Source organism: Notamacropus eugenii, chromosome 1 (genome assembly GCF_028372415.1).
Source record: "Notamacropus eugenii isolate mMacEug1 chromosome 1, mMacEug1.pri_v2, whole genome shotgun sequence".
NCBI classification, from domain to species: Eukaryota; Metazoa; Chordata; class Mammalia; order Diprotodontia; family Macropodidae; genus Notamacropus; species Notamacropus eugenii.
This window is the reverse complement of record NC_092872.1, coordinates 717,027,462-717,088,409: the sequence shown is the minus strand read 5'-3', so window position 1 is coordinate 717,088,409 and position 60,948 is coordinate 717,027,462. Positions and strand designations below refer to the sequence as shown.

At 42.4% G+C, this 60,948-nt stretch overlaps 1 protein-coding gene and 2 long non-coding RNA genes across 10 annotated transcripts; 1 reads left to right on the top strand and 2 right to left on the bottom strand.

Annotated features, from left to right (window-relative positions):
- Positions 1 to 10,256: 10,256 nt before the first annotated feature.
- On the bottom strand, positions 10,257 to 25,173 carry SLC20A1 (solute carrier family 20 member 1). Its single transcript, XM_072636750.1, has 11 exons — positions 25,023 to 25,173; positions 24,017 to 24,624; positions 23,735 to 23,875; positions 23,565 to 23,650; positions 17,880 to 17,976; positions 16,113 to 16,232; positions 14,411 to 14,677; positions 13,690 to 14,248; positions 13,402 to 13,587; positions 12,573 to 12,657; positions 10,257 to 11,396 (listed from the first exon to the last, which is right to left on the bottom strand). The coding sequence occupies exons 2-11, from the start codon at positions 24,372 to 24,374 to the stop codon at positions 11,235 to 11,237; spliced, it is 2,061 nt and encodes a 686-aa protein (XP_072492851.1). The 5' UTR covers positions 24,375 to 24,624; positions 25,023 to 25,173; the 3' UTR covers positions 10,257 to 11,234.
- Positions 25,174 to 25,315: 142 nt separating this feature from the next.
- Positions 25,316 to 29,248, top strand: LOC140521568 (uncharacterized). The gene is made up of 2 exons (XR_011972985.1): positions 25,316 to 25,470; positions 25,961 to 29,248. It is a non-coding gene; the product is annotated as an uncharacterized lncRNA (long non-coding RNA).
- Positions 29,249 to 34,356: 5,108 nt separating this feature from the next.
- On the bottom strand, positions 34,357 to 53,077 carry LOC140521567 (uncharacterized). 8 transcript variants are annotated; one of them, XR_011972984.1, is made up of 4 exons: positions 47,521 to 47,754; positions 39,339 to 46,131; positions 35,863 to 35,946; positions 34,357 to 35,627 (listed from the first exon to the last, which is right to left on the bottom strand). It is a non-coding gene; the product is annotated as an uncharacterized lncRNA (long non-coding RNA). The 8 variants fall into 8 exon arrangements; XR_011972980.1 differs by adding an exon at positions 52,790 to 53,077 and having other exon boundaries at positions 34,357 to 46,131; positions 47,521 to 47,664; XR_011972978.1 differs by adding an exon at positions 52,013 to 52,260 and having other exon boundaries at positions 34,357 to 46,131; positions 47,521 to 47,664.
- Positions 53,078 to 60,948: the final 7,871 nt, after the last annotated feature.

The window sequence follows — 60,948 nt, the reverse complement described above, 5'->3', positions numbered from 1 at the left end:
CTTGAATTGTCACTAAATGGTCAAGCAATGAAAGATGGAGGGAAGTAGCTAATATTTATCTAGCACTTTTATCTCGTTTGATCCTTACAACAATCCCCAGTTTACAGATAAGGAAGCTAAGGCAGATAGAGACAAATTAACTTGCTCAGGATCACATCTGGTTGGCATCTGAGGCAAGATTGAAACTCAGATCTTCCTGACTCAAAGCCCAGTGCTCTAACCACCAAACCATCCAGCTGCCTAGAACTAAGAAAAAATACCCAACAAGTAAAATAAAGACAGACTTGCCAAAATGTCTATACAGAAAAACGTCTTGCCAAGTAGCAGCTACAGTGGTTAAATGAATTAAATGAGAACTGTGTACACTACCTAAATGTTACCTATTACTACCACCACCACCATTACAACTACCTCTATCAGTACTACTACTTCTACTAACACTAACACCACTACTACTACTACTACTACCACCATCAAAACTTTATTCCTCAGTACAATTGGATCTGCATTCAGTATAGACTCATACAGTGGAGAGCAACACTCTAGGGAAGTGAAGGAGTGGTGAGGGCCCCATGTCACTGGGTAGGGTGGGCAGCCTGCTGCTTGAGGCAGATAGCAGAAAGAGACCTTGATAAGGACTGAGGGGCCCATTCCTCAGACCAGATGGAAAAATGGGCAAGGAGTACTCAAAACAAAAAATAGGAAAAGTCCTAAGAGCCAGCCCCCTTGGTGGTTGACAGTTCAAAACCTGGGCTATAGGTGGGGGTGTGGTAAGGGGGGAGAGGGGGACTTAGAGAATGGACAGGATAAAACTTTCTCTAATTACCCTCCTCACTCCCATCCTCAGGAAGCTAAGTGGAGCTGTGGATAGAGCATTAGCCCTGGAATTAGGACAACCTGAGTTCAAATCTAGCCTCACTTACTAGCAGTGTGACCCTGACCAAGTCACTGGACTTTTTCCTCAGTTTTCTCATCTGCAAAATGAGCTGGAGAAGGAAATGGCAAACCACTCCAGTATCTCTCTTAATAAAACCCCAAATGAGGTCACAAAGAATCCAAAACAAATAATCAACAACTCCTACTCCATCCCCAGCCTCTTGAATTATAAAAGGCTTTTCAAATTCATCAAAGAATTTGGGGACATTGTCTGCTCCATTTTACTACACAATCTTTTTTTTTCTTAATTTATTTAGTATTTAATTTTTCCCCAGTTACATGTAAACAACAATTTTTAACATTTGTTTTTAAACTTTGAGTTCCAAATTCTCTCCTTTCCTCCCTCCCCAGCCCTCTTCATTGAGAAGGCAAGCAATTCCGTATAGGTTATACAATATACAATATACTTATACAATCTCTCAAATCAAACCAGTCTCTTCCTTTCTATTTCTGTGTTCACATTCCTTCCAGGGCTTTTCAACAAATGAATGAAAAGGAAACAGGCACTGAACTAAAAGTAGAGGCACCAATACAAAAATGAGGCAGTGACTGCCCTCAAAAACATTACATTCTGTGACGGAATACTATTGTGCTATAAGAAATGATGAACAGGCAAACTTCAGAAAATCCTGGAAAGACCAATATGAACTGATGCTGAGTGAAGTGAGCAGAAGCAGGAGACCATTGTTCACAGAAACAGCCACAGTGTGAGATGACTGATTTTGATAGACTTCTCAGCAAAAGAATTCCAAAGGATGGTAAATGCCATCCACATCCAGAAAAAAAGCTATAGTGTCAGAATGCAGAACAAAGCAGACTATTTTCTTTTTTGTCTTTTGTTTTATCTTTTTTTCTTTCCCAAGGTTTCTTCTATTTGTTATAATTCTTCTACGTAACATGACTAATATGAAAATTCATTTAATGGGAATGTATGTGTAGAGTACATATCAGATTGCATGTTGTTTTAGGGAGGGAGGGAAGAGAGAGGGGGAGAAAATTTAAAATTTATGGAAATGAATGTTGAAAACTAAAAAAAAAATTGAAAACTGGAAAAAAAAAAAAGAGTATTGCATTCCAATAGAGGAGATAACACCTAGAGGGGAATGAGGACTGGGGAAGGGGGGTTTGGTCTGAGAAGTCACCAGAAGCCAGCAGCTGCCCTTTCCAGAAACAATGGTCCTGTTAATTTGATTTCTCTTCCTGGGATAAGAGGTGGAAAGGATCGGGGAATGAATGGTAAGGCAAGAAGATAAGCAGGCTAAGCCCAGTCAGGGGATCATTCATTATCTCCTACTTGGAAAGGACATGTGATTTAGCACGAACGACTACATTAGATTTGCTGCCAACAAGTTTTGGGTTTGAATTCTGACTTCTACCCAAGGTCATAGAGGTGGCCTTGGAAAAGCCACCAGTAAAATTAGAATTGGACCAGGGGACCTCCAAGGATACTTCCAGCTCTAAATAACACCTTTACTAGTCTTCTGATGCCACACTCTAATTCATCCCTTCTTTTGCCTGCTAGGAGTGATTATGTCTCTGCTCTAAAAAATTGTCACTGACTCTTCGTTGTTTATTGAGTCAAATTCTACTTCCTCAGCTTGGCGTTCAAGGCCATGCAACATGTGTCACTTATTATCAAATGTGATCATATCTGTAAAGCACTTAGCTCAATGCCTGGCACATAGTAGGCATTTCATAAACGGACAGCCCCTCTCCTGTCCGTTCTAATTACCTCCTATGCAAAATCCTATTGTTCTCATGCCCTGGTGACTTGAGTCATTGCTGAATTCTTCCCCATTTTTCCTTTAAAATCAAATTCATATGTCACCATCCCTTTGAACCTTTCCCTGCTTTCCAGCATTGACAAGGACCTCATGTAATACTTCTTTTAATTCTGCAATTACAATTGTTATCTAGGTATTATATTCCTCTACTAATACCAAATCTAGTCTTTGGGTCTTCTTCCTCTCCCCTCCCTTCCCTAAACATTAGCTATTGAGTAAAAATGCCTTGTGAGTGAAAGAAAGGCTTTTAAAATAAGAGATACTAAGTTTGGTTAAGGACTAATCCCTTCACTCCAGGAGCTTATAGCCTACCAAGAGTATATGACTCATGCACAAGTTGTAATATAAAATCAATCAATAAATGTTTATGAAGTACCTAGTATGTATCAGACAAAAAGAAGCAAAAAACAGTCCCTGCCCATAAGGAGTTTTTAATCTAAAGACTGCTCAGTAGGCAAGGCTGAGAATGCAGGGAGCCAACTACTCAGTCCTCTAATGACTGAGTGGGCCATGCTGTGCCCACAGTGAGCTCAGTACTTATGCCTAACAGTGTTCCCACCCTAACATTCTACATCACCTGGTGCTATACGCATCTCATTTCCCTTTTCCCGATCTCTTGCTTTAATGTCCCTCAGTCCAGGGATCAAGATTCCAATTAGAAGTTGGCAGAGCTTGGGAGACAGAGAGAAGAGAGAAAGCAGGATGGAGTTAGTAGAAGAAGCTACTGTGTATGAGCCTAGCTAAGGTGATAAAATAGTGATGAAAAGGGGCCTGGGAAACCAGTTTGGGCAAACTCTTCCAAGTTCTTCCTCAGTGTAAAGTTCTATGAACTCTCACAGAGATGACTTAAGTCATCTGGAATGCATCATTACTTCTTGGGGGAAAAATTATGTACAAGAAACTTCATAGTATCACTCTCCCCCTTTTAACATCTCATCTGTGATCTGTCCCATGCATTCACCCTTACTGTTGGACATCCTGCCCACGATCATCAGAGGTGAGCTTTTTAAAATTAGGATTTTAAAATAAGGATTCATTTCTTGACCCTCCCAGTTTACATGACTTAATCCAACTAAAACAGATTTTTTTTTCCCAAAAGAAGAAACTTCAGGCACTACATATGGAATAAGATATTTTTAGTCAGGGGTTGGGACTTTCCAAGCCTGTCAAATATTGCACCAACCCGGGGACTGTTTCTCTCTATCTGCTGGACAACAGCCTTCCAGTCTGTGGGATGGGAAAAAGCCAAGGACAGGGCCACATCTACACACTATGCTAGGCTGAGACACTGAAGGTGTTTGGCATGTTACCAGATCATGAAGGGAGGCTCAAATACCTACGTTAACTAGATCCATCTCTGAGTGAATGAGGCAGGTCCCTCAGTATCGTTTTGTCTCTTTAGTCCTGCCTAGCCTCTACTGGCGCTCTCCTGTAGAGGATATACACAGAACTGAGGTCCCAGAGAGGGCAAAATTGGAAGTCCCTGAGACTGTCAGAGAGTCGTGGACCAGGAAGATCTGACGCTCACCTCTGCCACTTATAATAAAAGTTAAACCTTGAAGCTGCACAGGGAGGGGAAATGTTTGTACCACACTTTTTCCTCAAGGAGTTGAGGAGTTGATTGGTAAACTGTAAAAGGGGTATTTATTGAATGAGTAGGGGCTGGAGAGGACAGAGCAGTAGTTGTTTAGGAAACACTGTCTCCTTTAAGTAATTCCTTACCTTTGCAGAAGTTTGGAAGTAGAAGGGTGCTGTGTTTTGTTTTTTTTTTTAACCCAAGCATAAAACAATTGGTTTAACCCAGTCCTAATCACCAAGATCACAAAAAGGTGACCCTTAGTCAATCAGCCACTTCTCACAAGCACAAAGAAGGCATGTGATCAAGAACTGAAGCCCCAAAGCAGAGCATGGTTAAAGCTCTAATTATGTGTTCTGACCAACACTTAGCTGGATTCTCAGCAAAGGTTATTCAGTACACAGAAGGCCTTTTTATGTTCTCTAGCTGGGGAGTAATTTGTCGTTATTACAGCAACAAGTTGAACAGTACCCAGCTTTGTACGTGGCCCAGATGATGCAGGATGGTCTGCTGCCACAGTGGCTGACCTTTCATAGGGAGCCTTGCCTGGCCCCCTCTACCAGTACCTGGGGCTGGCAGGGAGGAACTGATCAAAGCAACAGCCTTGACCGACAAGCAATGACACCTGCTGAGGTGAGCACAGCCACAGTCTGGGGTAAAGGATGCTGGTAGTCATACGCCAGGGGAGATGGGACAGGCTTCTGGGTTAATTTGGTCTATCTACTACTCTCATATGCTACCACAAAAAAAAGTCACGCATCTTGCTGACCGAAAATAAACTATTAGTGAAAGATTTCTATGTTAATATCCCTTCCCATCTGACCTCCCAGTCTTTCCAGGTATTATCCGGGGCCCATTCTCCTATCCATTTTCCCATTTCTGTTTTATATTCTCTTCTCCCATAAACAGAAATCCAAATGAAACTCTTCGTTACCTGGGAGGCCTTGCCCCTCCACCTCCTGAGAAGGCTAACATTCTTCCAACACAGCTAATTGTAAGAACAAGACCACACTAGGCCTGTACCATACTGGTCACTGCTTCTGCTCCAGTGTGTTTACTGCCCTTTGTCTCAGGGTACCAAAAACCTGGTTGCTTTAGTAGAGAGGTTTTTAATCCAGAGTGTGTGAATTTGTTTGTTTTTTCAATAATTTGATAACTGTATTCCAGTATAATTAACTTCCTTAATAATTCTCTACATTTCTCAAAGAGACCATAAAAATGGGAAAGGGTCCCACAAGTACAAAAATATTTATAGCAGCTCTTCGTGGTGGCCAAAAACTGGAAATCAAGGGGATGCCCATCATTTGGGGACTGGCTGAATAAGTTATGGTATATGAATGTAATGGAATACTATTGTGCTGTAAGAAATGAACAGGAAGACTTCAGAGAGGCCTGGAAGGACTTTTATAAACTGATGCTGAGTGAAAGGAGCAGAACCAGAACTTTGTACACAGCAACAACCACAGTGTGCAATGAATTTTTCTGGTAGATCAGGCCCTTCACAGCAATGCAAGGACCTAAAAAATTCCCAATGGACTCTTAGGCAAAATGCTTTTCACGTCCAGAGAAAGAACTATGGAATTGGATCACAGAATGAAGCAGACTGTTTTCTCTTGTGTTATGTTTTGTTTTATGGTTTCTCCCATTCATTTTAATTCTTCTGTGCAACACGACTAAGGTGAAAATGTATTTAAAAAGAATGTATGTGTAGAACCTATATAAGATTGCATGCCATCTTGGGGAGGGAGCAGGGATGAGGGAGAAAGAGGAGGGAGGGGGCAAAAATCTAAGATATATGGAAGTGATTGTAGAAAACTGAAAACAAAATAATTTTAAAAAATAATTCACTATATTTTATGTATTTGATATTGAGAGGGGGCTATAGGCCTCACTAGATTGGCAAAAGGTTCGTGTATAGACCGAGCCAAATCTAACAAGATAAAATTAATAAAGTCTTAAGGCTTGGTGCAGAGGAAGATTTCAACTGAATGGAATGAAACATTACCCAATAGTCAGGGATTTCTAAAAGCCTAAGAGCCTTGGGATATAGTAGGCTCTCTCACCCTCAGGTAAGATGCCAAGGGTCAAAGTTGGACATGACTTCCAAGATTCCACCAAATGTCATGCTGATCATTAACTTTGGCAAAATTTTCATGGACTCAAAGTTGTTTTTACAAATGTGAAAGTTTTACAAATACTTATCTCTGTTTGCGATAAGAGTCTGATCATAAATCTTAACTATCAGCAGACTTCAAAATCCATGGGAAAGGGGTTTCTGTCTTCTACTTTACAATAATTTTACTGGCTTTGGGGAGACCAAAAACATGAAACACTTAATGACAGGGACCTACCAACCCATAACTCCTCTTGGAATCTGATTAATTTGGAAGAACCTCAGAAGCTACTCAATTGAAACCAAACATGACCAAGAATCCCCTCTATATACCACAGAAGTGGGTATGTAGACCTTGAAAACCTCTATTTGGAGGGTATCGACTACTTCCTCAAAGAATCCCATTCATATTTTTGGATAGCTCTCCAAGCAAGGCAAAACTCAGCATTGTAGGCTACAAAGTCTATACATTCTGTCTGTCCTAGCTACTGCTTAAGAAGACTAGAACTACAGATATCCTAAATTGCTATGACTAAGTGTTTTGCCTTCCCTGCAGTATCCCTGTTTACTTCAGGAAGGGCAGTTACACTGATGCATAACAATGGAATTTCTTAAGACTTGGCAAATAAGGATAGCTTGTCCTTCTTGACATTCCTGTCCTTGTCTCCTTCTGACAATTCTCAATGCAGGGTTACTGAAAAACTAACATATCTGTACGCTCTGGGCTTTTTTTTTCATCTCCAAATCCCAGAGAAATCAATTGTCCCAGAGGAATGTATTAGTCTTTGCAGTTTGTACACAACTACCTAAAACACCAAGACCCAAACCTATCTCTTCCCCTTTTGTCTTTGCCACTAGCACAAACAATACAATCCTAACTTCTCCAGCTCCCATTTCAACGTTTTATTTTTAGTTTGTATTTCTATATATTGCACTTAAGAGTTTCAACATTTTCTCCCTCAGAAGTGGGAGCCATCAGATTAAAAGAATTTTTCTTTAAATCTTCATGACTTTCATGGTAGGAACTGATAGATTATGAAATGGACACCAAAGTTTCACCCAGAACTCTAAAATCACCATCTCAGGGTTGCACTTCAAAATCCTAGTTGAACTGAACCCCAAATACCCTCCCATAGTCATCTGTTCTTTGTGTGAATTCTCTCTAGGAAAGGAGAGTCTATTCCCACTCCTGCCAAGGCACTTTCATTCTACTTTTGCCCGGCTCCAATGGTTGGGAAGTTTTTCCGCTTGGACACAAAAGGCCCATCTGTTAGATTGATGACAAGCATGAAACAAAACCTGCTGTCACCCACCAAAGAAAGGTATCATTCTAAGGGTGCCAGTGATTTGGAATTGGGATCATTTCCTTAGAGTGCCCAAGTAGCAAAAAGCTTCAACTCCTAGCATCTGTGACCGCTATTTTGACACCCCATGAAATCATATGAGTTGTACTGGAATAGAAATCTAAAACTTGATTTATCACTTGAAATCAGGAGAGGCCCCCAGGCTCAAACCTTTGCTTACTACCTGTCCTATACCCTACTCTGAGCATTAGTTTTTGCTGAGCTATAGAGAAGGGTTGTTGGCATGTAGCTAGGTGGTGCAGTGGATGGAGCACCAGGCCTGGAGTCAGGTAGACTCATCTTCCAAATTCAGCCTCAGACACTTCCTGGTTATATGACCCTGAGTAAGTCACTTCACCCTTACCTGTTTGCCTTAGTTTTCTCATCTGTAAAATGAGTTGGAGAAGGAAATGGCAAACCACTCCAGCATCTTTGGATACTCCATGAGGTCATACAACTGAAAAGGACTAAACAAAATACAGGGGGTAAAGGAGGATGTACTCTAAGATGCTGTGAGCTCTGTATTTCATGACCAAGCTATCCAGAGATCCATTTAGCCTTTATATAATAACGTATTAAAAGTTCTATTCCTTAAAAGGTAGAAGGCACACAAATGGCTGTGTTGTTGTAAGGATTCAGGCCTAATAACCTTAACCTCCAAACAGGAAGAAAAAGTTTGTACAGACTTAAGTCTTAAGATTCCTATCAACTTTGTGGAAGATGCCCAAGGCAGATATGAAGTAAGACTCCTAGAGAAAGGTCTTTAGTTCAATGAGCCAGTCCACCCTCACAGGCATAGGAGTTTGGGGTTTCTTGAATGCTTCCCTTAGTCTATTCTCTGTAACCGTCCTTTATTCATCAATAGGGGCTCTCCTTTCTAACTGAAGACCTGTCCTAGGAGAAAGCCTGAGAGTAAGTCACTTCAGGAAGCAAACTGGCAGCCCAGCTGCCAGCTGGTATTTTGCAAAGCAGGACACAGAATTAGTTGAAAATTATATTTTTCCAATTATCACAGTGGGAAACATTGCCGAGACATTCAGCCCAAGCCTGCAATTAGTGAGCATTTGCTTACTTCTAGAAATAGCAGGCCCCCTATCTCCCAGTCTATCTGGGTCTTGAGCAAGAATATTCTTTAGGAAAGACTTCACCCTATGAGTAGTTTCTTAGTCAGGCATGTACCCTTTACGGAGGATATATGAACAACTAGTGTCACCTCTGGTTAAAACCAGCCAGCCTTCGCCCTAAGAACCCCTCCAAGTCCGTTAAAAATGTTCATGGACTATTATCAGAGGTAGGGAGGATCTATTTAAGGAGTAAGGTCACCAGTTATTACTGAAATGTTTCAAATATTTGTGTGAACATCAAAATGAGATAGATTGGTTTGCAGGAATGTTTCAGAAACCAGCAAGGCAGTTCCTCTCTGTGTTCTTACACAATAGGATTTAGATTGGCAAGTGATGACTCAAGAAAGCTACCTAGGACTAAAACAAATAGGTAGGCCAAGGTCAAAGGGGAAAGTGGGTGGTGGTCCTAGAAGACAAAAAGTATAGTTCATTCAGTCACAGAATGACCATTTCCCTCCTTTAAAAGGGGAACCTCATCTAGCAGCTTCCACTGCATACAACTGAAAGTCAGTATAAGCAGCTTGACTCCAAAGAGCCCTCAAACAGGGCAAGACCAATCAAATGGCCTGTGCCATGCCTGTCTTCATTGAACAGATGCTTTGGTGGAGGTCTGACTTCATTACAACCAGCCTGTTATCTCACTGTTATCTGTGATTTAAAGGGGGCCCCATGTTTAAATGAGTCTGAGCTTTGTCCCTTTTAGCTTCAAGCAACTATGTATCATCTTAGAGGTAACAGGAGAGGTAAGTGAAAAATAAAGCCCTTCAGTTCCCACCAGTCAGAAGATAAACTTTTAAAAAGCCTTTATCGGCCCAGCAACACTCAGGTGGACTATTTGAACCTCCAGGGGTTCTGCCACTCCAGCCAAATGGAAGGTCCGAAGATGAAAGAAGATAGACACAAGAATACACACACAAGACAGAGACATGAGAGAAAGAGAGGGAGGAGAGAGAAAAGGAGAGAGGGAGAGAGGAGAAACACAAAGACCCACCATTCACCTTTCCTTTAAAAGTGACATTTGTGATCTTACAGCTAGTTCCTTTAAAACAAAACAAACACCACTGCTTAAGGTGCAAGCTAGTAGCTCACTTCCAAAGGAAAAGCCAGACCCCAACCCAGAAAGGGTTAGGGAAGAATCACTCAAACTGCACACCCAACTTCCAGAGTCAGAGCAACATCAAACACAAACATAACCCTGGTGTTGGCATGGAGGTCAAATCTGAGTCCTCCAGGGAGGGGTGAACCCCCAACTTGAGTAGAGGTTCATCAGGCAACTGGCCGCAAGGCCTTTAACGTGAGTGAAGTTCATGTACAATACATCGCACACTGCAGGGAGAGGGGACCAATCTCCCAATGATGAAAACAGCCCAACAGAAGCAATTTTCTAGAAAAATCATAGGCATTTTTATTTAGAGGTAGACAGATGAGCATGGACTGCTGTAGTATGTCCCATTTAACTGGTGTGTCATTCATATTCAACCCCATTCATCCATCTTACACTGCAGGTAGAACCAAGGTTAACAAGAGGAGATTGTTTGGAGACAGGAGGTGCTGAAAAAGGGATATATAATTATACACACTCAACGCAAAACCAGGAATACTCTTTTTCAGTGTTTCCCCAACTTTTACACCCATAAAGTCCTTAGAACAGGTTCAAAAAAAATGCTAAGTTTGCCTTGAGAGAATTGTGAAGGCTCTCTCCTGCCCCCCTGCCATAACAAAGTTAGTGAAACTTTGACAAATGAAGGACAAGCGGCAGGCCGCTGAACTTTCCCCAAGCCCAAGAACATTCTTCCAGTTAAGGAAGTAGTTCCCATATATGCCATCAAACCTGCCACTACTTTAGACCCAATGCAGAATACAAATTACTATTCTGCAAAATTGCCTCAGGGAATTTTCCATTTAAAAATATTTAAGGGAGGCCCCTGTTCACGTCTGGTGAACCTAACAGAGCAGATCAGACCATTATTATTTTGTTTGATACATACATCTGCTGGCTCTGAACGGTCCTCAAAATGACAAGGGATTATCATCAATGACAACCAACATCAAAACATAATGGAATTGAAGCCTGATATAAAAGTAGAGAAATATGTACAATAATTCACAGCCCAGAAGGAAAGGGGACCTTAATGAGAATCAGTGGAAACCTGGCTATTTTACATAGCTAATTTTGAGACAAGTCCTATTTAGCACAGAAGCAATAATAGCCCAAGTGACACTTCCCTCCCACTGCCCCCCAAACTTTAAAAAGACTTCTTTGCAGGAGTCCTCAGCAACATGGTTAGTCATTCTCCGGGGAGCAGGACTGTGTAAGTGTGGTCCCAAGCAGTGGTAGGAACTCGATCTCAAAAGGCTTCACACTCTGAGAATGGCATATTTGAAGAGAGCCATAATAGCAGCACTGATCACTCCCGAAATCGGCACAGTGACAAACCAGGCCATGAAGATGTTCCGGAAGAGCCTCCAGTCCACAGCTTTCTTAGATCGAAGCCAGCCAACAGAAACAACAGAGCCCACCTGCAAAAGCCCACAGCTGTTGTTCATTTCTTAGACCCCCGTAAACTGTCCGAAATGAGATCCCCTGTTCTTTTACAGATGAGGAGATACAGTTGAGACCCTTGACCCTAATTGGGCACAATCAGGATTATCACATGAACCCCAAGGTTTTCACTGTGTGATTTGGAATAAGGCATTTATCTTCTGGACTTCAGTTCCCTCACCTAAAAATTAAAGGAGCAAACGGTTGCCAAGGCCCCTTTCTAGTCCCAGAACTATGATTCTTAATATTCCAAATATCACGGGCAGTCCAAGAGCACACTGCCTTAGGGCCAAGAACCTGGGTGCTAATTCTACCACCACTGGCTTACCCAGAACCTTGGGTCAATCTGACCTCTGCACCGTGAAGGGGCTAGATGGCATGACAAGGTCCTCTCCAGCTGGAAATCTATGCTCCTCTCGTTTCACTCTCCAAGGCTGATGGTCTGACATCTAGTTAGATGTTAGAGGGTCTAACATCTGGTCCTCCAGGAGACAGAGTACAATACAAGAATATGAGGAAAAGGAAGCCTAAAGGGGAACTGGCTTGTCCAAGGTGACATAATTAGGCAGCAAATGTGGATGAAGAGCCCAAGTCTCCTGGGCTGAGTCAGCCATCATACCTTGATACCATGCTAATCAATGATCCAAGCAAGGTGTGTTTGGACTTTTAACGAACTCTCTAATACACTGGGTCAACAAGGCTGTGAAATATTTCTTCCCCTATGGAGCCCAGAGGCTGAAAGGTGAAGGGCTGGAATCTGAATTCCTCCTGTCACCAGAGGCAAACCACCCCTGAGCCTTGGCTTCCTTATCTGCAAAATGGGAATGGATAACAGCATCCACTGCTAAGATCCTATCAGACAGTGTCTAGCAAGTGTTTCTACTACGGGGACAAGTATGAGCTCTTCCTGCAATGACTTGGATACTTTTAATTTGTTACCTCATGCCAACTAAGATCTCAGAGCAAACCCACCAAAAAGAAAGAGCAAATCAAGAAGTCACAGCCAAAGACCTGCCCTCCTATCATAACCCACCACGTACAAAGGAGAGATTGCAAATGATTCTGATAAGGTGGATAAATCCATTTTTAACTGCTTAGACTCTGAGCTGAAGCTTTAAGGTGTAATTCAAAAGGCTAACTAGTATCACACGTACCTTACAGTGAGTTGTGCTGATGGGAAGGCCAACATTTGACGCAATTACTACTGTGAGAGCTGATGCCAGTTCAATACTGAAGCCACTGTTAATACAAAATGATTGCTTGTCAAAACAGCCTACTGACCCAAACCCCCAGGTCCAATGACCAGTATAAGTTACCCAGTTCTGGACTGAAAGAAGGCCCTATCAGGTAACAAGCTAGGCTTCCACAGGCAAAGTAGTCTTCCTTTGTTACAATTCAAATTTGCATATAAAAACTAGCATAAAGCAATGACCTCAGTATCTTCCCTGAATAGAAGGAGAACCTTGTATTCTAGCATGTGTCTAAAGGGTGTTCTAATTAGAATGCTCAGTGTTTTGGGATGGGCGGAGGGAATAAATGGGGAGAAAATTTGGAACCCAAAATTTTGTGAAAATGAATGTTAAAAGTTAAATAAATAAATTTTAAAAAATAAATAAAAAAAATAAAGGGTGTTCTAAATTGTACTGGGAGCCGGATGTATTGCAAACTCATATGCTTTTCAAAATGTCTGGCAAGTGTCTCTGCTCTAACTCCCAGGTAAGACAAGTGAAACCCAAGTGGACACACAGCTGTCCAAGCTAAAAGTAAAGTAACTCTTGGCACATCAACCAAGTCTCACAGGACAGTTCCGTGGTCACCTGGCCAGTGAAGTTGACTTGCTCACTAAGATTATTCTAAGAGACCATGTAGGAATTTAACCCTAATCAACAGAAGTGAACACTGTAAATATGCTTGTGATTAATATGAAACACTATACAAAATTTGACATCTCTACAAAATAACTCTGATCTTATAACCACTTACCTAGAGGGTGTGATTGGTGTGAGATCCTTCCCCATGGTTTGAATAACTCTCCTTCCCCAGACCCAAAGACCAATACATATACCAACACCACCGTACAACAGAAGCCAAATTGGAGTCGCTACTTTGGAAGAGACATCTCCAGTTTCATAGACCAAATACAGAGCGACCAGAGGTCCAATGGCATTGCTGAAAGATAAGCAGAGAAACAAAATGTGTCAAAATCGCCAGCGCCAACCTCTTCACATCTTGCATACATCTTTATATATGGTAAACTAATAAGCAACTGACCTTACATCATTGCCACCATGGGCAAAAGAGCCGAAGCAGGCCGTGAGGATCTGTAAGAACTGGAAGAGCAGGGAGATCTCCGGCTTGTCCTGGTCACGCCACTCCTCCAGAGAGTCGCTGCTGCCTTTCCTGTCACCGAGGCCCCGCTCCGCCTGGATGCTCACATCCACATCGGACACTGAGTGGATGTCCGACACGGCATTGCAGTAGCTGGTGTAGCTATCCATGCGAATCCTCTTCTTGGAATCAGAGGCTGGCCCCGTCAGCTTCTCCATCTCTTCCCCTTTCGGCTCTCCTTCTTTGGCACGGAATGAATCCAAAGGCATGCCGCAAATGGCCATGGTGTAGGATGTGTAGCTGTTGTTACGCCGCAGTGGCTTGTCATTTGAGTCCCCCATGCAATCTCCCACCTTGGCGAGGTGCAGCTTGTGAAGTAACTCTTTGTACAAGCCAGAATCTTTATGCACAGTATGATACTGATAGTGGCCACTGGAATTCATCTGGTTGCTGACTGTTTGATTGAACTGGACCAGGTTTCCGTTGGGCAACTGCACTGTGCCTACGAAGAATGGAATATTTATGTGTACACGTGCAAACTTCCCTATCACCACCCCTCTCTCCATTTTATACTTGTAAAAATTTTCAGAGTACCTAGAATAATGTCTAACACAAAAGCTCTCCCTCTCCCCCAAAAAACTGCTTTTGAAACGGCAAAACTAACCATTTATTGCATTGTCAATATTCGTTTCTTTCACGTCTACACTAGGAAGCCTCTCTCGTTCTGGGGCTTCCTCCAGATCTCCCAGCTTGAATGAGACAGTTCTCTCCTCCACTGCAGCTCGCAGCGGCACAGTAGCAGCTCCCCCCTCAGAAACAGGGTTCCTGTTTTCAGCATCACCAAGGGACAGCTTGGCTTCCTCATGATCTTCTTTCAAGCTACTCTTTTTCTCCATTAAGGGGCTCTCAGAAGGACTGGATTTGATTTCTCCTACACAGCAAGAAAAGTCATTGTAAACTATATCAGCTTTTTCCACTCCCTAATACATTTTTTGCTTTGTCCATCCCCTTCCAATTATTAATAGTTTTTCATGGTGTAATTCAGGAAGCCCACCTTTTTTCCAATATGTCACAGGAGAGAGAACAATGCTTTCCTATCTCAGATAACTTCTGAAGGGGGGAGTGGGGGAGAATGTTCTAAATAAAATGAACTACCAACCACTAGCTTTACTCCAACAAGAGTAATTACCTCAGGTACTAACACAGGGGACCAATTATTCTATGAAATTCCGTTTCTTCAGCTTTAAAATGACATTGAACATGAGGGATCCAAGCTCCTATTCTCATTTAGATACCATAACCACAACTACTTTATGTTCTTGAACCTCCACTGGTAAAGCTGAAAATTTTTTCAGCTATATGTATAGTGGTCAGACTACTAAAGCTATCCCACAGCATGTTGGGTTTGAGACTAGGTGAAGCTCTAAGATGCTGCTTCTTAGGCCTAGCCTCAACTCCAGCCAAGAGCTGAACCGAGATGAGCTCAACCTGCCATCCCCCTGGGCTTCCTCAGGTCTGCAGCACAAGTGACGCAATGCTCACACTACTGCAGTCTGCGTCATGTACTTTCTGGAGAGGAATAAACTGCTCTGAAAACCAAAAGCTTAAATTCTGCAACTGACATAGGTAAAAAAAAAAAAAAAAAAGGAAAAACCTCTACCCCTTGGCAAAAAACACCAAGCACCTCAAAACTTGAGAGGTTAGTCACGTAATAAAGTATTTAGCTGAACTATTTCAAATTGTGCCACCTTCCCCCCGCCCTAAGACAACATAGTTTTCATATGTCATGTAAAATTCAGGCTCTAAAGTCATACACCACCAATCCAAGGTCTGGGTTTGTGGGTATCTTCAAGGGTAAGTTGTTACTTTAATAAAAATGAGCATCACAAGATGCTTAGTTATGCATGCCCAAGTCAGCAATGGCACAGTATCTAATTATAGCAAATGTTTGCTACTAAATACATTATTCCTTGTTTTTCCTAATCATTTTTTTTTTTGCCATTTAATTTCTTTGGATGGAACAAGTTCTATATCATTGGCAACATTAAAAGGCTCCAACCACCAAGGAAAGTCTTCCCTTTTCCCAGTTCTCCTGGACTCCCTTTGAGTCCCTCTATTCCTAACACTAAATTTTATTCGTAAGGCAAGAAAAACTTGCTTCTCCTGTCCCCACAGAAATTAAGTATCCTCTTATGCCACTTAGAAATTTCCTATGAACCTTTCAAAATTTCTGAACTGATGGGTAACAACTATACCAAACTCTCCAAAACATAAAGGAACATCAAGTTTGGCAACAGATCTCAAATTATTTTAAAATTCAACAAGTCTAAATAGCTACATTTTCCACTTCATGTCAGATTACTTACGTTCAATTTTTCTCTTCATCCTGGGACAGACAAGGAACCAGACGATAAGGGCACAGAAAACAGCACATCCCACCGAGATGAGGATGGTACCCCACAGAGGAAGTTTGTCAAAGCCCAGCACTAGGAGATAAAATAAGGGATCTTGAAAACCCCAGGGCAACAGCCCCCTGCAACACCGGGGAACCCTCCACGGGAGGGTTCTTCTAGATCTTCATCAGCCTAGGGTCAGTCAGTGTGAATTTCTCTGCTAGCAGTAAGACATGTGAACTGACCTCTGGAAAAAAGACAATTCAAGTCTTAAAAACCTAAGGAAACACCTAACAAGTTGAACCTGATTCTTCCTTTTCCCTCTTCAGAACAGATTTAAGAACTATGAGAATCTGGATGACCTGCATTTAGCAGGGAAAGGAGAGGGCAGTTGAAGATTGTGCTGGCAATACTGAGATCAAAGTGGCTGAAGGGCCATGACATCCTGCAGTTCTACTTCTCCCCTCTGTATGTCCTCAAAAGGCTAGTTTCATCATTTAATGTCTAATAATGGTTAGGCCAATCTGAATTTCCTAGGATTTTTTTTTTTAAAGAAAACATGATGGTCCATCAAATTACCTATTTTTTTTTGTGATTCATTTTCTTGGTTTTTTGGTCTAAGCTCCCAAAATCTCACTAATATGTTAGAAGTCCTCATCTTGGTTCCTTCCAAGTTCAAATTCTAAGCACTCTCTCCTAATCCCTGGAAGTTCTGCCACTAATTCAATGTGACTGGGTGAAGCCCTCACCTAGAAAATAAGTGGTTGGACTCGACTACCTCCACTTTTCCTCTACTAGTCTTAATTCTGTCTCTGTTACTTAATTGCATTTTTTTTTTCCAAACTGTGATACACTAACAGCGGTATTGCCAAAATTTGTGACCAATGCTATCTATGAAAAAGATTTCCATGCACATCCAAAAAAAATTTCATGGAGTGATTTGAAACAAGAAATCACTCTGAAGGATGCCAGGGTTCTCACGCTTTTGTCAAGGCCTTGTTATTTTAAGATCTTTTAAGTGAATCCTTGAATTTAGCAAAATTGATTTGTAAATGTCCTCTCTCTCTCTATCTCACTATGGGGGTTACCCCAATATGACCCCTTTAGGATGTTTTTAAGTTAGGCATTCCAGCTTCATCCTCTGCCTCAGCCAAAACAAAATAGCCAACTTTCCAATCTTTGCAGGCTCACAATAGTTTTCCTCTCAGCTGCATGAATTCCTCTTCCAAGTGCACTCACACCAGCTGTCAAAGATCCCAACTCTTCTCAGTCAAGTAGATTCAGGGGAGTGATTTAAAATTTAGGGAACGGAACCAAGGTAACTGAATTCCACTTGAGGCCGAAAAGGAGAAAATCCAACACCTCAAGTCTTAAGACTGATTATCCAAGGTTGAATAAGGCTAAGGATTCTTCAGTAAGCAGCCAGGATCCTGATCAATTCCAGTACTTTTAGTATAGGTAGGAGGAGAAAGGGAGGGAGAAGACCATATTATCGGTGGTTCCTGTGAAGACTAAAGAGGAAAGGTCTGGAGTGATTTAGAATCTGAGCAGGTCTCTGGTTGGGAAACTATCTAGGTTAACTCAGCGTACACTAGCCTGCAGCCTTCTGTAATGGGCACAGGCCAGCCACCTTCTAGGAGATTTCAGCCCTGTAAAGCAAAAAGGGGTAAATTGGGCATTTAATGCAAGGTTTGTAACCAAGTTCAAATTTCACATTTAAATATTTTCATCTGAACTTACAGGGTGCTCCAGTGTACATGATTGAGAAGAGGTTAATTCCAATTGTGCAGGCATAGAAAACTGGCAGGGCTCGTAAGCCATTAGGAACTGGATCACTCTGAAAAACAAATTTTAAGGTTAAGTAGCTTATGCAAGTCAAGATCTACCGACAGGCTGCTCATCCTGAGACTGAGGCCGAACATCTACTATGCACTATTTTACCTAGCCAAATAAGATAATGTGGGGCATTGGGGAGAGAAACCTTAGTGGGACCCAAGTTCAAGTATTTCCTCTGGCTTAAGTACATCTGTGGGCAATTCACTTTACCCTCTCTCTCTCTGATTTGACCAAGTTACAAGACTGAAGGAGAGTTTGGACATCAATCTCCACTTCCTATTCTCACACACTAAAGATGAAAAAGTGGAGCAGAATTTTGAATTAGCAGGTGCTTTTAGCCAGTGCCTCTGCTTACACTTGCCACACAAGTGACCTAGCAATCATTTTAGCATAGAATACATTAAAACTGTTGAAGAAATAAGACTAGTCTAACCACACTCCCAGTAAGCAGGTTCCTTTCTTTTCTATGCATGTCTCTAGTAGTTGCCTAGCCTGGAGACATTAGTTTCTAGCATACGTACATTAACTCTGGGTCACAGAAAAAAACTGCTAAGTGCCAAAGTATGATGCACCCAGTGACAATTCTCTAGTGTTCTCAATTTCAACAAAGTTGTTTCTCCCCCAGTCTGAATATCACTAGGTCATGAACCAAGATGAAGGATTTTAAAAAAGTAAATTCAGAATTTTGATTTTGAACTGGAGAAAAACTGATGCCATTTTCACTAACTACTGTTTTCTTCCCCAAAATGATTTCATATTTATATATCATACATTGCATCAGAAAGGGAACCTTAATCTGATACTTTGTCAAATGGTTCAAGAAAAGAGCTCAAGAATTTATCCTGATAAAATAGTAAACACTAACAGCCAAGTTCATGCCATTGGACTGTAAAACACCATTCTGAACTTTTGAGTGGGTGGAAAGGTACTTTTCAAATGTCATCATGAACACAGAAGTCCATAATTTCATACTAGAAACTCCATCTGCCAAAAATAGGAAGACTCCTTTTGCACACCTGAATGCCCCTTACTTTCATGAAGGGTTCAATTCTAAGAAGTTTCCTTTACTTTTTCTAAGATGTATCAGAAGCAGTTAACAACTGTTGTTAATGGTAGTTCAAAGAGACAGATATATCCAAAGTCCTTCAAGTGAGTTACTCCTCATTTCCTTTTCATTCTGCATCCCAAAGAACTGTGCATTATTCTAGTATTGATATTCTCTTGTATTGATTTTTATGACGTGAGCTTCAGATTGGCTAGCATACACAAGTTGCTACCTGGAAATATAACCAATTAATTTAAAGCACAAAAGCAAATTCTTATTAGTAAAAAGCATTCTAAATAGTAATTTCTATATACCTTTCTCAGCTTCCTCATTCCTTAACATTGAGCTGGGTTTTAGATGTAATATCTGACAACAAATAAGACCAGGGCCAGCTCTATGCCACCTTGTGGAAAGGAGACGCTAGGGAGCAGACCTGAACAAATAAACTCCAATTTTTCTTCTCCCTTCACAAAGGATTAAGTTCTGCAAACATTTAGACAGAATTTGGATTTTACACAGAAATGTGGCTAATGCGGCACCCACACACAAAACGCAAAGTCAGAGTGTTTCCCAGCCCTGTTCTAGATTGTGTGCTGGGAGCAAGAATTGCGGGGTTCTGTCTAGGACAGAGACTTGGTGGATAGTGAGGCACTTCTAAGAACACAACTCCAAAGCTGGGAGGACCCTGGAACCAGAAAGCAAGACTTCTTCAGACAATAGAAAACTATGAGAACTTCAGCAGGGCTAAGGTTACAAATAAAAACATGATCATGTGACACATAGAGGCAACTGCAAGTTTCTGTTTCATCTTTTATATCAAATATAGCTTGTACCTTGAGATTCAAATGCTAAATGCAACAGAACTCAAAACAACTATGTTCTAGATAAAGCATGTAAGGGAGACCAGCACGAGGAGGTCAATAATCCCAGAAGCCATACTGCTCAGAAGGCAGCTGCAGTGGCTGGATCCCAAACACCAATCAAAAGGAAGCTGTCTCAGGCTAGTATGTCCTACCAGCTAATTCACCTGGGTCAATCTTCCCCCTACAGGAGCGAGCACCAAAGCAAACAGACCAAAGCCTCTCCTATGGCTAGAGTCCAACAAACTCTAGACTCAGTCAGGGTACTCAAGTCTCAGTTTCCTCCCCCATGAAATAAGTTATTTTCCTGCCCTATCATGAATGACAAGAACAGAATTCTTAACTTACTTAACCCTGAAAACTCTATAAAAAGTTTCAGTACCTTGAGTTTTTCATCTCTACTCTCCCCCATAAGGTTGGTAAATGAGCAGAAAGGAAAAATAAATGATTTCTCAAGTTCACAAGCTTCTTAATCAAACCCTGAGCAGTATTTCTCTTCTTCCTCATAAGGGAGCCAGATGCCAAAAGGTTTTCTTTCCACCTCCCAACCTTCCCCAGATTGTGCAAGTCCTGTTTGGGATCCCAGGTTTCAGTGGCATGTGGAGGTTGTGACAGAAGCAGCAGCCAACCCAACAATTGCGTTCACACTGTCAAATATATCTAGACAAGAAGGAAACCTCCCCTAACATCTAAACCAATTTGTAATTATCCAAACAGGCATCCATGTCCAAGGCCCCCAATTCCTAAATGCACTGATACTGTCTTTACAGACTAAGGTGTGCCTCGTGTATTATGGCTTAAAAATGTGAGCTCCTAGAGGAAAGAACTGACTTTCTTGTCATAATACCTGGAAAAGTACAAGGACATGTGCTAAAAAATCTAGGGTGGAAACTGCAGTATGCACAGGGGTAACCTGGGTCTACATCCCCACCCCCAATGGAGGGGGGTCGTCCATCAACTTGGATTGGGAAAAAGACATCTTTACTTCAATTTAATGGTTGTCTTTTTATCTCATTTTATGCATTTAAAACCATTTTCTGAGAAGAGACTGCCAGACTTCATTTGGACTGTGGGGGGTGGGGGGAAAATGTGTCCATAAAACAGAATGGTCAACAACCCTGCTCTTGGGGTGTGCTGCTCTCCACGCACATCATTGTAATAGAAATGTTAAAACCCAGCACTTCTAAAGCCACAGTGTGTATCCTGTTACTCACTGATTACTCCAGGGCAAAAGATTCCAAAGAAAAAGGCACTATGTAAAATTAAAGCTCTTCTACAACCCAACTGCCCTTGAACTACTATCGAAGAATGTTTCTAGCTGCTTAACACATTACTCCAGGCATAGAAGGCACTCAAATGTTTGCTGAGGCTTGAATTAAGTCTAACTTTAAGCCTCTTACCAAGCAGAAAACAACCTGCAAACTACTTAAGCCAGTTGCCTGATGTAAACTCCACAGCATCCAAACAGGCTCAGAAACACTAGTCAAATAAAAAGAAATGTGTGCTACCAAAGCAAAATAAAATCAGACATCTCAGGGGTCCAGGACATGTACACTGTAACACCCAAGAAGCACAAGCAGACTTTGTTCCTCTAAGCCTGGGGGGGGGGAGGGGGGCCCAAGGACAAAGAAGATCCAGAATTCATATCCACTGGAAGCTCCCAATTAACCTGAGACTGTTCTGAGGTCTTAACTTTAAGCCATCAGGTATTAATGAAAGAGAAGAGTCATCCCTCAGATCAGCTACAAAACACGGCACAGGGTCACATTTTTCCCAAATCACACACAGAGAATGCCATCTCTACCCTCTCTTTTCTCCCTCAGCTGGGCTATTTATTATTCCTATAATCATCTGGAATCAGGTTTTAAATATATTCATTTATAGACATGGCCTCGGACACTCAAGAAACCCCAGTTCCTACAAGTAACTAACTCAGGGGCTATTGTGCTGGGAAAAGGGGGGAGGGAAGGGGGGCGCTTTCTTTTACACCCCACTCTGAAGCTTCATCGCCATAGTGATGAGGAATTTCCCAATCTCTGCTATGAGACAACACAGGACAAAGTAACTGACAGTGCTGGACCTTTGAACTACAAAGGTTCCTACAATCCCATGAAGTACCCAAGGGTTGCCTCACTATACTCATGTCTCCAAATGGCCACTGAAGTTAATCTGTAATCCAGCATAGCTTCCCTTTTGAAAGTACTTTGAAAAGGGCCTGGAGAAAGAGAAATAAATGTCTAATTCCAAATTTCCAATGAACAAGAAACCCAACCCAGGATGTCTTAACATTGAAAACCAAAGTCACCAGAATTCTTAGCCACTGAAAATTAAACTGAGACTATTCTGGGAGGCAACAACTACAGGTTCCATCTCAGAATAAAACACTAATTTTCTCAGACAGATTCTAAGACTGATCTCTTGATTTCACAGTAAAGAAATTAGCAAATGATACTTATATCTGTGAAGTAGGGGAATCTGACCCCACATTTAGAGAATGAACACACATGCTGAAACAATGTCCAGAATAACTTCAAAACAAAGAAGGTCACAGAAATGTGGGAGCCAATGAGAAATTTTTAGTATTTTTATAACAGATTAACACATTTGATACAATTTCCTCAACTGTATCAGGAGGGAAGAAAAGCCAACAAAATAGTCTCAGATCCCCTCTGACTCTACCCATGTAAGCACCCTAGAATTCCATGCAACATGCCAGGAAACCAGGCTAAGAGAAGCTGACTACCAGTCTAAGCCAGCATGTGCTAAGTTGTCCAGTTGCTAAGTTACCCTGGTTGTTACCAGCAGCCTAACACTTAGGACAGTCAAGGTTCGTATGGGAAACGAGTGACAATAATCACTTCCACTAGTTACAAAGTTTCCACAGGAAAGTGGCACAAGATCTTTCCCTACAGTTACTTTCAGGCCAGACAAACAGAATTCACAGCCCTGCTTCCTGAGGGACTAGATGACCTAATAGATTTTATTCTCTCCATCTCTAATTTCTGATTTGGGGAACCTCACTCCAGAGCACAAAATACTCTGGGAAGATAACATTGTCCACCAAGGAAATGTAACTGCAGACCAAGCCAATCACAATCCCCAACTGTCTCTGTTTATTTGGGGTCTGATTTAACAGTAATAGATTTTATAATCAGACCCGTGGGAAACTAACTCCATTGGAGACTGGGTTCAAGACTGAACAAATCTCAATCCTGGAGAAGTTGGGGGAAGTTCAAGTCAAAAAAAAAAAAAAAAGACTTGGGGAAAACCCAAATTCAGACTCCCCACCCCCACCCCCCATCCCACAGGCCAGGTCTCGAGAAATAATAAGGCCCCTTTCCACAGCCTCAAGTTTCCTCCTTTGTCAAAGGAGGGAGCTGGATTAGCACGAGCATCTATTCTATGACACTGTGGTCACAAGGCACAAGAAAAAAGGTGTTTTTCATGTTGCTGAACAAACTTGACAAGGACAGCCCTGCCCTTTTTACTTTATTGGCACCCTGGTTTCTGGTTTCTAAACCTGTTTCCCATCAGATTCTGCCTTATTTAAAAACTACAAAGAGTCCATTGCCCCTAGACCACAAGCTTACCTGTTTAAGCCCATTCTGGAGAAAGACAATCTGCAGTGTCTGTTGCAGCGTCTGAGTGAACCACACACACAGTGACAGAAAGGAAGGTGCTCACCTTTCGGAGAATGAAGGACCGAACTAGGAAGAACAACACTGCGGACATGATGCCGGAGAGGAGCGGGGAGATGAACCAAGACAACACTGGAGGGAGACCACAAGCACCGGGTGAGCACCCTGCCCCAGTCCGTCCATCCGCCCCTCCCCGCCCTCGGGTGCGGCACCTACCGATTTTCAGCAGCTCTGACCACTTGACCCCTTCCTGCCCCTTGGCCACCAGGGAGAAGCCGATGGTCGCGCCGACGATACAGTGGGTACCAGAAATGGGAAGCTTCAAAAACGAAGCCACTAGCTGCCACACAGCGGACCCTGAGAGAGGCGGGGGAGCGGGGGTCAGCGCCGGGGGTCATCCCCGTCCCCATCCCCCTCCCCTCTCCATCTCCATCCCCGTCCCCATCCCCATCCCCCTCCCCCCTCCCCGGCGCCCCGCCCCGCCCCGCCCGCACTCACCGAACATGGCACTGACCGAGCCGGCCATGAGCACCTGGCTCGAGTTGCTGTACATGTCCACGTCGATGAGGCCCTTGCGGATGGTCTCGCTCACCTTGGCCCCCAGCAGCACCGAGCCCACCGTCTCGAAGACCGTGGCCAGCACGCAGGCCTGGCGCAGGGTCACGACCCCCGAGCCCACGGCCGTGCCGAACGAGTTGGCCACGTCGTTGGCCCCCACGGAGAAGGCGAGGACAAAGGCGATGACGAAGCCCAGCACGAGCATCCACAGGTAGTCGGTGAGCGGCCCGAGCGCCGCGGGCGCCGGCGTGAGCAGCGCCGTGACCAGCGTCACGAGGGGGCCCGGGGTGGTGGCCATGCCGCCGCTTCCCGGGGCGCCTGGCGTGGGGGCTGAGGGGCAGGGGCTGGCCGGATGAGGTATGAGGAGGCGGCAATAAATAATATACGTTACATACAATTAAATACTGTCAACGCGGGCACGCGTCGCGGGGCTACCGCTATACGCGGCGCGGGGGCATCTCGGGGTGCTGCCGGCTCCGGGGGTTCCGGGGGGCTCCGAGGCGGGGGCGCGGTGCCATGGCGGACGTCAGCGAGGGCTCGAGGGCATCCTGCGGGGCGAGAACCCACCGTAGCACCATCTCCTCGAAAGGGGGGCGGCGGCGGCGCGGAGACCCCCGGGGTGGGGGCCGGGGCGGGGGCGGCGGCGCGGGCACGTGGCGGCGGCAGGAAGGGAGGGGAGGGAAGGCCCGCGCGCGCCTCCCTCGCGACCGTTGTGCGAACCGCGCGCGCGCGCGCGAGCGGGGAACGGGAGGGGGCGGGGTGAGGGTGGAGGGAGGGGCGGGAGGGCGCGAGAAGCAGAGAAAGAGCGCGCGGACCCGGCCGGGAAGCCCAGGTTCCCGCGCGCGCCGCCCCGGGCTGAGAGCCGCCAAAAGCTCCCGGAGGGGGATGGGCGGCGGCGATCAGGGGACGCAGACCCTCCTCCCCTCCCCCCAGCCCCGCTACTCACCAAGGGGAACCGGCGGCGGCGGCGGCGGCGGCGGGAGGACGGTCCCGGTCAGAAGCCCCGGCACGAAGCGCAAAGAAGCGATGCCTCCCACCTAGAGAGCCCAGGCCGAGCTGAGAACGAGCGACGACGCGGCGCGGCCCGCAGCTGCTATTCGAGAACCCCACGCGGCGCCCCGTCAGCCATCACCTAACCGGCTCACGCCGCCGGCCGCCCCTTATAACCGGCCCGGCGCCCCCACGTGACCCTGCGCGCCCCGCCCGCCCTCCTCCCAAGGGGGCCACGCCCTCCATAGACGTCACCCGGTCTGCCCCTCCCAGCGCAGGAGCGTTCTAGTGCCACGTGACTTCGTCGAGTCTCCCGATTGGAGATCTGCGAACTGAGGGCCTCGCCCCGTCTGGGAAGGATTCCCCCGCCCCCTCCGAGTCCCGGTGTTTCCCACGTGAGACCGGTGAATCACCTTTCCCGTTTCGTGGCCCCGTTTTGGGGATTTTTCGGCGGAACGCCGACCCCCAGCCCCGTCCTTTCCCTCACCTGGCCAAAGTTGCTCGCTGCAACCCCCCCCCCCCCCGAAGGCGCCTCGCTCTCCTCCCCAGTACAACGGCAGATCCCAGGACGGGGGGCGGCCCCTCCTCCGGGCCAGGGTTCTGGGCACCCAGAAACCTGGCCTCGCCCTCGGGGGGGAGAAGACACCTGGCGGCTGGGCCCGGCCGCCTTACACCTCTAAACCGGGGACCCGCCTGCCCGTATCCTTGAAGGGCACAAAAGTGGGACAGCGGGTGGGATCCCTTCTCCACGAAGGGCACGGACCCTCCCCATGAAAAGGGGCCCGGGCGGAGGGGCTTCGGGGCTTGGCGCGAGTCCAGGGGCCGGCCTGGGAGGAAGCTGGCAGGGCCGAGACAAACTGACAGCTCCAGGCCCTGGGGCCATTTCCTCTCCAGCATCCGGTGGCCCAATGGGCGCGGCGGAGGCGGCTGAGGGTCAGGAGCCCTGCCTCTGAGTACGGCCCAGGAAGTGGATCTTACCGGCGTTTCTGGGACGCGTCCGGCTGGGGAGGAAGGCTCCCCGCTGAGAGCTGAGCACTGCGGCTGTGGCCGCCGGGGAAAGAGGGACAGAAATGCAAAGCGACGTTCTCCCGGGCCGTGTCTTCGCGCGGGCTGCCCCCGTGCCCGGCCGCCCCCCGTGCCCCGCCGGCCCCCGTGCCCACCTGCCCCCCGTGCCCGGCCCCCCCCCCCCGTGCCCCCGCTGCCCCCCGTGCCCGGCCCCCGCTGCCCCCCGCGCCCGCCTGCGCCCGCGCCCCGCCATCTCTCTCCATAGCTTCCTTCAAAGCGCTTTTCCCTGCCCTCCCCTCGGTGCTTTTCCTGCCTCCAGGTCTTCTTTACGTAGTTTTTTGCGCTTTCCCCCCCATTAGAGTGGGGTCTTTGGAGGCAGGGACGGTGGCCTTTTTGTTTTTATTTCTTTGTGTACCCACCGCTTAGCTTAGAACTTTGAGTTTTTAATAAATGCCCGTCCACTGAGTCTGAAGCCTGGTGCTTCTGTGCTGCTCTGTGGGGTGCTGGAGAATTGTTAATGGGTGAGGAATCTCGGGGTAGCCCTGTCACAGTAGAGGAGTTGTTAAGGGAGAGGGGTAGTGCCAACTGTGTGCCCGGCGCTGCGCTCGTTTTAGAATGCTCTCATTCCATCCTCACCATGTCCCGGCAAGGTGGCCGCCTTGGTTAGGCTTGCCCAGGGACCCCCAGCTCTTAAACTCTTTCAGACTTAAGGCACACCAGCTGCCTCCCAGACGAGCCCAAGGTCACATCCCTAATAAATCTCAGAACCAGGGATTGAACCCAGAACCTTTCAAGCCCAATGTCCTTCCCACCACACCCTCTGCTCTTCTCACTTCCATAATTCTGACCCAAGCCAGAGAGGCTTTGGATAAATCCTTTCTCTGTGCAATGCCTCAGTTTTCATCCCTTGAGCTGACCCTCACTATTTGTACTTGACATACCTTGGGAGAATCCTAATAAACTCACCCCGGCCCAATCTTTAGCATAATAACCCAACTTTACTTTTGCATAAGACTTTGATTTTGCAAAGTGCTTCCATCTGTATTGAGTCCTGTAGATATCGCTATTTTATAGACTATGAAACAGTTTCATAAAAAGAAGCCCAAGATTGACAAGCTGAGAAACGGTCCTTCAGAGTCTATTGGTTTTTCCACTACTCTTCTAGCATTGTTTCATTTTGTCTCCTCAAAACCCTTCCCAAAGTCCTGCATGAGGTAAGGGTATATATAAACCAGAGATGATTTGTTTGTTCCAGCAGGAACTCTGGGATTCCTATCTATGCAAGTGAGCACCAGCTGGGAAATGTGGAATCTTAAAGAGTGGCCTGGGCTGCCTGAGTTTAGTGAAAGGTCCAAAATCACACAATTGAACAAGTCAACAAGCATTTTACTAAGAGCCTACTGCGTGCCAGACACTATACTAAGCACTGGAAATACAGATAATGTACCAGCAAAATACAAAGACTTTACCTGCCTTCCAGGAGCTTACAAGAAGACTGACACACAAAAGCCTCCAACACAGAATTTGAGCCCAGGTCTTCCTAGATCTAAAACCAGCCCTCTATCCGTTACGCTGCTTCCTTATAATTCCAAAATATTCTAGAAATGTAAGCTGTTATTATCATCATAGTATATGGTATTGCTTAGTTGCATTATTCAGTCGAACAGACATTTCTGGAGTACCAGCCATGAAGGCAGTATGGGACAGTGGGTTTCCAGTAGTGTGACCTGAACCTGGTCTTGGGCAAGTCGCTTAACCTAAACCTCATCTGTAAAATGAGAGGGTTGGATGATATGAAATATGAGATCTCTTTCACTTCAATCCTTCCCTCTATCGTTTACTCCCAGTTTAGTGTGTGTGCACACATATACATATAGATATATATACACTTACATGTTCAGAACTAAACTTATCTTTGCCCCACCTCCAACCCCTCTATTACTGTAGAGGGTAACAGCATCCTTCTAGGCACTCTGGCTCACATCCTTATTGGCATCCTCAACCCCTCCCTATTTCTCACCTGCCCAATTTCACCTTTACAACATTTCCCCTCACACCTGGATTGTTACAATAGCCTGCTGGTGGGTTTACCTGCCTCATTCAGTCACCACAGCGATCTTGCTAAGCAGGTCTGACCATATCATCTCTTCTACTTTCTCCCTGTTACCTCCAGAATTGGACTGTATGGGTGTCCGAGGAGGACTCGGTGTGACAGCCTGCTGAGCTCTTTTCAGAGCTGTTCATCCACTTTTGGTGTCTACTTGACACTCAACTCTCACTTGTCGCTCCAAGAAGCTGGAGCAGGAAAAGCAGCCATACCCTGGCAAAATGTCTCAGCAGACAGATTAAACCAGGGTGAGGGGTAACCGATAGTAAGTTAGTGAGATGTCTATCCCAAGCATGTGAAGACTTCCCCCTAGGCAAAATGGGTGGATGAGAACAATTTGTGGCTGAAGCAGACACTGTGGCACACTTCAAGCTTGGTCAGACATCAAAGGAAACAAGGCCATTCACTGCATCCCCAGCCATTACCAGTCATCCTGTTCTTTTGTCTTTCCACTGGACTTCCGATGACTCTGGAAGAGAGAATGAGACATTGTTCAACTCCACCTCACTTCAGTCCAATTCACCCAACATCAACAGCACCTCCAGGATCTAATACAAAATCATCTGTTTTTTAATCTAATTTATTTAATTAATCATTTAAAGCTTTCATAATCTAGACCACTCCTCCTCTCCCTCCTCTCCTTTCTTCTTGCATCTAACACTGCCCTCACCAGCCCCATGTACTCTCTTCCATCCAGTGACAATGGATGTCACTCCTAGCTATTTCAGGAATAAGACTCTCCATCTCTCAGCTGCATCTTCTCAGTATGTTCCCCATCCCTGGAATGCTCTCTCTCTTTATCTCTGCCTATTCACTTCCCCTGGCTTCTTTTAAGTCCCAACTCAAATCCTGTCATCTATAGAGATACCTCCCCAACCTCTCAGAATCCTTCCGTCTTTTAATTATTTTCCCACTTATGCTGTATTTAGCTTGTGTGTACATCTTGTTTGCATACTGTCTCCTCCATCATACTATGAGCAGAGACTGTATTTTGCCTCTTTTTGTATCACCAGTGCTTAGCACAGTGCCTAGCATATAAGAGGCATTTAATAAAGGTTTGTTGACTGACAGACTGACTAACCTGGCACGTTTTTTTGCATGTTGTTTCCCCGATTACACAGAGGTTTCCCTGAGAGCAGGGACTGTCTTTTGCCTTTGTTTGTGTCTCTACAGCTTAGTACACAGTTCCTGGTACATAGTGTGCCCTTAAATGTTTGTTGACTGCCAAGTATTGTGCTAGACATTGGGGAAACAGAAAAAAAAAACACAGTATTTGCCCTCAAAACCCTTAGTTTCTAATGGACTGGTATTCACTTGGGTGTACTGCTGCATCCCCTGCCTCTTATTTTAGTCTCTTCCGACTTCCTTCAGAAAATGACCTATCTCTGGCTCTTTCTAAGAGGTGAGTGCTGGGCTAAGAGGAGAGCAAAAGGGAACGGTTAGATAGTGCTTCCATTTATGATAATACATAATTCAGAATCCACCCACCTTTGTTCCAATGAGTTCAGACTTTCCATACTTCATATCCTGGATTTTACACGTCATCTTCCCTAATTTGAACACAAGTTATTTGTATCCTCAATGTTAAGGGATAATGGAACATGGAAAGGAAAACCTAAAAATATTTATAATAAGTAATTTATCCATATTTATTTATATGTAGCTTTGGATCCCAAGCACGTTGATTCTAGCTCTAGACTACCTGCTTATGCCCAGCTAGTGGTGGGAAGCAATCTGGTCACCTGTGAAGATTGGTTTTGAAATAAGGAAGTTGATTGCAAGGCATGTGCCCCAAGGAGGTCAAAGAAATAAAGATCCCATATTACACCAAAATATTCATAACTGCATTTTTTGGAGGTAGCTGAAAACAAAGTAGGTACTTCTCAATTAGGGGACAGCTAAACAAATTGTGGCTCATGAATGTAATGAAATATCACCATGCACTAAGAGATGACTGTGCAAACCCCAGAAAAATATGAGAAGATATGAACTGATACAGAGTGAAGTAAACGGAGCCAAGAAATGAGTATCCACATGTGACAACAATGAAAATGACAACAAAAATGAGAACAGCACAAACCTCACTGAGCTCTGTGAAATTAGAATAACCCAACTTGGCCTCTCCCTCTGCTCTTTGCAGACATGGAAGTAGAGGCCACAAAAAATCCAATCTGCAACAAAGGACAACTGAGGCAGAGCTTTGAATTATTAGGAAGAACGTAGTGAATTATGACTCTTATAGCATTAACATAACCAAATCAAACTTAATTCTGTCCTACTTAACTCAGTAATACAATCACTGATACCCATTAAATCATAATGATTTAGTAAGTACTGATTAAATTGAGTAGGAGCATAAGAATTGAGACTCACAATTCCCCTCCTTACTAAGGTCTAAGGACACATAGATGGATGATAGAAGATACCAGAAGGGGTAGTCCTTTGAGTGACAACAGGAGGGGAAGAGCATGGTATTTTATTTTCATGTTCTCTTTTGTACCATAGTTTTGGTTGTTTTTTTTTTTTTAATATTTTTCCCCAATGACAAGTAGAGACAATTGTTAACATTCATTTTTCAAAAATTTTGAGTTCCAAATTTTCTCCATCCCTCACCTCTCCCCTCCCTGAGATAGTAAGCAATTTGATATAAGTTATGCATGTGCACTCATGCAATGCAAATTTCTATATTAGTCATGTTATGAAAGACACAGACCAAAGGAAAAAAAATGAAAAAAGTGAAAAAATAGTATGATTCTATCTGCATTTAGATTCCCTTAGTTCTTTCTCTGGATGTGGATAGCATTTTTCTACATGAGTCATTTGAAATTGTCCTGGATCTTTGTATTGCTAAGAATAGCTAAGTCGTTCACAGTTAATCATTGAACAATATTGCTGTTACTATGTATAATGGTTCTCCAGGTTATGCTCAGTTCATTTGTATCAGTTCATGTAAGTCTTTCCTGGTTTTTCTGAAAGCATCTTGCTTATCATTTCTTATAGCACAATAGTATTTAGTTACAATCATATACCATAACTTGTTTGGCCATTCCTTAGATGAGGCCATCCCTCAATTTCCAATACTTTGCCACCACAAAAAGAGCTGCTATAGATACTTTTGTGCATTTGGTTTCTTTTCCTTTTTCTTTGATCTCTTTGGGATGCAGACCTAGTGGTGGTGGTGCTGGGTCAAAATACCCTTTGAGCATAGATCTAAATTGTCCACCAGAATGACAGGACCAGTTCAAAACTCCCCCAGCAGTGCACCAGTGCCCATGTATTTCCACTTCCCCTCCAGCATTTGTCAGTTTCTTTTCTATGGCATTCGCCAATCTGATGAGTATGAGGTGGCATCTCAGAACTGTCTTAATTTGCATTTCTCTAATCAGTGGTGATTTCGAGAATTTTTCATCTATTGTTGATAGCTTCGATTTTTTCTGAGAGCTTCCTTTTTATATCCTTTGGCCATTTATCAACTGGGGAGTGGAGGGAGGAATGTTAAGGGTGAAGAGAAGGGAACCTATGGAAATGAAGTTTCCTTAAAATAGCTTAAACAAAAATAATTTAAGAAACAATAATATCTTTAAAGAGGATGAATTTTTTAAAATCCCAATTCATAAAAAGAAAGCCATATTAGAGACAAGGATAAAAATATAAGCCTAACTCATAAATTTACATGTGAATGGATTAAATGATCAATAAAACAAGAGTTACAAATTGATAAGCTGCTGCTTATCAGTTTTGCTTTTTTTCTCTTCATTTTTTTTCCCTTTAAAAAATAATCTTTGTTACATGAGATGGCTCTCATGAAAAGGAGAGGGGTACTAGGAGAAATTAGTCAATGTAACAAAAATTTTATTGATATAATTTGTTAAAAGAAAAAAGAAACAAACTTGATATATGTAGATAGGGTAAGAAGGATCACAGTCTATATCACCAATAGACGTTGCATTGCCCAAAAGAGACACGAGCTAACTTCTTTGGCATTCAAGGAACCAATTAAAACAGTTCTTGTAAACAAAAGTTTCATTTTAATGGTGGGATGCAATATTCTTACAGACAACACAGAACATCATGGGCTTATTTTGGGAGTCATCATAGTAAGGCATTCTAAAAATTTAAGCAACAAAGGGGCCAGGTTATGTCCTTCAAGTATAGGACATTTCATGAGCTTATGAACTAAAAGTAAAGGCAGAAACAGATTGAGTGGAGGAATGGTGCAGCTCAGTCATAGCTGGAGCAATGAAGGAAAAGTAGACCCAGAAGACTGAGATGCAGAGGTGCAGACAGGAGTGGTGGTAGATCTGCAGTTATCTGTGGAGGTAAGGATTCAGAAGGGCAAGGGCCAAGCTGTGGTGCTGCAGGGGAACAGAAATGGAGCTATCTTCCATATGTTCATGAACAGGCAATTGTTTATGAGCAAGCCCACCTAGATGTGGAGGACACTTGGCAGTTGTGAAATGCTGAGGTAGCATTTCTTCATGTCACAGGCTGGACAATTTAGACAGATAGTCAGGATGATGGTGCAGCCCTTACTGTTCCTTCACCTGAGACTGTTCTTTTTTCTTTGCCACAGTTTTAAAGAAATACCCACAGCTGTCATAACACAAGGCCCCATACCCATAACCATAAGCAAACCCACTGGAGACCAAAGAAAGAAAGATCAAGTGTCAGGGAGAGAGTTTCATTGGCACAAGGTGAGATGGTCCCAATATTGAAGGAGAATCAGTAACCTATTGGGAGATGATCCAGGATCATAGTAAGTCAAGCAAGACAGGAAAGAAGGGACACAGGTGTGTCAGAAAGAAGGATGGATAAAGGGAAGACAGGGCTTTCGTTCTCCTTTGTGTTGGACTAGCAGCTGGGATAGATGGACAGAGCATACCATAATCAAATCCTACAAGGACAAGTCTTCGTAAACTTTCATAAAGTGGACATAGTAAAGGGAAAGTCTAAGGTATCAAGGTTGGTCTAACAACTGTCACTACTGATGAATCCATGAGCAGTTAAGCTTCCTAGCAGGAAAGCTCACACCCAAATGAAGGTACTTGTTCAGACAGCAAACTGAGCAATGGCTCCTAGACGCCTAGCGAAGAGATTAATAGGGTAGTTGTTCCTTTGCAAACATCGAAATTAGTTTTTTCTCACTCTGTGGTGGCCAAAAAAAGCAGCATAGACTTGACAGGTAAAAATTTCCAAATGACAACTGGCAGGAACCAACACACCAAATAGGTGCTTGGTAAAATTTGGGTTGAGATGTAGAAGGCACAGGAGTTAAGGAATCCTCCTATTAGAGGTTAAAGTATGCTTGTAATCTACATCACAGTCAAAAGGCATGAAGGATTGTTGGGCCATGGTTGATAGATGGATAGGAAGGGTCACCAGAGGCAGTTGTAGCAGAAACAAACTGATCTTCTTGAGTATCTTGGGCTTACAGACTACTTCCAGAGAGTGGAGCAGCCATCGTGCTAGGATAACAAAATAGTCAGAGATGAAAACTAATAAGAAAACATTAGACTTCATAAGGCAATAGTAGAGTTACAGGTCAGCCTAGGGATTGGTAAAAAGGGGATCCCTCTTTCCATTGTTCCAAAGTTTGCGTAACCAATTGCATTAAAGCATTTGTTTGATTTTGAAAGAAGTTAATAGAATCATGGATAAAATGGGGAATGTAACCAATTTGAGTTGGGGGAAAGAAATTGAATTTCCCTAGAGCCACAATTTATCTCTTTATTTTTAGGGATAGATTCAGTGGCAGTTTTGATTAATGTAGAGAGGTTCCTGCTGCCTGAATGTGGCTTTGCTTAACAAGCTTCTTTAGAAGGTCTATTTTATTAGGTCCCTCAGCCTTCGTTATTGCTTTTTGCATTCCTAGCTAATAACATTTTTTCAAATAGCATGCTGAATACTTCTTCTGGTTTTTCTTATTAATAATGCAATTACCAGTCCAGTTAAAGAAGATGCTACTTTCCTACAAGTAAAAGCTCCATAATGATACCCATAATGATCTCCACAAACACCACAGAAATAATTTGAGAGAAAGGAAAAGATAGAAACAGTAGGGAGATCAAAGTGTAGGCCAATTCCTTGGAATTAAATATTGAAGAGCTAGACAGACCTTTCAGTGTCCCACTGGAAATGGGAGGACCCCGCAGATGGCCTGTCATCCATAAGATGCACGTCTTTTAAAAAATATTTTATTTTTTTCCCCAATTACATGTTAAAATAATTTTTAGTATTTTTTAAAAGTTTTGAGTTCCAAATTCTCTTTCCCCCCTCTCTAAGAGAGTAAGTGATCAGATGTAAGTCATACATGTACAATCATGTAAAACACTTCCATATTAGTTAAACTATTCAAAAGACTCAAGAGAAAAGGAATGAATGTGAAAATTAGCATATTTCAGTCTATATTCAAACAATATCAGTTCTTTCTCTGGATCTGAGTAGCATTTTTTTATCATGAGTCTTTTGGGATTGTCTTCGATCATTGTATTGCTGAGAATAGCTATCATTCACAGTTCTTCACTGTTCAATATTGCTGTACATAGTGATACGTAGTGTTTTCCTGGTTCTGCTCACTTCACTTTGCATCAGTTCAGGTTAAATCTTTGCTTGTCATTTCTTATACCACAATAATATTCCATCACAATCATAAACCATAGCTTGTTTAGCCATACCCCAATTGATAGGCATCCCTTTGATTTCCAATTCTTAGCCACATAATTGACAGGGTTATTTCTAGATGTACTGGAAAAAAGCTCATGCTACTGAGAACAAAATACATATAGAATTTAACATGAACAATAATAATACAGAATACATGGACATCTTAAAGAAGACTACTCTTTTTTGGAATACATGGATCGTAGAAGATTAAGAAAGGGAGTCAGTTCATTAATTTGTGTCCACACAAGTGAAGAAATAAATTGTACTTTCTCTTGAGGAAGAAACTCGATTTCCCGCTGAAGAATCTCCAGATGGGTTCTAGTGTCTCGGGGAGTCATACCAGCTTGATAACACTGTTTAAGGCGACAAGCTGGACAAGCTTGTCTGTTGAATTTTGTAATTTTACAATCATTGGTGGAATGCTTACAAAATTGACTTTTTCCACTTCCTTTTAAGATCTGGTTTCCAAAGAAGCATCTACAAGAAGCACACGCAGGACCCTTATAGTGACCTTTGGTAGCTTTGTCACCACAAACCACACAATGCTTCTGCTGGAGCAACTCCAAGTCCTTATACATGGGCTTAGAAAGAACAGCACTTAGGTGAGGATGTCCAGTCAAGTGTGAGGAAGACAAAGTACCCTGCTGACCCATGAACTCCAGCCTTGGAGAGGAGAGTCCTAAGGAGGTAATGACTTCTACCAGGTCCTCCTGGAATTCAGATAGCTGAATCTCTTTACAATCCTGGGCCATAGCAGGCAAGACCATAGCAAATCATAGATAGAACCTTTAGAGATAAAAATAATCAGTACTCAGAGTTCAATATTAAAATCAACCTTGAGATCAATTTAGGGGTACATGTAGTACAGCAGTTAATACACAGCCAGAAAAGGATGATAATGCCCAGAATAGTTAAAGTCTATCTGAAAATAAAGGAGAAAATTCCACTGTCTTAGAGCAGATTGGTGATGCCAAAAAAAACCCCCCAAAACCAAGATGAAAAGTCCCACAATTTCCACTACCTGGAGTGACATGGATTTCATGGGCTATTTGTTAAGTATCATTCAAAATTCTTCAGAGCTCATGAACATTCCTGATGATGTTACCTGATATAAGAACAGTGGGATTGGTTAATAATGGCACAAGTTCCCTCATGTGCAGCAATTAGAATGTTTAGTGTCATTCATTTTTTATAGGCATAGGAGCTACCAATTCAAGTTCTGCCCTAAGCCAGAAATGGCAGCTGTGGTGAGTTGAATGTCTGCAAATGTATCCTGAGCATGTCTTTGAAATTCACCAGATAAATTCCTGCCAGAATCTATCACTAGTCATTCCAGATTAGGAATCAGAGTCTACAAAAAGCGATAATCTACAGTACACCAAGGTGTGCTACAGGTTTACTATCACCCACCCACATTTTGCTTCTTTTGGATAAATGTCTTGATGCATCAAAACAAGACCCCATGTTTTGAGTAGTTTTTGTTCCTGCTAACCCTAGAGATTGGTCTGTCAAAGTCACAGGTGCACTTAGATAGGCTATCCCACAGATTCCATGCCATCTTGTAGAAGAGAAGAGGAAGCATCTCCACCACAAACAAAAAAACTGGCCAGGGTTCACCAGTCCCCATGGTAACTCAACAATCCTTCTGATACCATTAGTAAGATCCTGGCCATTGTAGATGACCATTGCAAAAAAAAGAGTTGAGGGAAGGCCACTATTTCCTTTGAAATGTTGAATTAAATCACAAATAAAGGAAGATACGTTATTGACATCCAGAACAGTGAAAATAAAGCTACTTTAGTGAGTGTCCCACATTAATTTTAGTCATCAGTTTTGCTTTTTTAAAACAGTAAAATTTGGTATAGGATTGGTTATGGTATGAAGCTGAGATTTAAATTTTACTTGAGTCACATTGTGATGTAATAAGGTATAAAATTTGACCAGGAAATATCTGAGGGGCTTAATTTTCATAGAGACTGGAGTGATTCAGTTGGATCCCAAGACCTGCTATTTATGGTACCTTTAGTAGAAACAAAAGGTGCAAATGGCCCAGTAAAAGAAAGATTACTGCCTCTTACTTGTGGCATGATCTTGCTAGCATTAACAAGAAAAGCTAACCAAGAGTCAAGAGTGTCTATGAATTCACTGGCATATCCAGCACTCTTGTGGCCCTATAGCTTTATCATGATGTAGTTTATGACCTATATGACTATGCATATCAATAGCATTATTCAAAACCCACTCATTCTTAGATGGAGACTCCCATTGATGACAAGGAGGAATTTCCCACGTAGGTAAATTGGTCCAATAAAACATTCCTGACTCAGAGCTAGAGTTTAACCACCAAAGAGTTCCTGCCCTATTGGAGCCACACTGCTCTCAATGGAGTTGAGGGTCTTATGCCAGCACAGGTAACGCCCTGAGCATTCTTTGGGGCACAGATATATATGATCAAGTCAAAGAGATGCTGTTCTGTGATGACTTCATCATTATGACCATCACTTTCTGAGTCCAAAGCTGGCTTCTCTGTAACTAAGGGAGATAGCATTCAAAACAAATGCATGTTGCAAGCTATCCTTTGGGGTGGGTGGATACTTATCCCCAAGGAAGAGGCAACAAAAAAAATAAACTGGTCAACATAACAGGGATTATATTGCTAGATGACTTTGCAAGTCTTCCTTTCACCTTTGTGTAGATTTCCCAGCTGCACAGGGCTTAGATCCCTCCATATTTTCATATGCTTCAACCATAACTGAATAACTCATGCCCAAAAGTGCTTCAGGATTTTCACACATTCTGATTTTATTTTAGTGTCACCTTTATCTGTCTCTATACATTCATCTGGGGTTTGTTCCTTTTCTTTTTTTTTTGGAGGCGATTGGCGTTAAAAGACTTGCCCCGGGTCACATAGCTAGTAAGTGTCTGAGGCTGGATTTGAACTCAGGTCCTCCTGACTCCAGGGTTATTTTCAAAATATATTTCTTTTATTATGGAACAGCACTCATCTATTTGGCCATAATTAGTACACATTAGATTGAGTCCCTTTTCTTGGAACATGTATCTTCTGCTTGAGTCAGGAACATCATCATTCCAACTAGTAAACCATTTATAACAACGATAAACTCCCAATGGAGTTAGTACAATGATCGGTCATGACACTAGGATCCACAAAAGAAAAGGTACAGTCTGCTCATTTACCATAGTGGCGCAATGGGGGATATGACCTACATCTTTGCATGACCTTTCTCATTTGCCACATCACAATGGCAATCAACAGAAATGCTGGCATCACCAGATAGCAAATAATCTCCAGCCTTTTGGGGAGAAACAAAGGGCTCTTTTAGCATAAGCTTTATAAGCAAAGCTCTTCTTCCCTTTGCAGGTATAGAAGTACCTTAGAGGAGGAGTGTCACTGTGGTAAAAGATGGGGGCAGCAAAATCAAAAGTGAAAATAATGCCTAAGAAAAACCTTAAAATATCTTTAATATGATTATACAAGTATAACTTATATATCAATCAGATTGCTAGCTGTCTTGGGGAGAGGGGAGGGGAAGGAGAAAATAAATTGAAACTCAAAATCTTATAAAAGGGAATGTTGAAAACTAAAAATCAATTTAAAAAAAGACAACCCTCATCTGTATTCAGATATATCTCAACTATCATCATAAACAGGAGTACCAAAATAAAAGTAAAAAAAAGTAAGCGCCCCCACCCCTATGCTCCTGAGGTAGATGTTGTCACCAGGACAGAAATCATGCAGTGAAAAGTCTAAAGGTCCACTCTGAACTACTGCTCTTCATCATAAAGCTCTTTCAAATCTACTCATATAGGAAGAAACAGAAGCCACCCCCATAGAACAAGGATGTATACACCAGGGGAAAAGGTTTTGCATTTATAGGAGAGTGACCAACAAAGCATTTCTGTTACACAGATAGTACAAAGCCAAAGGGAGAAAGAATATCAGGCCATTTCTCAAATGTGTTTCCAAGCATAATTTACCAATCATATCCTTAAATTCTTTAGTCATATGTTCAACTTGGCCAGAATTGAGGATGGCATGGAGTATGGAACTTAGGAGAGATGCCCAGATTAGAATACACTTGAGAGAGAACAAAATGAGACCCTCTATCAGAGTAGATGCAGGTAGGTGGCCCATACCTGGGCACAATTTCCTTGATGAGAACCTTGGTCACAAAGGCAGTTGTGGCTTGTCAAGAACAAGACAGTGTTTATAATGACCTGCTTTGGGATGTTAAAATTAATTGGCAAGTGTTCAAAAGGGATATAAGCAAAAAGACAGCCACAAAAAGTGGTGGCTTGAAATGCAGGTTGATTGAAAGCCAGACAAGGTGAACTTCTAGGCTACTGGGAGAGATGCCTGAAGCAATCCATTCTCGCTTAATTGAATCAATTATCCCTTGTGTGCCACAGTGGCCCCCCTCCTTATTAAGGAAAAGGCATGCCTGGGGATAGAAAATCCGGGGAGGAGTGGCTTACCTTCCTCAGTCACCCAGACCCCTGAGACCTGTTTAATCTTGTATTGCTGTTTCCATTTTTCAACCTCAGCATCACCGTGGGGAACAGGATGCCATTGCTTGAGATCGGAGCTGTTGGAAAAGAGAGAGAGGTTGGCAAATTATGGAAAGTCATTGAGATGAAACAATGGAGAAAGAATTTCTAGAGCAGCTAACTTTGTAACACGTTTGCCCAGGAGAGAGAGAGAGAGAGAGAGAGAGAGAGAGAGAGAGAGAGAGAGAGAGAGAGAGGGAGGGAGGGAGGGAGGGAGGGAGGGAGGGAGGGAGGGAGGAAGAGAGACAGAGACAGAGACAGAGACAGAGACAGAGACAGAGACAGAACCAGTTCTGTTGGTATAAGCAGAACAATAAACAACAGCCTGGGCCTAGTCTACATTGGCAATAACTTTATTAGAGGAAGTTAAGGATCTCCGTTGCAACCACAACATCCTGATGGCATGACAAATACCAAACGTGTAGCCAGTCACTGTACATGGTAGGACTCTTTTCAGCAGCAAAGTGACAGACTTGAGTGAAGGGAATCAGCTCAGCAGCCTGAGCACTTAGATTAGGGGGCAATGGAGCTGCCCAAATTGTGCTAGGATCAGAGACCACAAAGGTTCCAGTGTAATATTTGCTATCTTTCATGAAGGAAGAGCCATCAATATAGACAACATAGTCTGGAGGCACATCAGCAAGGTCATTACAAGGCTTTTGAGCCAAGTCAACAACTAAGGTGCAGTCTTGTGAAGGTCACCAGAGATAGGGAGGTCAGGGAGCAGTGTTGCAGGATTGACAATAGAACAGTGTTTTGGGGTGATGTCCTCTTTCCCTGACAAAGTCACTTCATACCTTGCAAACCTTTGGTGGGAAAAGTCTGGGGTCTGATGGTACTACAGTAGAGCCTCAATCTCAAGGGGGATACTGCACCACTAAGGAACATGCTTGGACCAGATCACATGCTTTCTCTAACAGGGTGGTAGGATATTAGTTGGGACATGAAGAATATCCAAGGAAGCCAGGAGGCCCACTGCTACATTATCCACTTCAGCTGAATAAGCCATAGGATGCAATGAGGTTCCTAATGGTTGAGTTAGGATCCCAGAAGCTACCTCCCTTCATTCATGTACAAAGAGAATGAAGGGCTTACTGTAATCTGGGAGTTCTAAGTCAGGAACAGACATTTATGCTTTCTTAAGATGGGTCAACATAGCAAGATGCTCAGGACTCAGGATGCAAAGGTTCAGTAATGGGATCTTTAGTCAAAGCAACAAGAGGTTTAGTCATCTCATCAAACGATGGGATCCACTAATACAAATTACTGATACCCATTAAATCATAATGAATTGAGTAAATACTGGTTAAATTGGGTAGGACGTATCAAAATAATTCTCACAGAGGACCATAGGTATGGAATAATGTGTAAATTGTGTAATTGTCCAATTCTGTTGATATGTTGGCTGACTTTGCAAATCCTTACTTTTATTCTTTTATTTAAAATCTTTGTTACAAGGGATTCCCTGATTAGGGGAGAGAAGAGGAATATATTTGGGATAAAGGAATACAAAAATAAAAGCTATTAACTTGAGATTAAGAAAAAAAAACCTGTCATTCCTTCGCTCAAAAAGCTATAGTGGTACCCTACTGCCTCTAAATTAAAATCCACTTTTCCTTCTGGCATCTAAAGATCTTCATTCTGTATTATTCCTTTTCCTACTTTATGTTCCAATGAAATTTTTCTCATAAAAGGCAATTCATTTTCCTTGGCTTTGCTTCTTAGAATCTCTACAAAATTCACTTCTTGCTAGTGCATGTTAGAAGATACCTTGTATGTATTGTGCATTTATTTTTATCTATCTCTGGCTTCCTTTGCTAAGTGAGGTCCTTGAGGGAAAGGATTGTTTGCTTTCCTTCTCTAGCACAGGGTGTGGCTTATAGAAGGTGTTTAATAAATGCTGTTGATGGATTGACACGTATTGTAATAAAACAAATAATCAAACACATGTATATGGGTACAATAAAGCTTACAAAATACTTTCCTTCTAACAACCTTCCGGGGTAGGTAGAAGTTTTATTAACCTCATTTTACAGATAAGGGTCCTTTCATTCTTTATATATTTTTCCTCAGCAGATAACTTAATAAATACCTTTTAATTGAGTGTACATTAGAACCACTCAAAATGTGTTGAGTCACCTATGGAGAAGACAACAGTCTTCTCTTTCTGCCAACTCCAATAGTGCTTTGTCTGTCCTGCTCATTCTGCACTTACATGTGCAGACCTTATTTAAGAATTATATAAATGTTCCCCATTAAGACTCTGACTTTTCATTCCCATATGACATCTCTGGGTGGCGTTGAATTCTTCCAGGTAAGGAGCAGTACAGCACCAAATACACAATGAGCATTCCAGAAATTCATATTTATGTCATAAGAACTCATATACAAGATCTTCTCTATAATGAAGATGACATAGCAGACATATTCCACAAAAGCACAGCCTAAGTCACTCTACAGAGGTAGCTAAGTTGCATAGTGGATAGAGCACTGGACTTGGACTCAAGGAAACCAGGTCAGATAAGTGAACAACTATGTACAAGATAAATGCAGGATAAATTAGATATTATCAACAGAGATAAGGTAATAGGGGATTGGGAAAGGCTTCTTGTAGGTGGGATAGTAACTGGGACATGAAGGAACCCAAGGAAGCCAACAGGCAGAGATAAAGAGATAGTATTGCAAGCATGGGGGACAGCCAGTGAAAATGCTTGGAGGCAGGAGATGAGTATCTTAGTCAAACAACAGCAAGGAGGCTAGTGGTGTTGGATCAGAGTACATGGAGAGGGGTAGGGAGAAAGGGGAGGTGTAAATTTTAAAAAGACTAGGCAGGAGGACAAGTTATGAAGGGTTTTGAACTTCAGAGAATTTTTATGTTTGGTCCTGGAGGTGACAGAGGGCCACTGGAGTTTATTGAGTAAGGGAAGTAAGAGAGCATAGGCAGACCTGGGCTTTAGAAAGATCCTTTCAGTAGCTGAGTGCAGAATGAACTAGAATGGGAAGAAACATGAGGCAGGGGAGCAACCAAGAGGCTCTTGAAATAGTCCAGGCAGGCATGAGCAGATATCAGTAACAGAAGAAAGAGATATATGTGTGAGATGTTTGGCAGGTGAAATCTTATCTTGGCAATAGACTAGATACAGGGAGAACAGGAATAAGGATGGTGACCAAGATGGCACCTAAGAAACAAGCCTTAGTGATGGAGCCTAGTGACACCCTCAACAGCAATAGAAAGGAAGGTTGGAGAGAAAAGACAAAGAAGTCGTTTGGGGCATGTTGAATTTAATGTATTTAAAGTAAAACCAGTTCAAGATATACAATAAGCAACTAGGAATGGGAGACTGGAAGTCAGCAGAGAGATTAAGACTAAAAACATAGATTTGAGAATCATCGGCATGGAGATGAAAACTGAATCCATTAGAGGTGATGAGATTATGAAAGTGAAGTAGGACAGAGGAAGAAGAGGGGCCCAGGAGAGAGTCTTGTGGGATACCTATGCTTAGAGGGCATGATCTGGAGGAGAATCCAGCAAAGGAGCTGAGAAGGGGTCAAATGGGTAGGAAAACCAGAATACCACAAAAAGCTAGAAAAGAGAGTTTCAAGAGAGTGATTGACAGTGTCAAAGGGTAAGAGTGAGAAAAGATCATTGGATTTGGCAATGAAAGAGATCATGGGTGACTTTGGAGAGAGCAGTCCAGTTAAATAATGAAATCTGTAGCCAGTTATAGAGTTAAGAAGAGTCAGAAGAAAAGGAAGTAGAGACACTTATTACAGAGTATTTTCAAATAGTTAAGCTACAAAAGGCAAGAGAGATATGGTAGGATAGCTAATGGGAATGGATAGATTGGGGAGGAAAGGAAGTTCTAATATGGAAGGTGGTACTTGAGGTAAGCCTTGCTAAAGGATTCTAAGAGTTGGAGGTGAGAAGGGTACTATTCCAAGTACAGGGGGAACAACATGGATTATTTAAAATAATGAAAGACAACTGAAGGAGATATGGAAATTGTGGCAATGAGTTACATGTGTTGAAATTGAAAGGAAAGTATGGGTACCTCCAAGGGCAGTTAGGTGATGTAATGGATGGAGCATTGGGCTTGGAATCAGGAAGACTCATCTTCCTGAGTTCAAATCCAACCTCAGACGCTGTGATCTTGGACAAGTCACTTAACCCTATTTCCCTCAGTCTCCTCATCTGTAAAATGAGCTGGAGAAGGAAATGGCAAACTACTCTAGTATCTTTGTCAAGAAAACCCCAAAATGGGGTCACACAGATTAGGACATGACTGAAACAACTGAACAACATGGGTAACCTCTAAAAGTCTGTAAGACTTCAAGAAAAGGCTGTGACAAAAGTGGACAGTATTATCTACATGGTGCCCAGAAAGGGTTGCAAAAAGCAAAGAAATGCAAACAAACACAACGCAATGAATACCACAATACAGTGAATTAAAAGTAGAATAATTACCAGGGAAGGGAGGCTCAGGTCATTGCACAGAAACAAAAGTAGAGCTGAAAAGGACCTTGGAGACCATCCCAATCCATCTCCCTCATTTTATATAGATGAAAAACTTGAAAAACAAACCTAGGAAGTGATTTGGTCACCATTAAACAAAAACTAAAAAATATTTTAAATTTATAGACATTTTCAAAAGAGTACTCCATCTCACTTAATTCTCCTAACTCCAATTGTCCATCATCTTCTCTCCTTCGAAATGCCCTCTCCTGTTTTCCTTTTAAATCAGCAAGCATTTAAATGTTTACTGTGTACCAGGCACTGTGCTAGACAAAAGGAAAAAGACAAAAAAAGAAAAGAAATAATCTCTGCTCTCAAGAAGCTGACATTCTATTAATTAGTAGAAATTTTCAGTGCTGGAAAGGTTTTTCCTTTTTTTAAATTAAATTTTAATTTTTTTAATCAGTAAAAAAAAAATCTTCCTTTTCTACGAGACAAAAAGAAAAAGAAAACCTACATTGCAAACATATAGCCAAGCAAAAATTCATTCATTGGCCATGTGCAAACAAAAAAAAAAACCAATTCTCAATCTTCACTCTTAAGTCCTTCACCTCCCTCTCAGAGAACATGTTTCATTATGAATCCTCTGGAATCATAATTGCTCATTGGACTGATAAGAATTTTTTTTTTAATTTTTAATTAATTTATTTTTAGTTTTTAAAACTGATTCAGAATTTTTTTTTTTGGTAGCAATCGAGGGGTAAGTGACTTGCCCAGGGTCACACAGCTAGTAAGTGTCTGAGGTGACATTTGAACTCAGGTCCTCCTGCCTACAATGTTTTATCCATGGTGCCACCTCCCCTCTCTTGATCAGAATTCCCAAGTCTTTTAGAATTATTTATCTTTACAATATTGTTGCACCTATATAAATTATTCTCCTGTTTCTGCTTACTTTACTTGGTATCTCTCTTCCCAATTTCCCTGAAACCTTCCCCTTTTTCATTTCATACAACACAGTGGTAATTCTATCGCATTAATATACAATAGTTTTTCTCGTCCATCCCGCAATTGATGAGCACCATCTGTTTCCAATTATTTGCCACTACAAAAAAAGCTACTCTATTTTTGTACATCCTTAAAAGTTTGTTTTACTTATAACTAATCCTTCCTTTAATCTACCCTTGTTCTTATTCCCTCTTCTCTCTCCCTGTTTCCCTATTGAATGATAGGTATTTCTATACCCAAGTCTGTGAGTGTCTTGAGTATTCTTCCCTCCTTTTACCATTTCAGATGAGAATGAGATTCAAGCGTTCGTCACTTCCCTCACCCCTTCAGTTTGTAAAGACTTCTACTTGTGAACCCCTATACTATATCATTTCTCCCATCCTTCCTCTTCCCCTCCCTTTTTATGCTTCTTTTAAGATAATCAGAACAGAATACAACCACTCCCAGCCTCTTTTTGTGATCCCTGATGATAGGGTCCTAAGAAGATGCAAGTATCATTCCCCTATATTAGACCATAAACCATTTATCCTTATTTAATCGCACAAGCAAGCAATGTTGAGACAATTGCTTTGGTTTTTCTTTCTTTCTTTTTTCTTCTTTTTAAACTCTTGTGTTTGGACTTCAAAGTTCCTCTGCAGCGCTGCTCTTTTCATCAGGAATGCTTAGAAGTTTTCTGTTTCATCAAGTCTATTTTTTCCTGTTGGATTATGTTCAGTTTTGTTGGTTAAGTTACTCTTGGCTGTAAACCTATATGCTTTCCCTTCTGGATGATCACATTCCAAGCTCTCTGCTCTTTTACTGTGGTGGCTGTTAAATCAAACTTCTGGATGCTTGCAGCATTTTTCTCCCCTTGACTCAGAATCTCTGGATGTTGGTTATAACATTCCTGAACTTTCATTTTGAGGATTCTTTTAGGAGGTGACTAGGGATTCTTCTGGTTTAAGAGATCTGGGCAGTTTTCTTTTAACTTTTCTTGAAGTATGATGTCTACACTCTTGTTTTGGAAATGACATTCAGGTAGTCCATTATTCTTAATTTTTTTTCTCCTTGATCTGTTTTCTAAGTCAGTTATTTGTTCTATGAAATACCTTACATTGTCTTTTTTTTTTCGGTCTTTTGACTGTTTTAGTATTTCTTGATGTCTCATGGAGTCATGTCTTCTCATTTTCAGGGAGTTTGATGTTAGGGCAAAGTTCTGTGCCTCTTGTTTCAATCCATTAATTTTCTTTCCAGTTCTTTTTCCCATAGCTCTCATTTCTATTTCTAAAGAGGAAAAAGACAGTACAAGAATGGGACCATGGAGGAAAAGAAAACAATATCTGTCCTCAGCCTTCTTCCAACTATTCTCCTTACCCTTAGGGAACAAACAGTTGAGGGGGAGGAGGCTGTTTAGTTATTGCATAGGCCTGAGCCTCTGATATAATTGCTTCACTTCACTTTAACACTTAAGTATCTACCTCTTATCCTCAATGTCTTAGCTGTTGACTTAGACATTGTCAGTGACCCTGGTGATCTCTGGGGGTGTCCCTTCTACCTATTCAATCTACCAATTGATAAGGACTTATCAGCACGTTGTTCAGTTGTTTTCATTTCTGTTGGACTCTTCATAAGCCCATTCCAGGTTTTCTTGGCAGAGATACTGGCGTGGTTGGCCATTTCCTTCCCCAGCTTATTTTACAGATGAGAAAACTGAGGTAAACAGGGTGAAGTGACTTGCCCAGGGTCACATAGCTGGTAAATGTCTGAGGCCAGATTTGAATTCAGGTTTTCCTGACTCCAGTGCCAGCACTGTGTCACCTAGCTACCCCTATTAAACATCTACTGTATGCAAATCACTTCTCTCAGGAACTCAGTTTCCTCATCTGTAAAATGATGAGGAAGGTGAAAAGGATGACTACTAAGTCCTTTCCATCATTAGACTGATTATCCCCTGAGTATGTCCACCCATTCAGTAAACATTTACTAAGCTTCTCTACTATGTGCCAGACATCGTGAAGGGTACCAGGGAAACAAAGACAAAAGTTAAAAATGTATGCCCTCAAGCTTACATTCTACTAAGGGATAGATAAGAACAATAAGAACACAGATAAAATACAAAGGAGAAACCAAATCACATCACATTATTCCAAAATAATTTCAAAGGCAGAGAGACCCCTACAACTAGTGTGTCTCTCTCTCTTCGGCCTTGGGATCATTTTTCAAGCCTCTCACTGATCAAGGTGAATCAGAGAGTGAAGGGTTAGTCTTCAGAGAAGCCAAACCTGCTAAAAGTGTAGCAGCAGCAAGTTGAGAGCCAGTTCTTGGGAGGGAGGGTTTCTAATAGCAAGGGAAAGAGGGGGTTTCTTGCTCCTTCCCTCCCTATCATCAAGGGGGTGTCAAATGAAGCTAGGGAGAGAAGCCCCAAGTATGGGGATCCTATTTAAGAGACACAGCAGGCTCTAGGTGTGAGGCTGGGAGGAAACTCTTGAGTGAAGGAAGAACATAGGCAGACAAGGCAATAGGTCTTGTCTAGCCATTGTATGTTACAAACAGAAAAAAAAGGGGGGAAGCCAAGAATGTAGAGGGAGAAAATGTCAACACACACTTAGATCAAGACCTTGGTGACTGGACACATAACAAAAGAGGAAAAAAAATTCAGGAAAATTTACTTACCCCTTGTCCAGAATCTTGAGACAACTATCTTATCTGGATGTAAACTGCTTATAGATCTGTACTAGACAAACCTTGAGGTTCTGCTGTCCACTCAGGAGAAAGGACATTCTTCGGATGATCCAGGAGTCCACACAAGTTTGGCAACTGTGGGAGTAATCAGAAAAACCTGTTAGGGGCCCTAGGGAGAAAGAGGGTGGGGGAAGTGAACAGGTGCAATTTCCTGAATTCAGCAAAGGAGGTGACCCCACTTCCCAAATACCTGTAACAATGACTGATTAGTATGACGCTGGTTTTCAGATAAAGCATACAGGTCACTTGAGATGTACGATTGTGAAAAAACTCCTTGCGTCAGTCTGGATCTGAGATTCTGGTCAGTATAACCTAGGTCCTTGGTCTAAGCAGCAGGGAGAGTTGATCCAGTTTCCCAGTCATGCAGGGCTAGGCTCAAACAATGCAATAAGGTTTTCTCCCAATTTCCACAAATGAATAAATTTTCTCCCAAGAAGTTGAACTAGACCCATAACTGAATAGACACTAAACTAATTCCAGGTTTGAATGACAAGATGGAATGGTTCACTCAGTTCCCACTACCCAGTACCACTTTCTGTCCTAATCCCCTTATTTCACTCAATTTTCCCTCTTTTTTACTTTATGGGGGAGTCAGGAACCCACTCTCTCCAAGGATCACTTATCGATAAACCAAATCTGTAAGGTTTTTCATAAATTCATAATCATAATTATGTTGTTACATTAATGTCAAGTTACCGATCAAACTATTTAGAGGACTCAAAATGGATTAGTTTTGAGAAGGGAGATTCGCATGTCACCAAGATAACCAAGAAAACTTAAACATAAACATCGCGAAACAAAAGACCAAAGCAATATAATAATTATCACGATTATTAACTAATATCAAGTCTCCTTGTATCCTAGTAACCCATTGTCAATGTTCATGTAATCAGACATTTTGGGTCCCAGATATCTCATGTAGTTGTCAGGTCCCTAGATATCTTCTCTTGGACAATGGTCATCCCCTTCCAACGCCGCCCAGGACATCTCTGAAGGGGACTCTGCTTCTCTGGTTTCAAATCTAGAGGTTCCTAGATATTTCTGTTGGTAACATGACAAATACAATTTAGTACAATCACAAATTTGGTTCTCCAATCTTTTTTTTTAAATTTATAATAGTATTTTTCCATAGTTATATGTAAAGACAATTTTTAGCATTCATTTTTACAAAATTTTGAGTTCTTTTTCTCCCTTTCTCCTCTCCCCTCTTCCTAAAATGGTAAGCAATTTGATATAGGTTACATATGTTCAATCATGTAAAATCTATTTCTGTATTAGTCATAGTTGTGAAAGAAACAGAACAGAAGGAAAAAAAAACCCATAAAAATAGTATACTTCAGTCTGCATTCAGAGTCCTTCAGTTCTTTCATCATGAGTCCTTTGCAATTGTCTTGGATCAATGTACTGCTGACAATAGTTAAGTCATTCATAGTTGATCATCATCCCATGTTGCTCTTACTGTGTACAATGTTCTCCTGGTTCTGCAACTTTGACTCTTTTTCTTCTAAGAGCTGAGTTGCTCTTCCAAAAGAGTATAGCAGTCATCTGGTCAAATTTTAGTACGAAAGGGAGCTGGAGCTTTGTTACTGCCCTGGACCACTCCATTTTAGGAGATGCCTTAAGCCTTAGGAGGCAGTTGTGTCCTCTGGCTACACACAATTGGGAAGGGGGAGGTGCTCCTGAGATAGTTTTAGGAGTTGTTCAGCCTTGGTTTTCAAATAGGATGGATGACAAATCACTGGGAAAACTGGATTTAAGTGGAATGCCTTAAATCTGAGGTTGTTATCGCCTGGTGGGGGTAGGACAGAGAGGTATGCTAGATCTCTAGAGGTGATTGTTAAATTTTAAGTGTGATTATTCATACCTCAGAAATCAGTTTGTTATAAATCATGGCTTGGTTTATTGTTTTGTTGATTGTTTAGGTGCAAGAAAGGCATTGAGGAAAGATAAAAGCCATTTATTAAACATTTATCAGATCACTGCCAGGGTGACCTAACACAGAAGGATTACTGAATTACAGGATATCCTCTGAGTAGGATAACTCAGAGGGGATGCTCAAATATGTACAGGGAGAGAAGGGGGCGCATTCAAGAGATTTTGTAAAGACTGAGTGAACAGTTGTTGGTGATTGGAGACTGGAGAAAGGTGTGAATGTGAGATGAGGATTTCTATGTAGAAAGAAATCCCTCTAGACATTATAGACAGTTTTGGAGAAGGGTGTAAATAAACATGATATCCAGTCTTGGTATAGAACTAGAGGCCCCACCTCATCTGAAGGGCCTCACTGAGGAAACTGAGGCCCTGGAAATTCCAGCAACTTCCCCAAAGTCACCCCTGTAGTAAGGAGCAGAGCTTAGATCGCACCCATGATGCATCTGGTGCCAAATCCCACTACACCATGTTTGGCTTAGCTTTCTGAGAAGGTTGCCCAACGTTTCTTAGATAGCCTTGTTTTCAGTGACCCAATACACTTCTCAAGAGGCCAGGAAAGGGGTGGGGTAGGAACATCCAGAGTACACTCTCTCTACAGAAATAAAGTGGGTATACTCCTGGTTAAGTGGCGAGGTCCTGCCTTTGGGGCAATGAAAGCCTTACTGTCTAGTGTGAGAAAGGGAAGCCTCTCTGGGAAGGGAACAGTTTGCTCAGCTCTTCCAGGGAAGGGGGTCAAAAACTGTCACGAGAAACTCCACCCCGCTATCCGCACCCCAGGCAGCTTTTCCAAAGGAGAACAGGACAACTGTCTCAGCTTAAAAGAACAACCACCACTCTTTGAGAGCAAATGTCCCTCCCCTGGCTGGTTCATATAAATAGCCATGGGTATGGGGCTGGCCTCAGATTTACTGACAAGAAGTTCTCAGTCTCAGGGAAGCCTGTTCCATCTCCTTTTCCCCCTTCAATCCTCCATTCCCACCCCCAAACACCAGTTTATTGTCCAATTAGCTCCCTTATCCTCTGCCCTGGATATTCAAGTTGCTCAACCAGCAACAGCCTGTTGAGGGGGCCGGGATCCCTCCTTCCTAAGTATAAAGGAGTTCTGGGTCTGACAATATTAGAGTTGAGAGGGATCTTGCAAGTTGGGAAGCCACAATGGTTCTTGAGTTAAGTTTCACCTCCCTGAGGATTAGACTCTCTCCCAAGTTTCAACCTAACCAAAGCTATTTATCTAGTACCCCAGGCCCTGCTCTCCTATATCTGAAATGAGGTACAGAAAGGCCAGCAAACCCCAAGGCTGAGGTCACCTGTTTATGAAGTCTGTTTATGAGGACGCCAAGTTTATTTCGGCCTATCACCAGGCCTGAGTCATGTCAGGGACCCTGTTTTCTTCTTATAATCACTTGATAGAGCAGGAGTTTTTTACCTACTTAATCCAATGATGAGTTGAGCCAGATACTTTAATAGGATTACAGCCACACACCCCTAGTCCTAAACTTCACAGTAGCTGCTTCAGCGTTGAGTAAGTAGAGCTGGTTGGAAACTTTGTAGCCCAGGTGACCCAGAACTGAAGCTATGAGAACATCTGGCAAACTTTGGGTCTTCATCTGGAGGCAGCTAGGTAGTACAATGGGTAGAAAGTTAGGACCTGAATTAGGAAAATCTTAGTTCAATGCAGCCTTACAACTAGCTTGTCCACAACCTGGGGAAGTCACTTAACTTCTATCTGCCTCAGTTTCCTAAACTGTAAAATGGGGATAATAATGGCCTTGCCTCTCAAATGAGAATCAAATGAGATAATCTTTGTAAAGCACGCATAGTATCTAGCATATGGCACACAGTAGGTATTTAATAAATGCTTGTTCCCTTTTGATCTAATATTTTCTTTTGGCTTATGCCCCCACCTAGGGGGTCCTCCAGAAGCTTTAGAATTTGGTTCATGTCTAGGTCACTACAAAAAAAGGAGACATTTATTAGATGTGTGGCCCTGGGGAAGTCAGTTGACCCTGTTTGCCTCAGTTTCCTCAGCTGAAAAATGAGCTGGAGAAGGAAATGATAAGCCACTGCAATATCTTTGCCAAGAAAATCACAAACAGGGGCACAAAGACAACAACTTGGGGTTGAGGCCTCCTTCCCCCACAAGGGAAAAGCACCTAGGTTGCTAGGGAATCAAATAACCTTTTCTGTGATGATCCCCACCTTCCTATAAGGCCCTCCATCCTTATAGAACTATGCCCAGACTATCATCCTTTGGACCCCCTACAACCCACCAACCCAGAAGAAAAACTTCAGATCTCTAGAATCAACTGTTTTTCTCAAACCCTGCACAGTCCACAAAACACACAGTACAAGGATAAGGTCAAGTTTCTTCCTCCACATGGTGAAGCTGTATGGCTTTGAGGAAAATAAATCAGCATTATTTGGAGGCCATGGGGCTTTCTGTAAAATAGAACCTGTAGCTTATAGAGAAAGATGGTTAACATATACTTACCATATCCTGGATTGACAGAACTAAGGAAACAGCAGAGATAAGATCCATCTCCATGATGAATCCAAGGCACAGTCTAATCATAAGAAGGAGGAAGACAGAGATGTCCCCAGTCCAAATGAGTGCTGCTAGGTGGGAAATGAGATAGCTTGTAAGGGCTCCTTCCTCAAATAGAGTTTTTGGAGCTCACGGCTCCACCTTCTAATCAGAGGATTGGTTGTTGTCAGTCTTCAAAGAGGACCAAAATGACATCACCATTGTAAAGTGAAATTTCAGTGTGTCTGACTCTGGCTGATCAGACCAATGCTAGCTCAGAATGCTCTACCATAGGTTGGGCACAGATAGTCCCTGTGAACATTTGGGGTGAATATTCCCAATTTGCACATCCTGCATTTACTTTGTGCTCTCTCAATTCTGCTTTGCTCAAAGAGCACAGCACCTTTTCTTATGTGGGCACACCATGCTGAGCGGTCCTGTGCCAGTGTCTTCCATGTTGCACAGTCAAATCGAAAGTTCTTGAAAAGGCTACAAGTCAAGACCAAAGTGGAGGGAGTGTTGGTGCATGATTTTCTGTTTGCAGATGATTGTGCACTCAATGCAGCCTCTGAAGCTGAGATGGAGTATGGATCAATTAATTCTCTGCTGCCTGTGCTAATTTTGGTCTAATAATTAACACCAAAAAAACACAGGTGCTCCATCAGCCACCACTACCATCCATATGTGCAACCCTCAATTACAACAAATGGAGAAGTTTTGAATGCAGTTGATAAGTTCACTTACCTTGGTAGTGTACTTTCCAAGGATGTACACATTGACAATGAGGTTGATGCACACATTGCCAGAGCTAGTTCAGTATTTGGGAGGCTCCAAAGAAAAGTTTGGGAGAGAAGAGGTATTAGACTGACTACCAAACTGAAGGTCTACAGAGCCGTTGTGCTGACCTCATTGTTGTATGCCTGTGAAACATGGACAGTCTACCAGCACCATGCCAGGAAACTGAATCGCTTCCATTTGAACTGTCTTAGGAAGAGTCTGAGGATCACCTGGCAGGATAAGGTACCAGACGCTGAAGTCCTTGCTCGAGCTGAACTGCCAAGTATTCAAACTATGCTTCAGAGAGTGCAACTCCACTGGGCTGGCTAAGTGGTTCGAATGCAAAATGCATGCTTGCCAATCAGAGGAACAAAGGGTACTGCTGAAGTGTGACCACTTGCAGGATGATAAGATTTCCCAAAGATGTTATTCCTTGGGATACTGTGGAAATGATTAAGGAAGTTCAAATGAGTGTAGCCAGAAGAGAAATATTTATCAAAACTATTTTCATAATACCAAGATGTTTTAATACCTAATATGGTAAATAATATAACTCCCATAAAAACAAAAGCTCTTGCAATGGGTGGGGGAAGATGATCCTCAATAATTTTTAAGAATGTAAAGGGATATTGAGACCAAAAAGTTAGAGGATGGATGTCCTAGCTGAAAGAAATCAATGGTACTCTGAAAAAAGAAATTGTAACATTGTAGTGGAAGAGATCACACATGCTTAGAGTGTGGAACTCCACTGGCTAGATGTGTGCTGGGGTTGGAAGCTCAATTCCATGTGGACAGTCTAGGGCGGGTAAAGGTGGGAACTTCTAAATCTTAGAGTTCTCACGAGGCCCCCCCAGGAAACGACTGGGAATCGAGGTGAACTGAGCTATCTCGTGTATTTCCACCTCTTCCCGTGAGAAACGTGATGGGAGAGAGCTCTCCCGCCCTCGAGATTGTCCCGGATCTGGGCACACCTACAGCACGATATTCAGATGCAAACTATGCGGCTGGAGAGCTTAAGTAGGATCAGGAAAGCCTGAAAGTGCTCTTGGGCGGAGGGGCCACGTGTGAGGACAACAAGGCTCCGCTTTTCCTCTCTCCTCTCTCCCCTCCCCCTCTCTCCCCACTTATACTTCTACTTCCAATCTCTTATTGTAAGATCTTTGCCTCCTTGGGAGATTCTTCGCTCCCTCCTAAGGAAGAATTCTCCTGCACTTGTAACTAGACCCTGAAATAAAGCTCAACCCTTGTTCGACTCTGGAACATCCTTTCTCTCATACGAGCATCCGGTTTGGCCAACCGAAGACCTCCGATAGAGGTAAGGGAAGACTCGGGTAGCCCTCAGGCCTCTAGGCCTGGCAGATGTGATCGGCCATTATACTGATTTCATCTTTTTATGCCAAGATAACTTTCCAATACTGCCCCTCCCCCACAGCACTCTCTCTTAATGGAAAGGATACCTGTGTTAAGGAACTTTTTCAATGCTGTGACATAGACTGATAAAAAATATTTAACATATTTTTGGCACACCCTTAAGTCCAACCTGTCTCTACCTGCTGAGGTAAAAGCAGGAAGTACATTCCATCATCTGTCCTCTGGACCTGACATTGTTCATTGCTTTTGATCTAATTTTTAATGTTATCTATGGCTGCCTTTTGGGAGGCCCTTCCTCTCCTTCTTCCCCTCCTCACTCTATTTCTATCTTCATCCGAGGAAGCGGAGGAAAGGCTTTAGAATCAGAAGGCTAGGTACAAAATCCTGGCTGAGCTCCTTTCTAGCCATATAACCTAGGGCAAGCCATTTTACCTCCGGTAAATCTGTAAAATGGGGGAGGGATGGAAATTGGAGCAGAAAATCTCAAAGGTCCACTAGAAAGTATTAAGCTTATAAGTGGAGATAAATACATATAATATGCATTCATAATAATGTAATAAAATAATGTGTCTTAATAATATAATAAATATATATAGAGAAAGAGAGATGGCCAGTCAAGGCTCTTTTTGGCTGCAAATCTGTGATTCACTCTTACTTCAGAGGGAGAGGAAAAAGTCTGGGTTGTTGATACTCTACATGTGTGGAGCATATTAAAATTCTTAAAAGCTTTCTTTACTAAGTTGAATATTAGGAAATGATATTTTTCTAGTCTAATAAAGGGTCCTTTCCAGACTTTGAAAAGAGGGTAGGTCAAAAAGGGGGTAGGGAAAGAATTTTCATAACAATAGATTAAAAGTGGTAATCAGAGCTCAGAAAAAAGGTGTTTTGTCTAAATAAGATCATGCCTTTCCCATGTCAGAAGTGACAGGGATATTGACCATTCTAAAGGCAGTCTCCTCTTCTTTATCCCCAGAAGGGATTAACCTAAAACCCACAGTAGGGAAGAGTCCTCCATTCCATACCCTCTCCACCTCCTATTCAGAAGAAATTCTAGATAAGATCTTTGGGAGGAGTCCCTTTGTTTGCTCAAGGAGGAGTGGTCCAGAAGGGAATCAATGGTACCTTGGTTACTCAATGAAAAGGAATGTTGATGCCAAACTCTGTTTTTACCTATTGTGATTTTCTTCTTAGAGAGTCCTGTAATTGTTACCTAAAATTGTCTTGGGGCAGAAACATGCTAGAGAACATGAGAAATTTGTCATTTTAGACTTCTTTCTAAGAAATTATTTGGATATTAAAGTTAAATTGGATAAAATCGGTTTTTCACAGATTTATGCCTAAAATGCAAAGTATATTGTTAATTTTTTTCTTTGACATCTAGAATAATCCTGCCCAAATCTCATGACAAATATCCTTCTTTAGATCAGTGTTCAGTCTTTTTTCCAGTACCACCATATCTATTGTCAACATTTCTTTAGTTGAAATCAAAAAACTATGGCTGGTATTATGGGGGTCAGGGTGTGTAGTGAAACACAAGAGAAATACAAAGAAGTTATGAAAAGTCTCCCTGAAGGCATATTGGAAGTATCCTGCCAATATGACTAATGGCCAAGGTGGCCCTTAACTCCAGAACTTCCCTGTAGTTACCCACTCTCACTTCCTATCCGAATAGTTATGCTTGGAGACCAAAGGATTAGTTCTGAATGTCTTGACAGTGTTGTGTTACTGTAGGTAAACACCCTTTCCTGGAAAATTTCTACCCACCAGTGCTAATGCTTGAGCCTTCAGAGAAGGGACTCCTATATGGAATGGAGGAAGGGGCATAAGTAGCAAGGGGAGGGGGAGATAGATGACCTTTCCCCTGGATCCCAGAGAATTCCTTGAAGTCCAGTCTTCAGCACAGTGTTCCAGTACCAAAGAACAGCCTTATCATTCATAGATTGGCCCAAACCAGCTCCCCTAAGAGCAGGAGTGCAGAGCCTGAGAGCTAGAAGGGATGTCACATCTCCAACTTGCCCCTGGCTGAAAATCTCATTAACAACCTAGCTGACAGTTCTCTTGGTTTCCTTTAATGATCTCCAAGGTGGCCAACTCACCAACCCCAAGGTAGCCCCACTCAATTTTGGGGTAATTTCTCCTAATGTCAAATCTAACTTTGTTTACAACGACACACATTACTCATAGCTCTGACCTCTGGCTCTAGATAAAACATGGTAATTTTTTTATGCTATTGCATAGTCAATAAAATTCATTAAGCACATATTATGTACCAAGGCACAACCCTCTGCCCTTGAGGAGCTCACAAGGCACAGCAAGACATTGGAGAGGTGGGAAAAGGGGGAGAGGGTACCTGGAGTGAGGGCAGAAGGAAACCCTGCAGCTTAGGCTGGGAAATGACCTACCTTCCACCCTCTCCAACCAGGCGGAGGGAGCACTGAGGAGTTTCACAGTTGATGTGATCTTGTAGGATGATAAGTTTCTGGAGATTCCCCTACCAGGAAAGCAAATAGTGTCCATACATAATGAAGATAGGGATCTGCTACCTCTCACAAAAGCTTTATTTTTTCAGGTTTGTTGGGGTTTTTTTAGTAATTTTTTTAAGTTTTGTTCAACTCTTCCTGATCCCATTTGGGGTTTTCTTTGGCAAACATACTGGAGTTGATGTGGTTTGAGAGGTTCAGGGACGCCTCAAGGACTGAAGTACAGGAGAAGGTTGTCTGGAATGAATTCACAAACTCAAGCATTCTTCAAGTCGAGTTGGCAAAGGTTTATTGTTATGCCAATATGGTGGGCACAACTCCTCAGGGAACTAGCAACTTAACAGAAATGATGCTAAAGCTTGTATAGGAAAAATAATGGATTAACTGGCAGCTATGCTATTAGGAGATAACATACAACCTTAGTCTCAGACATCATTTACTACTAGAAACTGGGGGAAGGGGTTTCTAAGGGGTGTATTTTTCGTCTGCTTTGTCTGTAGCAAGATAGCTTTGAGAGTTAATGTTTGTAGCTTGACCTCTGGATTGTATGCGATAACAGTAGGAATCAATACATGATAATTCTGCTAGAGTAAGATGGTCCTATTTTTACAAGTGAAATTCTACAGAGGTCAGCTTGTTCTTGTAATGGAGGGAGGGAGATGGTTTAGTTTGCCTCACTGGGGTCCACTCACTAATAACTGCTAGGCACAATGTGCTTGGGCTGAGGAGAAAACTGTGAGGGGATAGTGTTTTGAAGACAGAGAGAAATGTGATTTTGAAATTGGGGTCCAAGCAGAAGCAACCAAGCACCCCATCAGAGTCACCAAGTTAAGTGTCTGAGGCAAAATTAGAACTCAGAATGATAAGTCCTCCTGAGTCTAGGCCTGGCACTCTATCCACTGTACCACCTAGCTTCTCCTGTCTGACCCAGGATAAATTATTTAATCTCTGTTTCAGTTTCCTCATCTGTAAAATTAGGATAATATCACCTACCTCCCAGGTTATTAAGAATAAAGTGAGATAGTGTTTCTCTAGCACTTTAAAAACCTCCAACGGCTATATAATTGCTAGCAATTACTATTATAAATAATCATAATGAAGATGGAGATTCATGAAGATTCATGGAGGCTAAGTAATATGGGTAATGTCGAAGAAAAAGTGTTAATCCTGAACCCTATGTTTTAGTTATATCTTCCAGAATAAATGTTTCTCATTAATATCATATTAAAGCATTTAATATTCTAAATTTAATAATTTTCTGCTTTAGAGAAAAATGTCCAGGCTGACATCATTGTCCCCATGCCATCCCACCCCCATGCCCTTGAATATTTCTTTAACACAAGGTAGTTTGAAGGCAATTATTTATATGAATCTTGAACAAGAAAAAGGTTAACCAAATGATAAAATATAGTTTAGGATTAACATTCCACTCCAACTAATAAAATAATAATCTTTCCAGAACTTCTCAATTCCTTCTTGAATCATGCACTTAAAGTGCTCCCTTCGAGTAATCAAAGGTACCAATCTAGATGTCTCTTCCTGGTAATCTTAACCCTGATCCCTTCATAATGGGGAAAGAAGGTCCTACCCTTAAATGAATCATAAATTTCCACCTCCTCCTGGAGGAGAATCAGATCTTAAACTGACAAAATATATTTCTAGTTCTAAGTTTGGTTCCCACCTTTAAGTTTTAGCTTTAAAAGTTTGCCTAAAGGGGAAAGACTGGCAAGGACTTTAAACTAGTGAGATCTTTATTAAGATTTTCAGCTGAACTAAAAAGAAAAGTTTTTTTTACATGCTTTTACAATAAAGAAAGTATAACGCATAAGGTGCTTGCTTGGAATTTGTTGTTGTGGTTGTAAAGTCATTTTAGTCATGTCTGACTGTTTATGACCCCATTTGAGGTTTTCTTGGCAGAGATACTGGAGTAGTTTGCCATTTCCTTCTCCAGCTCATCTGATAGATGAGGTAAATGAGGCAAACAGGATAAAGTCCCTTGCCCAGAGCCTCACAGCTAGTAAGCATCTATGGCTAGATTTGAACTCATGAAGACCAGTCTTCCTGACTCCAGGTGCAATATTCTGTCCACTGCACCATTCAGCTGGTCTTACAATGAAGCAATAAGACAAGGTTAGAGGAGGACCAGACTCACTACAGGCTGGAAAGAGGCAGATGAAAAGATAATCACAGTTCACATCTCTATAATGCTTTGCACTTTATAAAACACAATAGATAGAGAACATAATTTTACTTTATGCTAGATAAAGTATAGAACTGAAAGAACAAGATCTTGGAGATGGAAAGGGGAGATAAATAGCAGCTGACATTTATGTTGAAATTTAAGGTTATAACAGGATGAGCATACATTCATTCTAGCAAGTAGACCCTGGCAAAATCTTCAAATATATTATTAAGAGAAGGATTAGGCCTTTTAAAGAAGCAATCAGGGAATGGCCCCTAAGGGAAAAAAATAAGTAAATCAAGCTGGGAGGGAAAAGAACAACAGTTACTACAGGTAACTATGGGTATTACCTCGCTGTAAGTGAGTACCTGAATAGACTTAGGTACTTTGTATCCTGGGTCATCTCCAGTCATCCTGATGAATATCTGGTCACTGGATTCAGATGGCTCTGGAGGAGAAGTGAGGCTGGTGACCTGCACAGCCCTCCCTCACCCAAAACAAAGTCAAGTGCAAGTCATGTCATCATTTCTCTGATGGCGTGGTCTTCTTTGAAAACAAAGGACGAATACAGACAGGGGAAGGATTAAAGAACATTGAGAAAAGGAAACAGAGATTGAAGGAAGAGCCAACATATTCCCATTTTACAGATGAGGGAACTGAGGTTGAGTTCTTTTTAGTCACATGGGTAGTGAGTGTGTAAGATAAGATTTGAACTCAGGTCTTCTGGACAATAAGTCCAGCACTCCACCCACTCTACCACCTAGCTATCCTTGCACTCTTATGGAAAAGATGGAGAGATGAAAACTAAATAATGACACAAGTAGATTTGGAATGTATTGAGTGACTGGATCCAAAGAGTATTCATTAATGGTTCCATCTCATTTTAGAAGGTGTCCACCAGAATGTCACAAAGATCTTTGCATGTCCTGCTGAACGTGTTTTTTTCATTGCCTTGAATAAAGATGTGGATGCCATGTTTATCAGTTTTATAGATGATCCAAACCTAGTAAGGATATCTGACCCAATGGGCGACAAGATTCAAGATTTTGGAAGAGTAGAAAATTGGTTTGAAATTGAATATTTCAAATAGTTTGAAATTTTAAAAGCATAAATATTCTTGTATTCAAAGATTTTAACTCAGGTCTTCTAGACAGTAAGTCCAGCACTTCTGTTCATAATATTGACTTCAAAAGTACAAGATAGAAGTAGCATGTCTAGACAGCAATTCATCTAAAAAAGATCTGGGGGTTTTAGTAAACTTCAATCCCAATATGAGTCAGCAATGTCATTGTCTTGGGTTTTTTTTCTTTAGGTAGAAAAGCTATTGAGGCTCTACCACTGCATGTTAGATAGTATTGTACAATTTAGAGTTTGAGGGCCTGGGCCATTGAGAAGTTAAGATTTGTCTGGGGTGTGACAGAAGTGGGACTTGAAAATAGATCTTTCTCACTCTATCCACTGACACTGCCATGTCACAAACTAATACGCTCTTGGGCTCAGTAATGGGGTTCAGACTGTGGGAGCCTCCTTGAGCCCCCCTTGAATCTTCCCACTTAATCTGGTCTTTCTTACTCAAATCTAATCTTCCCATTTGTTCCGGCAGTCTCAGGAAGTCCATGGGCTTTTCGTTATCACTGTGCTCAGGTCTCAGTTGCACTCCCACCCTTGATCCCATCAAAACCCCATTCCCCAGGCTGCTGACCACTTCCATCAAGACCCTCCCTAGAGTCTATCTGTATTCACCCCAGGGTACCGGTCATTTCCATACTCTGGATTGCTTCCCACCCAAGCCCTCCGTAGTCTGATATCTCCTGATTATATGTCCTGATTGCCTCTACCTGTTTCCAACCCTAGACAGTCACTCTAGTCCCACTGAGATCCTCCTTGGACTTTTCCTCTAGACCCTCCCTAAACCCCTCCTCCCATCACCCTAGTTTACCAGACCACCCCCGGATGCCTCCTATAGTCTTTTCTGTATTAAATTTCCATCTCACCTCCATGAAGGCGCTCAGGTGGGATCCTGCACAGACTGACTAGCTGAGATTCTATCTGACTGTCTTTGCAATACAAGCAGCTCAGGCTCCTTAAGAGCC

What these genes read in the sequence shown, in the direction of transcription:
- SLC20A1 (XM_072636750.1), bottom strand. Translation starts at nt 24,374, where the DNA reads ATGGCCACCACCCCGGGCCCCCTCGTGACGCTGGTCACGGCGCTGCTC. An exon ending in CTCGGTCAGTGCCATGTTCG is followed by an intron (nt 23,876 to 24,016) that starts GTGAGTGCGGGC and finishes CGCCTCTCTCAG; the next exon opens with GGTCCGCTGTGTGGCAGCTA. An exon ending in CATGGTGGCAATGATGTAAG is followed by an intron (nt 13,588 to 13,689) that starts GTCAGTTGCTTA and finishes CTTATCTTTCAG; the next exon opens with CAATGCCATTGGACCTCTGG.